Raw genomic sequence first — 53,348 nt, forward strand, 5'->3', positions numbered from 1 at the left:
CCACTTAACCCAAGTCACCTTACTCATGCAACTTGGATTTCTCTTTTATCGGATAATCATTGGAATAAAAATTAATTGGGAAAACGGTTATTATTATATATAAAATTGAAAATGAGAAATTGTTTAAAGCAATATTAATATTAAACTTGAAATTGAAATACATTTATGTAGAATTTTCTTATGACATATCATCACATTTTTTGGTTTTTTTTTTGTTTTTACAAAATCACACTTATTTAATGTCAATCAACAAAAATATAAATACAAAATTTATATATACATAACTATATCATGTAAAATTTAAATATGAGATGATTCATCCCCCGAGTCACCCTTTTTTCAGTGATGCATATGGTATATTCAGCAATATATATATATATAATGCAATCTGTGAATTATCAGCAAATGTGTTTGCAACCTACCACGGTCAAATATTAGATAATTCTTGATATATTATATTAAAAATTTATGTTTTACTTATTTTAAAATATTAATTTATAAAAGAAGGATTGTCTAGATTTTATAAAAACGATTAACTATATTTAGTTGATATAAAATATCTTGAACATTTAAATTTCTAAAAATTGATAATATATAAAATAGTATATATAGATATTTTTTATCTTTTACTTATTTTTTATATATACATATTAAAAAATATAAAAAATAAGATAAAATACTAGAAAATATCCCCTCTAGTTTGTGTATAGGTGTGGTGGGTAGGCTTCCAAGTTCCAATTCATTTGATTAAGTAGGATATTTTTTTTCTTACTTTATTTTCTAAATGTGTCTACGTGTGTGTATGAGAGAGATCAGAATAAAGAGATAAGACCGAATACACGCTTTGGCTTTTCACTTACTATTTTTGATCAAACATATGAAATGGGATAATAAAGTCACTTCAAACTCTGCTTTGGATTATTATCACTTTCATTGGACATATCCTTTGAATATTTCAGCTAACACTCCTTCAATGAAACATCGTCTCCTCAGATTCCTCCATTCATTCATATATCATTGATTCATTTGTAAGTATCGCTAACTTTCCACTAAAAATAAGGTAGCTACCACAAACTTGTAAGGATAGTACTCATAATTGAGATTTACGTTATATTTTAAAATTTATAATTATAACTATAAATAAAGTTTCTTTTTTTTCTAATATTTTCCCTTTTTTATCTTTAAAGTTTATGGTGAAAAAGTTTTACCCCATTTCAAGATCAAGGATTTGGTATAAATCTTAAAACAAAACCTTACAACTAATGTTTACTAATATAAAAATATTTTTTTTATATCTTGACCTGAGGTATTGATCGACTCCCATATAAGCCATTTTGAAATGTTATGATTTTTTCTGTTTCAATTTTAGTTTAGTCATAATTTAAGTTTCAGTTCCTTTTTTTAAGAGAAAATAAACTTAACTAGAACTTAGCGTTGCGTGAAGTTAAGTTTCAGTTCTTTAATGACTTAAAATCATAGTGTTTTAATATATTTAATTGTGAATATTAAAATTCAATTAACAGTTTTTCAAGTCACGTGTGAGGTATATCTATTAAGAGAGAAAGGGTTGCAATCAATGACCAGGTACGAGATATTTTGGATGTCTATTCAGTCCCGTAATTACACTGTCACGTTATATTATTTTGTATTTTTCTTAAGGCAATAAATTTTTATTTAAATAAGAATATAAAATTTTGTCTAAATATACAGTAAAGTTTCTGCGTCAACTGCACTGAATAATTCAGATATTTTGGCTTCACGTACAGACAAATATCAATGGAGTGTATGCTTTTATAAGCTTACGCTGCATATTTTTGAAAAAGAAATACTTTTATTAATGAGTGTATATGAGAAGGGATTTGTATTTCTTTTAATGTACGCAAAGGGCACCCATTAAAAAGTTTAAAACAAAATTTTTATTAAAAATATAAACTTTTTTTTAAAATTGAGAGTCGTTATTTTTTTTATATTTTAAAATACTTAATAAAGTATATAAGTGTGTGTAAAAAGATGAACAAATTTAGACAAAGTAATTTATATACATATCTAGATATTATTTTATCTTAGCAGCATCATTTTCGTATAATATATATATATATTTTTATTTTCAATAAAAATTTATGCGTATAAATTATTATTTAAATATTAAATATTTTAATATATAAATATTATAATATAAATTACATATATTATAATTTTTTTATATATTTAAAAAGGTTAAAAAGTTCAAACAAATAAAAACATATCAAGGTTTAAATTTAGGAAATCAAATATTCAAAGAATCTATACTAAAGAAGAGAAGGAAGGTAGAGCGAGGATGACCATACATAAAGAAAATAGAGAACTCTCAAGACATAATTTAGTTAAGTGATCAACACATTGATTTGCTTCCTTCAATACATGCTCAAATTTAATAAATTGAATCTGTTTGAGAACATTTCCAATCCTTGTAATTAGATTAAAAAATTAGACATTAAGAACAAGGAATAAAACTACTTTAGAATCATTATCTATTCAAATGGTGTTCAGTCCCATTTGAACCATGAGCCATAATCTAAAGAAAATGCTCCAAACCTCAGCCTCTAAAAGTGAATAGGAAAGTAATCCCTTTGCAAAATCCAGCCAAAAAGTGTCCTTGATCATTTTGAATTAAACTTCCACAAGCAGCAACACCATCTTCTCGTAAAACAACACTATCCACATTGAGTTTCCATTGATTTGCAAGAGGAAGAACCTTCTTAATCAAGAAATTTTTAGTTACTTGCTTGAGAAAAGAGTCAGCCGTATTCTAGTAGCAATTAAATTGAAACTAAAAATTATATAACACTTTTTGAATAGGAATTAAAGGCCGGGTAAAAGCATAATTAAAAATAAAATTATTTCTTTTTTTTTAAATATACTAAGCAATAATTTTAAATAAGCTATCACACTTAGGAAAAATATTAGGATTCTAATTGGATAAATTGAAAATTAACCAATTTGTAATTCCTTTATTAAAAAAAGGGACCCAATTCTGAAAACAAATAAAGTGATCCTTTGCATATGTTGATTCAAGTCTTCATGAATAACCGCAACTTCTATTTTGACTTTCTTTTTACTTATAGTCATTATATTCGCCTCTTTTGTGGATCTTCTCTCTACTTTCGATCTCACCATGAAAGCTTCCTTTGGAGTCAAAAGGATAGAAGGCAAAAGCCCTGAAGATTTCCAGTGAGCGTCTCTAAGAATATCCCAATGTCGTAGCAGTGCTTTAGGGAGAAGGAAAATTAAGGTTAAGAAAATCCTAACATTAGAAGAAAATGACCCTTTTATCTCTTCAAGTGAAAAAAAAAAAAAAGAGATCTTAGAGTGAAAACCGATCTTAATTTTTGTGTATATGTTATAATTTTAAACTCACATAATTTATTCCTCTTATTTATTAGAATTTTTAAATTCTTAATTTTTTTTTTCTTTAGTAAGTTATCATTGTAATATATGATTTTTTTAAATTTACATAAAATCTTAAAATATAAATATATAAGAGATAAACATATCACTATTATTAAAACTATTATTAAAAAATAATGAAGTTACATGTTGAAAGAAAGAAGTATAATAAGAAATGTGTTCATTATTAATAATAGAATTTATATTTTCTTATATAATTTTTTAAATTAAAAAATTAATTATAATATGGTAGCACAACTTTTTTATAAGTTATATATATATATATATATATATATATATATATATATATTATGTATTTCCCTGTAGCTACAAGTTGTTGTTTTGAGGAAAGGAAATTAATTTGAGTTTGCGGATTAATTTTGAATGATAAAGTGATAATTTTGGTATGTGTGGTGAGAAAATTAATTATTTCAGAAAGAAAATTAAATTATGGATGCTCAGTTAGAATTATCATAAATTTTCTAAAAAAAAGATGTGAGGAAGCTGAAGTCAATCGGAAAAAAATGTAGATTTTTTTTTAAATGATATGTTGGATATATACACATCAATTTGGTTTGGGAGAATATTAATTTTAGAAAAAAAAATTACATGTAAGTTAAGTGAATGTCTCACTTTATAAAATTGACTTTAATTTATATAATAAAAATTGATAATTACAATTAATTCCATATGCATGTAAGATGCAATTTACATTATTCCTTTTAAATTTTGAAACTTTAGAGTAAGAGATCACATAATTTTCAAAAAGCATTGCTCCATATTGAAAAGCTGCTTATTATACATAACAATAAAAACATTAAATAATTAATCATTGAAATTTGTTATTCAATATTAAAAAGCTACTATATAATATTTTGACATCTTAACCATTATTTTCTACCAAACAAATTATGAAAAATAACACAAATGAAGCGGTGAACAAGTTAAAAACATTTTGGTCAAATAGTTTAAGTAACAAAATAATGACTGAACAAATTAATAGTATTTTAATATTATAATATTTAAGATTAGCTTAATCAAAAACTCTAATTAAAACTTAAAGTTAAAATTTAACAAGAAAATTTAATCTTTATTTTAAATTTAAAGTTTATGATTTACTAAACATATTTATCATTTTATTATATCTTAAAACATATAAGTACAAATTATTCTAAATTTAGTAATTTTATAAGCCATTAATAATATTTTAAATACTAAAATTTTTAAAGAAACAGAAATAATTTAAATAAATTTTTTATTTTATCATGAATAAATGTATAATTATTTTTTGTATGAAAAATTACACAAAAAATTAATTTGAATATCATTTTTAAATACTTATATTTTTTAATATATTTAGGAGTCTATATTAATGAGTATTTTTCTTATGTATTATACATTTATTGTTAAATTAAAATATTGTTCAAAATAAAAAATATTACATGAATTTTCTAAATTTATTATGTTTTATAATTTATAAAAAATAAATAAATAAAATTTAATATTAAAAGTATAATATCTTTTGTGACTAAAAATTAAAAAGCTAATATATAAGTTTATATACTTTCCCTTATAAATATTAAGTTACACTAAAGAGAGAGAATACATTTCATCCAAAAGATATAACGTGATGTTAAATATTTGTAAAAATGTATTCTAAAATTTAATATTATTTTATATTTTTAAAATTATATATATATATATATATATAGATTTTTTTATATCGGTATAAGTTTAAAATTTTTTACAGTTAATCTAAGCTTTTTATTTAATTTATATCTGACGAATTATAATTATAAAAAACTCAGATTAAATGTAAAAATTTTTAAACTTATATTAGTGTAAAAAAAAATAAAAAAAATTTGTAAGACAGATTACCCTTTTGACTTACTGGACAATAGATTTTGTGATCTTGTCTGAGAAATATACTATTATACTTAGCCGAAAGTGAGCAATATTTGGTCTCATTTAACGCACGAGGTGCATGAATCCATCATTTTTAACTCACACTTTCTATTATTAGGTAACCTAACTTTCTTCGATTCACCCTTTACATTTCAGATTCACCCCTAAGCGCTTTTTTTATTATAATTTATTATTAACTCAAATCCATTATTTATTATAACTTTTTGTCTTTTAATTACATTAATCCAATCCTAAAATTAAGATTTACAAATTAAAATCGTTTTATTTATTGTTAATAAGTTTGAAGTTGGAAAATGAGTGACCCTTGATCCGACTCGCACGAATATTTTATGCAAACCACATAATACAACGTGTGAAGTCCCCAACCGTGTAGCCACATGTCGGAACAGGGGAAGCACTTTCGCACTGAATCAAAAGTGGACGAGGTTTACTAGTGAAGCCAATCAAAAATTTCCACGTGGCAAATTAGGTTTTACTCCATTGTCGGCATTATCTAAACTAAGTTATTAACTTAGTAATATTAGCCATATATTTTTTAATATAGTTATATTATTAATTAAAATTAATTATAAATTATAAAAATTAAGTAAAATTTACTATATTGATTTTTAAATTAAAATTTTTAAATTTTAATAAATTTTAATGAATAATAAAAAATGTATTGTTAATTTTTCATTTTAGAAGTAGGTGTCGACTTTGATAATAAGTGATTCAATCTCCATCGTTGGATCAACGAGGTTGCTTAGTCCTTCTGAAATTTCTAATAATAGTCGTTGCTGGCGTGGGTGTTTTTGCTGCGCCAATAATCACTTTCCCGAAATGGAAAGGGTTTTGTTAGTATTCAAATGATATTATTGGGCTTATAAGATATTTCAAGTTATTGTTTTCATCTAACCTTTTGCATCATTGTCTGCTAATTAATTAATTATTCTGGTTGACAATTACTTACCTGTGGTTCGATTTGACTTTTTTAAAAAATTTATTTTTATAATAAAATTACAATCTTAGTCATTAGTGTACAATTAATAAATAGTTTTCATTAAAAATAATATTAAAGATCACAAAAGAACGTATTGTCATGTTCTTAATATTTTTTTAATCTTAATTCTTTAACCAATTTTTAACATCACTTATTAGCAATTATTATAAAGTTGACCATTATATTCATCATAAATAAGATTAATTTTGAATTCAAATTTTTTTTTATAAAAAAGTTTACTAAAAAAAATAATTATTATTTTTATCTTAAACAAATTTTTTTAAAAATTTAATTTTTATTTTAACTAGCTAATGACATACCCTAAAATACAAAATGGTTTGTCGAATTAATTTGTCTATCTAATTAATTTCTCCGCTTGTAGAAAGTAGAATATTATTGTTCATGTAATAAATTAATTTCTATAATTTATTTTATTAAAATTTTTAATATAACTTATTAAAGTAAGATTTTTTAATTTATTTTTAAAAATATTTTAATTAAATTTATATAATAATTTTCATGTAATAAAAATTTATTAAATAAACTCTTAATTAAATTACTTACCTAAATACACTTTTAATCCGTACCATATTATAGAGTTATGTGATATGTAATTCTTGCATACGCTCTTTTTAAGTAACGGTTAGTTACTATCCCCTGCTCATCAAAACTTTCAAATGATAGTAAATCACAATTAAAGTTCTTGGAAAAGGACTTTGAAATTTAAAAACTTAGTGCTTGTTTATTTTTTGTTTTTAAAAAATAAAATTTATTTATTAAGATTAATTTTTTAGAACTATTTAAAAAAATATTTCATTTTTAAATCTAAAAAATAAGAATAACTATAAGGTGTTTCAATTTTTTTTTATTTCTCATCTTAAAAACAGTTTAAAAAACTAAAATAAAAAATAAATATTATTTTCATTTTCTTCTTAAAATTTTTTAAAAATTATTTTAAAATGTAATTTTTGAAAATTAAAAATCAAAACAAAAACAAAGAAGCTTTTATTTTGAATACATTCACTTAACTGTGACATTGCGTGTGAAGAAAAAAAAAAGACATTAGATAATAGTTAAAAATCATAACACATGCTTTCTTAATAGCATGAGTGTATCTTAGGGATGGTAAAGTGAGCTTAACTTAACTAACTGACTCACTTAATACACCCTAAATAGTGGGTTGTTCTAAAGATTTTACATCAAATGTGAGTTAATGATGGGACAAAACAAGCCAACGCGTTGAACTTTTTATTATTATTAAAAGATAGTTATTTATTTATATTATTAATATAAAAATATCATTTAAATAATTTTTAAATTTTATAAGATTCCATTAATCTTTTAAATTGACTTGGTATAGCTTATTGTTATTTGCTAACTCACTTTGGATTTTTTATCCTTTGGTAGATGAATCTGGTAGCCTGTGGACTCACTCTTGAATATGTAGAACTAAATATGTTATTTCACTTTCAAAGATAGAGTAAAGTGAGCTTATACACTTTTTAACTCTACTTATGTATCCATAGAAGTTTGATTATACGTTTTAAAAGCATATTATATAATATCTCTTACTTTTTATTTAATAAACTTTTGACAATATACAACGAATTAAAAACAATTTTATTAATATTTCTCTTCTTGCATGTTATGTGAGCAAGACATATACAGAATATCTGAAGCTGAAGTGGAATGAGTATAGAAGAGCTTACATTAACATGACAATCAATCAAATATTATTTGGTGGGTGTCACGTAGAAGTAGAAGGCTGGTTTGTCGTACATATCCTCTTATCCGGCATAGTTCAGTTACAAATACCAATCCCTCTTTTCTTTGGACAATCACGTTCATAGCTTGTGGCAGGGAAAATGCTGCTAATTAGCCACTTCATATCTAAGAAATTCTTTGTTCTATGTCTCCATTTTGTATCATTTAATGATTCTAGTCCATTGTTGTCACCAGAAACAATGTACACATTCCCACTCAAGACTTAAAAATGTTAGTAATATTTTTTTAAATATATTTATATTCTAATTAGTGGACTTTTATAATGTTAATCTTTTAAAACACATATTATAACTTCATCTGCCCTAAGAATTTCATCTCCAAAATCAAGGTAGACGTAGGATACTTGGTTTCACGTTTTTCTTAGTACCTCTTACGTGGTTTGATACCATAATTTTTTTTTATAAATTATAAAATTTGAATCCATAAGGCAGTGTAAGTAGTAAAAACTGCATGATCGTGATTATCCAATAATTTATCTTAGTTAACCCGAATAATGGTGAATAGATGCAGTGAATCTCATTTCAAGAGAGACAATTTTGTGTCGTCTGAGTTCTGATAATGCCAAACCACTATTTAATTAATGGGTGTTAGTTAGGAATTCGATACTATAGGAATCACAAATAAATAAATTATAGAAAATCAAAGAAATAAAACTAATAATGGGGACAATACATGTACCTACGTCACATATGTATATGTATATGATAATTAAAATTAATGGGTTTAAGCTCTCTTGGTCCTAGTCATTTATTTTAGTTTGATTTTCTTCATTGTAAGAAAATGCTTTCAATATATTCTTTTAGGGTTTCATTAACCTCATTTCTTAAAGTTGAATTTAAATCTTCATAAATAATTTTTTTTATAGAAAAAGTATATATTTATTATATTAAAGTTATAGAACTACAATAAATATTTTCTTTTATTATCAATTGCTTAGTTTCAATAGTCTTTAGAGCTGATTGCTTTTTTGGAATCAACATTGCATATAGTGTGGTTTAAGGATTGGAATGTGTATGCGCGGGTTCCTGTGTATTTAAGATCAATCCATTAACGTTGAATCAATAGCAACGAAGAACATGAACACACGATATGCCTGCAAGCTCCAGCTATGATAAGACTATTGCCAATTTTGAACACTTTACAGTTGTATTTTCTTAATCTATACATGTATCAGCTATATGCATCTAAATTCATCTCAAACACTTTTGAATTGAACTACATTCCATTGATTTTTCCTCAGCATTGCCAGCAACATCTTTTACATGGTGGATATGGAAAAACGTCATTTTTCTTTCATGCCACAATATGTAATGCCATTTATTTAATTCGTAAGTTAATAACTAATTGCAATTGTTCAAGTATTACATATAAATTAATAACTTTTTTTGTATTGCACATATATCAATTTTTAAATAATAATTTAAAATACATTATATATCTATTTTTAAACTCATATTTTTTTATATTTTAAAAATAAAATTATTAAATTATTAGCACTAAATATATAAAAATTTAAAACCTAAGTTAATATTAAAATTAAAAAAGTACATAATATAGAAAAAAAGCGTCCAATTGACATAGTAAAAAAAATAAGTAGTCTCTAAAAACACTTTCATTTAAAAATTAGTGTTTGGTCGATTTAATAAGGGAGAGTAAGTACATTGGTTCTACTTAAATATATAAAGCAACCTAATTATCAACAAGGTCCAGCACAGTTGTTAGATAATTATAGTCCTTAAGCATGTTAATAGAGATTGCATTCTTAATTGTGTGCATGGAAAATATCTTGTTCAAAGAAGCAAAACTCACTTTGGGGACTTCAACACCTTTAATAAAAAAAAAATGCAACGTGATTAGTAGGTCTAATTAATTGTTTTTATAAATCGAAATGTTTTATAAGTGGCAGAACGTTGGCACCCAAAAGAAAAAAAAAACCATCATTCTTTTATTATACCCACAATTAGTTTGCCTAATTACTTAAACCTTCATTCTTAAAAAAACTTTATAAATGTGTCTTTATTAAGAAAAAAAAGAGAGAAAAGAAATAAAGACACCGGGTGTGATTGTGAAATGAAGAATTCGATTTTATTTAAGCTATGATATCCTTTTTCCTTTTTTAATTATAAACCAACTTTATGAATGCATAATTGTATAAGAAATTCAATAATTTGTAAGCTTTTTAAAAAACATAAAAATAAAAGTTGATAGTAATGGACATATATCTCCTTTGAATGATATTTATGGTTTGAGATAAACATGAGAAGGAAACAATGTCTTAATTCCTAAGCTATGCAAATGCCGCTGCCACATATGGTCTTAGCTGTAATTTCTTAGTAGGTAAATGTTAAAAACTTTTAGTGTGTTTGGATTAGTATTTAAATGTTTATAAATTAACGTTTATTTTAACGTTATTAGTTGTAATTTTTGTATTAAATTTATATTTACAAGTTTTTTAATATATTTTAAAATACATACTTTCTGATTTTTTCAGATTTGTCTCTTGGCAGCTTCTTCTCAAAAGTAACTACATCCTTGCACATATTGTTCTAAACTAATAGCTCTTTTGTTTTTTGTTTCACGTAATTTATGCACTTTTGAGTGGATCACATTTTTGGGGATAAGGTGAGTGGGTCATAATATATTACTCAGTGTTTATTCTTGTTATTTCTTCACATAAAGAATGTGTGCTTTTGTGATAAATATCAACATTACACAATTAAATTAAATCAGACTTAAAGTGTTGTTTGGGTTGGATATAGTTCTCTTTTCATTTCGGCTTTGAAAACCAAAGAATTTTCACCTGATGTATACTATAAATCATTACGGCTTAAATAAAGAAGCTGAACTTTTCAAGGAATTATTGTTATTGCATTTTGTGATTAGTAAGTAATTATGAGACCATTAATTACTTAATTTTTAATCTTGGTATGGATTATTTTTGGAAAAATAATATCAACAAAAATTGAAATATACAGTCAATAGATAACTGAATCCCTTCAGCATGTTAAATAGAAAAAGATTTGTGATGATGAGTTTATAATTTTTCCTAAAATTAAAATGAAGAGCTACATATAATATTGTTTGACTATAGTTAGAGCATATAATTGATGGAGGTTACCACATCCACAGCTATGGCATAATAAGAGAGGAAGGTGACATCAAACTGTTGCGTGGAGAGTCACTTGGTGAGGTGTTTCTGGTCAAATTGAAGAGAAAAAATAACCTCAAAAAAGTGAAAAACGACACTGCTAAAAGCACGAAACCACCCCACAAGTTTCTTCATGTCACGGTTCTTTGAATCCAAAACAGAAACCAGTATTTAAGGAGTTATGCTTCACACAACACAGTATCTTCTTAACAACATCTTCACATTTCTCAGAACCTTTCTCCCTTCATTCCAATTCCTCTCTCCCTTATCTTCTCTTCGGTTACACACATTCTAAGTACAATTTTGTATTTCTAATCCAAAGCCTTTCTTTTCTTCCACTTCCACATCCTTATCCAATCTTGTGACAGGTTGGTTCCTTTGTTTTTATTACAATAATTAAGAACAAAAAATTATGAAGATAATTTCTAATCTTTCATGTGTGTCTAAGATCCTGAGTGTGTTGATTGATTCCTTTGTCAAATGTTTGAAAAGTGATTGTCTTGTCGTCAGAATCACAAATTGAAACTGATGGGTCTTCTCATGTGTTGTTAACTTGTTTCTTTGATGATAACACAGATGAACAATCTCAGAGGTATAATGGAAGATCAAAAGTTTGAATTGCCACCAGGATTCCGGTTTCATCCAACAGATGAAGAACTCATAACTCACTACCTATCACAGAAGGTTCTTGATAGCTGTTTCTGTGCTAGAGCAATTGGTGAGGCTGATTTGAACAAGTGTGAACCATGGGATTTGCCTTGTGAGTCTTATAACCCATGATTATATTTTGTTATTCAGCATTTTTATTTATGGTACATTAAATAAAGGTTTAATTTTTTTATTGTTTTTCAATGAAGGCATGGCCAAGATGGGTGAAAGAGAGTGGTATTTTTTCTGTGTGAGGGACAAAAAATACCCAACTGGTCTTAGGACAAATAGGGCCACTGGTGCTGGCTATTGGAAGGCCACAGGCAAAGACAAAGAGATATACAAGGCAAAGGCACTTATTGGAATGAAGAAAACTCTGGTTTTCTACAAAGGAAGAGCTCCAAATGGTGAAAAAACAAATTGGGTCATGCATGAATACAGATTAGAGGATAAACATCCTATGCATAATCTACCCCAAAAGGCTATGGTAAAGTTTTTTTTCTCTTTTCTATTTCAGTTCTATTATCTGAACACTGTATGTTTGCGATACTGTATACAATTATTTTTATCTCTAACTAAACTTTTATCTTTTTTATATACACTCATAAAAAATATTTCACAAAAATTAATGGGACAACATTTTTTGTCCCAAAGTTGTTGTCTACTGTTTCTGCTTTTGCTTATGTTTTCTATTATTTCACTAGTTGAGTTTGAATGTTTGTTAATATGGTTGTTTTTTTGTTTTGGTTTCCTTTCAGAGTGATTGGGCGATATGCAGGATTTTTCAGAAGATTAACTTTGGAAAGAAAATGCAAATTTCTGGGTTGGTGAGGTTCAGCTCCTTTGGAAAGGACATGCCTTCGTTGATGGATTCTTCTCCATACAACAACTACGAAACAAAAACTGTGATGGAAGAGTCATCGCATGTTTCCAGTTTCTCTGATCCAAATCAAAGTGAGGATCAAAGGACACATAATGACATAGATAATAGCTTTGAAACTCCTAAGTTGGCATCTTCATATTCTTCAAACCACTCTGATATTTCCCCTGCCTCAGGGACTTATACCAAAACTGCCCCTACTTTGTCCCACCAATCCACACAAACTGCACACCAAGATTGGAATTCAGATTATTTCATGGTTCAGGAACAGTCCATGTTGAGGATGTTGATTGAAAACCATGGATCAAGTACAAGCCAGAAAACTCAGAAAGATCAGGATAAAGACTTTGATGTTGACATGTCCTATGTGATGTACAACAACGAAATGTTTCAAAGATCATTTGGGAATCAGGAATATTCACCAGTTTCTGTAGGACATGTAGATACTGGAGGCCTGTGGAATTTTTAGGGAGGATATTATGAAGCTTAAAATAAAAGAAAATTTAGGGATTAATAGTAATAATAGTATACATGTAAATATATAACATTTAAGTTCAGTCATCCTATAAAGTACAGGAAATGTTTTTTTATAGTTTTCCAAAGTTGTATCATGGCTTGATAGTTTTATAAACATAGTTCCTTATAGTAGTAAATTTTTTTATGTTCCCTCATTCTCCAATTTTTTCAAGAATGCTTATTTTCTTTAAAATTAGAAGTTAGGACCGAAACTATATTTCATTTCAAATGAAATTATTTTAGCTTTGAATTTAAAGAGTAATATTTCCCCTAATGAATTGGAATGTTAACTTATTCGGTAGATTAGTGAGTGAATATTGACAAAAACAAATGAAAGCCGTAGGCAGAAGCAAAACTCAAGGCAAAGCCACCAAATTAGCAGTTGAAAAACAAAAGTTATCTAAATATGTTTCTGTATATTGAACCGAGTACCTTAATTTAGTTGTTTCATCCAATTATAATTTTGTTTAGTTAGTACTGCTAATGATTATAAAAGACAGTCCCTAGTGGTGACTTAGGAATTAATTTTATTGTTTTTAATAGGGGAATTGAATATAGGCACTCATATGAATATTTAATAATTAAAAAATATGACTGTAGAGAGGTTAGATCATGCTAATGCTACTGTTTATTGTAGGTAATTGTTTCCTAGGCCCGGTTTTCCCTTCCTATGATACATTCTGCTTTGTAGAAACTTGTAGTTAAAAGAGTGGATGAATGTGATGTATGAAGATGGAGCAAATAATGACTTGAGTTATAAAGACTTCAGATGTCTATGTACGGTCCCAATGTTGTTAAAATTGGACAAGTTAATGAACCAACTAGGCTTTCATAATATGGTAACTGGTGATTATTCCGTATTTTGCATAAGTTTAAACATCAATACAATCTAGAAATAGATAGATTAAGAGATAGATTTTTGTACATGAAAAAGATAAGGATACTCTCGATTAAAAGAATTTGAAATTTAATAATCAAAGAGTTTTAGAAAATACTAAAATCTCATATTAGTGCTTAGAAATCATAAATATTAGTTATATTATTTTTTGAAAGGGATTAATATGGTTAATATTGATGATTTTTAGGAATTAAAGTATATGTATGTATATATATATATATATATATATATATATATATATATATATATATATAAAAGTAAGAGAAGAAGATGTTTGATTTCTGATTTAAAAATAATTTTTTATTTTGTATTATATTTTTAAAAATAAAAAATTATTATTAAAACAGAAATCAAACATGCTTAAGTATTTAATTTTTTTTAATAGCTTAATAGTAAGTTATGATGGCATGCTTGTGAGAAACAAGAATTATCACATCTGTATTCCCTTCCTACGGACAAAAAAAATTGAGATTTTTTAGGATGAATTTGAGTGTTTACCGTATATATATATCTTGTGACTCATTTTTAAATTATATTGTCGGTGAGTGTAAGAGATACTAAGTGTATACATGAATTCAGATACATGCATATGCACTAAGAAGTTAGGACAATTATTCATAAGATAAAGTAAGTTCCTTCAAACTTATCTTTCTTTATTAAGCCACTTCTTAAAAAGAAAAGAAACCAAGTTTCCTTATACAGTATGTATGAAATTGGCCTTATTTTACTTTTTTATTTCTTGTTTCTTGCAGATACACCCAATTGGACACTGTTATTTCTCTTCATTATCTTTGTCGACCAATGTCTTACATTAATGTGTAGTGACACTTTGCTATGCATGTTTCCTATATTAGCAATGCTCTTAATTTCTTGCTTCTTAACCACACATTACAAGGTGGTCATCATTTTAATTTGTTTTGGACCTTTGTAGCAAGTCTTTGAAATGTTCTCAACGACACAAATTTTAGATGCCTAAATATTGTTCGTTTTACTTTCACATGGATAATAAAAAATTGCGGCTTTTTTATATAAATAATATAATTTTTAAAACTATTTCTTAAAATAAGTTTAATTAAGAACTATTTTTCTATCTGAAATTTGTTTTGCCATATCAGCAAATGTATTGGAGGTTCATGGGATACTATTTTTTTTTTTTTTAAATAGTATCGCATATATCAAAATGATACTCACCCATGTGATGACATGTGTCAAGTGCAGAATTAGTATTTTCTCTTTTTGGACGATAATATTATTCCCGACTTTGAAAAGATAATGCTGTCTACGTATCAAATGCGATACTAAGCAAGATATTGATATCTGACATATATTTAAAAATAATTTAAAAAATATTTAAATTTAAAATTTAAGATTATAAATTTTAAAAAATAAAATTAGAAATTGTAAGAATTTAATTTTAATTATAGTATTAATGATTAGTAAGAAAGGTTGTGATAAGTTTAATTGACATATTTTTCATAAAAATATATATTAAATTTATAATTGATTAAATATAAATATTTAAGATTTAAATTTAAAAAAATTAAAATCATGATTTTAAAAAAATTAAAATTATGAATATAAAAAATAATTAAGATTATTTTTAGATAATTAATACTAAAATTAAAATAAATATCTTACAATTTCTAATAGTATTTTAAAGATTTATAATTTTAACGAGGTAGAAAATTATAAATTTAATTTTTATTTTTATGTATGTTATGTTAACTAAACTTATTTTAACTAATTATTTTACTAAAAATTAATACTATAATTTATTATTCCTTATTTTATTTTGAAATAATTAAGATATTTATTTTAATTTTAGTATTAATTATTTTAAAGATAATCTTAATTATTTTTTATATTCATAATTTTAATTTTTTTTAAATTAGGATTTTAAATTTAAATCTTAAGTATTTATATTAAATCAATTATAAATTTAATTTATATTTTTATAAAAAAAATATATCAATTAAATTTATCACAACTTTTTTTATTAATTTTACAATTAAAATTAAATTCTTACAATTTCTAATTTTATTTTTTAAAATTTATAATCTTAAAATTTAAATTTAAATTTTTTTAAATATATACCATGTGTTAACATCTTACTTAATATTGTACTTAATACGTAAATAGCATTATTGTCTTAAACTTGGCGATAGCACTATAGTTTAAAAAGAAAATATACTCATTCTGTGCTTGACACATATCATCATACGAGTGAGTATTGATATGTACAATACTGTTTTAAAAAATAATAAAAAAGTAGTATCTATGTAAATTTTCAATACACTTGTTGATATGACAAGAAAAAGTCTAAGACAGAAAAATAATTTTTAATTAAACTTATTTTAAGAAATAGTTTTAAAAATTATATTATTTATATAAAAAAGCCAAAACTTGCATTACTGACAAAGATCAATTTATATCAATATTTTTTTATCTAGATTCATGTTATCAAAATAAAACTCTACTTTTGATTGAAAAATAACGCTTAAAAACAAATACATACTTCATTCTACGTATGCTAATACAATCTCACATGAATTGTGCTCAACTGATATTCTTTACAAGTGAGTTCCATTAAAATGCTGAAGTAACATTCTTTTCAATTTGTTTTTTCCAAAGCTGTTTCAAGCAAAGTGCACACAACAGAAATCCTCAAAAAATGGTTGAGCACATCTATGTTCCGTGTGATCAAAAAGGGCAAATACGAGATGGTATCTTCGGCCATTAATGGGGTTTTTAGTTTGGTCCTCTTTGATTCCAACGTTTTACTTTATACATAAATTGTAAACCTAAATTTGTAAGTAATAGAGAAACTTCTACATTCCGTGCGTAACATGGAGGAGGAGCTCGATTTGTCGTGGAGGAATTTGTATTTTATTATGGGTGTTCAATATGATTTATATGTAGTTTATTATAATTAGCAAGTCTTTATGAATTCTACGGGTATTTTAAAATAAAAATATTTTAAAAATAAAAAATGTTGCTATTATCAATAATAAATATTTTGTTATTTCAAATAATATTATATTAAAAATATGAAATTATGAGCATATATTATTAAACTCGAAATACATCATTCTTATTGATATGAAGTGTTAAAATTTAAACTTCAATTTACATTAAGAAATAAAAAGTTAACAAAAGATAAAATTAAATATTCGATGTAGACAAAATTACTTGACGTAATAAGGATAGAAAAACAAATTTAAAGGGGCTTTTTGTTAAAATTAAACGCTGAAATTTATGATATAGTGATAGATAAACTATATATTACATTAACCAGGCACCAAACATTTAAGAGAAATGAGGGTACACGATTCAATTCCTTTTTTAGCGATGACAATAAACATAGTTAGATTAGGATATATTATTACCTATATTTATATTTATATTTTTTAAAAATATGTACTTAAACTCACTTATACAAAAATAATAATTTTTTATATTTGTATCTTTAACTATTCGATACCTATATAGAAATATTCAAACCGATTATCCACATTTAGTTTTTTAATTAATTTGAATATATTCTATAATAATATCTTTATCTAACAATTTTTTTAAAAAACTATGAATGGTTTTTAATATTAACATAATGATGAAAATTTAATTTGAACATATTGATCAGAAGTATAATACATAACTTAATTAAAAAATGTAAATAGACTTTAATTTTTGTGTTTAGTGCATACCTTATGCAAAATTTAGAAAGTTAAGGTACCAATAAAAGTAGTGATATTCATGTAATGTCTATTATTTAATAGAGTTTTAGTGTAGAGAAATTTGACCAAATGCAAATTGATAATTCTATAGAAAGTTTGTAATTTGTGGGATATCAAAGATGATGATGTATTACATCTTTTTTTATATTATGATATTTTTATAAGAATGTAGTACATAATATTCCAATGATCTGATGTTGTAAATTTGTATAAGGTATTAGTGAGCATGTATAGAATTTGATGTGAAAAAAATAAAATAAAAGAGAGTTATAATTATGTAGTTTACAATAGTATAAATAATTTGTCTTCAACGAAATAATATTCTTTTCAATGCTTGATTATATTAAGTAATGCTCTTGGAAGTAACTTGTGACAGAGCCTTTAAAAAATTCAATTGTGTATGTGAATTAGATTAATAATTCTTTAATATATATATATATATATATAATTAAATTCTAATTGTAAAATATAATAAGTATTATGCAGAGACCAGTAAAAATATATATTATAAAATTTATACGCACTTAAACTAGCAAAATTTTATGAATAATTACATAAACTTGTATCTAAACTAATTTGATGCCTAAAAACCTTACCCATTATAGACACATTTTTGTGGATACTAATTGAGTGTATGTGTTATAGTTTAATGATAAGGCATATCTAATGAGATTTTTAAAAGTAAAATAAGTTCATTTTGACTATTCAACTATTTATAAGTAATTAAATTGTTTTATTTAAATATAATCTCAAATTTTGATTTTTTATTGTGCTAAATAAATAAGTAGAGTGACAGACAGACACGTATATACTTCAAAATATACAAAATAAATTAAATTGAAGCAAAGGTTCATAATAAAAGGAGTTTATATGCTTTTCATGTTCAACCGTACCACTAATTTATGCTGGTTACAAAATATCACAAACCTAAAATTATTACTGTCTGAAAGTGTAAACTTTGTAAAGTAACATAACAAAACAAATTATATCACTTTACAAGCAACCAATAGTGATCTTCTATCAGAAATGCAAACACTTTGGCCATTTTGCGCGGTTTTCAATTTTAAAATATTTATGTTAATTATTTATTTTTTCTATAAAATAAATTTAAAACAATTGTTTCAGTTTTTTTTTATGTTAAAAAATCACAGTCTTTGAAAAATAAAATAGAAAAGATATTTATCGGCTATGAATTTTTTTTGTCGCCGCTTGTATGGGCTAAACCATAAATATTTACATTGAGGTTTTGGGTCTCCGTTGGGCTAAAAATATGAAGTTTTGATAGAATGGGCTTAGAAAACAATGTTTGGACCTCATAGCTATTTCTTTGAACTTTAAAAGAGAACCAAAAACAGAAACAAAAAGAGGACCGTTTCTGACAAAACAAAACGTACCAAAACGAAAGATCAAAGAAGATTGGGCAATTTTAAAAACCCATTTTCAAGAAAATTCAATATCTATAAACTATGAAGCTCATAGCAAAACCATATATACATCTGCTATAATTTATCATGAACCAAGTCAACGAGGGTGGGTAAAGCAACTGAAGGGAACACATGCACCTCCGAACAAAAATAAATATAAACATATATTAAATAAATTTGATTATTTTTCTAAGCTACGCATAATGTGCTTCATGCAATTGACTGTGTGATTCTAACCTTATTATGAAAGCATGGAATACAGGTACAAAATCAAGTTAAAGCTATATTATTGTACCTCTTTACGTGATGTGTCTGCATTTGGGTTATTTTATTTTATTTTATCATTTTTCAGGTGAGGGTGATGTTGAAGTTTATTGCTTTATTGGTGAAATCTAGCAACAAAATATTTGTAATGCATGTGCAATGAGAGTGGTCTTTGGCGTGGAAAGATAGGATATATATATATATATATGAGGAATTGGTGGTTGAATTTGGACTAAGATGTGAGATGAAATTGGATTGATTACACGAACACAGAAGTATACAAATAATGCAACCTTAATATTTTATATAGGTAGTATGATTACATATCATTGGAATCAAAATCTTGAGATTATGATTTTGTTGATTCAACCATAAATGAGTAATCATTTGGTGAAAGAAGACCATGCTTATTCTGATACTTTTCTCTTTTTTAGTGACCTTGTTTTCATTTATAACTTATATTATATATTGGCCTGTATTTTTTAGAACCTATGACATTAAGGAAAACTACCTAACACCCTCTTTCAGTTGGATGTGGTTTCTTTAAGTTAAAAAGATGTTTAAAGTAGAAACAAACAAACAAATAAATAAATAAAATACTAATTACTGTTAATTAATTTAAAATCAATTATGTATTAAAATATTTTAATTTAATTTAATTAATGATAATGGATCTTTACTTTCTCAGTTTACATATTTTTTTCACTTTAAAAAAATTAAATGCCTTTTACTTATCCATATCAAGAACAAGTGGAATGGGTTATACTAGGTATAGCTAGTCTATTTTGCTATTGGATGAAATTGGTATATATATATATCTTTTATTTTTCCAAGATAACTTCTAATACTGGATTTGACCTAAGCAAGGAGCTTCTCCGGGGTGCTTGGAAATTTACCTAAACTTACGTGCATAGGATCTTGCCTCACTTTGGTAGGGAAAGAGATGTTTAATCTAAAAGGTTTTGACTCATGGCTATGAACACCTATTAACATAAAGAATTAACAAAATGGATTAGTACTCAGATGAGTTTCGTCGATTCCTTTTGCTATATAAGCTAAAACAATTTAATTAAAGAACGTTATGTAGGAATCACACTATCACCATAACACAAATTTGTAGGTGACATTGAAAAAGTTAGTCCCTCATTAGGATGGACATATTTCAGGGACACCTATAAGCTTTATAATTGAACCCTAGCTAGCATGCAATTTTTTCATGAATATGATATCATTTTCCATATGTTGAGTACATGCAATTAGGTGTGTTCAACGCATGTGTTCTGAATTTAGAAACACAATAAGTAGATAATCATACTCATGATCGTGAAATTAGCAACGGCTCAAACCTACTCATGGTTTAGTTTAAAAACCCTCAAAAGTCGGTGTCACCAGATGATGATTATGACATTGTTGGAAGAAATTTCTCTTATGAAAAGGACCTCTCTGCTAATGACTTGGTGCTATTATACGAGTTATGAACAATAATAATACGTACACATACACTAATAAACCTTTCAAAAGAAATAAGAGCTACCTTATTAACTTTTGATCAGTCATTGAATGACTTCATGACCCACCTAAGCTATTTTTTCCTGCCTAATTGACCCCTACAGTGTAATGAAGCTTAATTTTTCCTTTTGCATTCCCATCATATTCATAAATGATTGAAATCGATAGCTTGGTTTTTCCACATGTATAATCATGAACACTGTTCGTTGATCACTAGTTTCTTTATCTATCTTGCTTAAGTACCGACTTTAAGATTTAAAGCTACACTTCCATTTAGGTTTTATATTCATGAAACAGGTCCTTTTAGTCTTAGGCAACTTTTGGTTACAAATTTTTTTAAAAAAATTAGAAAACCTTAACCGATGTTGTACCCCCACAAGAATTTATTGAATATATATATTTTTTAAATTCATGATTACCGATTTTTCTTGCGGTTCTTCCCAATTCTTTTCAAATATTTATTTTGTGATCGATAAAGAATATTGATTTTAACACAATCTCCAGTGAAGCACTCTGGGATCAATGCCAATGGTAGATACAAAAAAAATAAAAATAAAAATTATATATATATATATATATATATATATATATATATATATATTATTTTTAAATTGACACCTTTCTCTCAATTGAGAGCAAGTTTCGTTGTAACTTGTTAACTTGTGATCTTAAAGTTAGGTTTAAATATTAGAGTTCTTATTCTACCAAGTGTTGTGGTTTGTTTATTTTATAGTTGAAAAACTAGTATTTCTTTTACTTTTTTAATAAATAATATGCAATGTCAATTAATTTATATATATATTAGAATTATATTCAATAGGTAAAAATTAATTTTATCAAAACTATAATTCTATTCATCTATAAATTAAACGAACACAAGTACTGTCATGGACTGGTATATTTATTTTATCTTTAGTACACAATCTTGTTCTCTCTCTGTCTATTTATATATGCTGCCATTATGGTTGTTTTTCTCTGAGCTTATGAAACTTATTTGGAAAGTAAAAATACCATATTAATGTGGGTAAAAGTAAAGAAGATGACAAGTTTGATATTTGATGAATTGATTTTCATTTCTTTTTGTCAGATAAGAACCATGTGGGACTTGTATCACTTTGACAAGTGTAATAGTCACACATTTAATGGGTTCATTAAGGCTATGCTGGACCATTACAATGCTTAGAGCTGGCAACGATCAAAGAAAATTTAAGGAGGGTGTCCCCATTGTCCTTCTTGCAGCCAATATGAGTCTTGGATCAATGAGACTTTTGCATCTCACACCACGTACAAGCACGCACATTTAAGTTTTCTATTTTAGCCCTTTTTCATCACGGGACCCTTCTTTTGTCTTTTCATGCACCAAATCATTCAAGATACCCTTCCGCAACCCTATAGCCCCACCCTCATAAATTGCTTTTTTTCCCTCCTTAATTACCAAAATGCCCCTCACCCTTCTTTTGTTACTAAAGTTCTTCATGAAATCACCTTGCCCACAGCCACCACTATAATGTGCCACCCTTTTTTGGCAGCTCAAGTTTCTGATCTGAGTAATTGGTGATTTATGAGTTAAAAGCCATTACCAGCTCTCTATTGGAAGCCGACTTGGTTTAGCTAGGCCATCTGCTTTTTCCCTTAATAGTATGCCTAAGTGCTTCAATGAATTGTTGAATGTGAATTTAATAATTCTCAATCTTTTAATAATATCTTCTGATTTTATAAAATAATGTTGAATACTTTTTATATAGAATGTTAATTATATTGGTTAAGATTAAAAGCAATTTGTTTTATAAAAAAGTAACATCAATACTGTATTAATGTAAGCTCATTTACAAGTGTATTATTAGAGAATTGTTTATTCAATATTTCTCTTAGAAAACAAGATAGGCTTCTGCCTCTTGTGATCCTAATGCTAGACCAAATGTAGCTCATTTAATCAGAGATACTTTCGGATTGGGACTGTGTATATGTACCATTAGATAATGAACATAAATTAATGCAACAACACATAAGAGATTACATGAGTGATGAGTGATTCAGTAAGTAGCAGCTAGACACAAATCAGAATCGGAAGGGACTACTTCTGCTCTCTTTGTAGGTTTGTAGCCGACCTCAATTGGATATCTCCAATTTCTAGCAGCAATTCTTCATTGCTATGATATCAATAATCTATTCTTCAAGCATCACATAGGACTGACAAGATTATGTTTTACTCAACTTTTTGGTCAAACTTACTTAAAAGCACAAAAATTATTTGAATAACATTTATGCATTTAATTTAATAAATGTTTATAAATCTATGTATTTGATTTGTTTTACATGTTATTATGACTTTTTGAAATTAAAATATATAAATAAAGAAAAATATTAATAAATATAAGATTTGAGCCTATAATCCGTTGAACTCCTTGTCACGGACCTCAGTCAGAAAAGACTTGAACTAAGAAAACAAGTTCATTTTTTTTAACAAGTTGAGCTTAGTCTTATCAAATGAAAAGTAGTTTGACTCAATATAGCTCATGAATTCTTTTGTAAATTTAATAAAAACAATTTTTTTAGGTGACTACGAAAGAATTGTTTATAGTTTACATCATACTGAGCTCAATTTATGTGAATTTCAACTCATTACTGAAAAATCAATCATTATCAATAGCCAAAATTTTCGATAATGGTTAAATTTTGTCGATAATATGAGATCATCGATGAATAGATTACGGTTAACACACTATTTAAAAAATGTTAAATGTTGGAATAATTTTTATTAGTATGATCTTTGTTTAACAAAATAATTTGTTAACATAAATTTTGATGATTTATATTAACAAATAATAAATTACATTAATATTTGATACATTAATAATAAATTAATATTTTTACCAAAAAAATTATTGGTTAGTATAATGATATTGTTAACATAAATCATAATATTTATACTAGTAGTTTCTTTTTATACCAAAAATATATATACTAACAGATACTAGTCTAATATTAAACTGTTAATAAAAGATAATTTTCTTTGTATTTACAATTCATAAACATATATTGGTTGGAAAATTAAAGAGATTCTATTGAAGGATCGACCATTGTTAAATTAAAACGTTATTACCAAGTAGGCTGTCGAGCAATTAAGAAGCTATTATCATATGATACATAGTCAATAATGAATTTTAGTTTACTATAAATATATCAAATAATAATAAAATAAAACAACATAAAATTAAAATAAAATGAACAAGGTTAAAAAAAAGATATAATATAATTTCATAGTAAATATCTTATAACCATCAATTTAGTCATTCTCAAGCTACGACTTAACTTTACAATAAAAAATTTTCTTTTCATATTGAAAAATTTTTGGTCTCAAATCTCGACCTTATACTCTGAAATTGATTTTTTTTTTTTTATATATATCAACATTTAGTTAATCTACTCATATTTTTCTACTAATTTATTTCAATTAAGCACATATTTTTATAATTTTAATTAAATTTTATTTTGATTTACATATTTAATTTTTACTTAAAAAATAAATGGAAAATTATTAGTTTTAATAAATTTTTAAACAATTTTATAGTAGAAGTAGTTTAAAATTATTCAATTAACTAATTAACAGGAATGGAGTTGTTTGAATTAATATATAGTAACAAAATTTACAACACAATAAAATTAACTAACCCCTAATTAGCAAAAAAATAAAAAATAAACTAACCCAACAGGTAAGGGAACTATTATCTAAATAAACATAAGATATAAATCATCTACGATTTCACCCACTATAAAATAATGTTAGTACAGTATCGGACAAAATGTCAAGCACTGAGATCATCTCTGTTAGTATAAATAGTTTTTATCTTATATAAAATTTATTATTAGCAAAAATTATTATAGATATTATTATTATTGATGTACTAGTATCATATATCAAAGTTTTACTATAATCAAATTGTATATTAAAATAATATATTTATTGTTAATGTAAACTCATAATATATATAAAATTTGAATTTCTTTTAGATAAGAAAAAGTTATTTCAATGCAAGCCAATTTAATACTAAACTATTAGTATATGACACTTTATTTAGTGAACTGTTGATCATACATAACATAATATATATTACATTAAGATACCATATAGACAAAATCAACACAATTATATTGATAATTTAACAGAATGTGATTTTTAGGATTTACTTGAGAGATAGGAATGGGAGAACCTGAATGAAAACAAGGAATCAAATATTAATGTTCAATTGCAAACAAAATAAATTATTTGGGGGCATTTAAAACTACTTACTAACCATAAAAATTATATGATTTTTGACAAATATCAAGAAAACAACCCAAATAACTGAAATGGAGATTGATTACAAGAAACTTGTGCAATTGAGAGAATTTTAAGGAAAAAGAAAACAGGAACAGGAAAGAAAATGAAGAAAGTAAGGATGCTGAGAGGTTTTAAATGTGAATTATCGATTATCATTACCAATGGCCCAAGACTGTAAACAATACATATTTTATTATTATTGTTGGTAAGTATCCATCAGTAATTACAAAATTTGTCTTTATACTTAAGGACCTAGTATATTATTTCATCAATAACTTTAGCGTCTTTATCTTTCGGGAAATTAATGATGTTAGATTTATCAATAATTCATTTTAACTTGTTACTGATAACTTTGGCCATTCGTAATCCCAGTTTTACCAATGCATTTCTAGCCGTTGGTGATAATTAGAGCTGTGAAATAATGTGTTAAAAAAGAGAGCTGTGACATAAAGTTTCCTGATAAAACAAAAAACATTTTATTTGGTAGATAAAATTAGAAATTTAAATTTGCTCAAATTTATATTTTATATTTAAACAAATTAAATTAACTTAAATTTATTCCAAAAATCCACACAAATTAGATTTAAAAAATTTAAAATTTATTCAAACATCAAATTTATTAAATCTTACACTTTGAGTGAGCTTAATTGAGTAACTCGAATGGTTTAGACATTTTATCAACTTTAATAAAATTTCTTAGATAATTATAAAATGTATTATACAAATTTAGTGAATCTAACCAAAATTTAAAAGTTTTCGTCAAATCAATTATCTCGTCATTATGCTCCGAAAATTAAAGGGAGGTGCGTTATTTGCATGTTATTATTATTATTATTATTATTAATATTATAATTAAAATAACATTTGCTTGATGATGTAAAGAGAATAACTTGTAAATAGCATCATGGGAAAAAAATAAATATATTCCAACTGATATTGATGGATATATAGATAAAAGAAAAAAATTGGGATGGACCCATATGATGAATAATTAAAAACCGGCCCTAGCCATGCCATAAATACAAGGTGACGTATCACTTAAAAATTATGGCTAGCTATAACTTGGTGTAGCTCATTGTTGTCGATGGGTTCAAAATTCTACCCCAAGTAAGATATGCTAATAAAAAGACAATTTAATCCCTTCATTTTCATATCTCTCGTTTATCCTTCCATCAACATGTGTTGCATGAATATAATATTCGCAGCCAATTAGACATGGTGGAATATACCATAGAAAATTGAGTTGAGAGTGAAGGGTACTCTTGTAATCATGCATAGTCCACACACATATACACAGTAATGTTTAATTAGTTTAGTTTATTATCCCATTTATGCCGCTGACCTTTCTTCTCTGCCCATCTCTTCATTTATAATTAAGTTCATGTCCCTCTCTATCTCTCTCTCTCTCTCTCCATAGTTTTCTTCTCTTGCTTTGTGCTATATAAATAAGAGGAAAAGGTTCTACAGTCTTTAGTGTTTGCACTTACAAATGGGACGATCACCATGCTGCGACAAGGTGGGTTTAAAGAAAGGACCATGGACTCCTGAGGAAGATCAAAAGCTCTTAGCTTATATTGAAGAACATGGTCATGGAAGCTGGCGTGCCTTGCCAGCAAAAGCTGGTACTTTTCTTTGTGTGTGTTAGTTTGATATGTTATATATGTTGTGAATAATAATGATAATAATAATAATTTAGTACACATGTGTATAGAATATTGCAATGTAGTTCTTACTTTTGTAAGTGTTTGTGCTATTTGTGTAAATAGGACTTCAGAGATGTGGCAAGAGCTGCAGACTAAGATGGACCAATTATCTTAGGCCTGATATTAAGAGGGGAAAGTTCAGTTTGCAAGAAGAGCAAACCATCATTCAACTCCACGCTCTCTTAGGGAACAGGTTTGGTATCTATCTATTTTGAGTTCTTAGTATGATATATATGCTTGACATTAAGTCTTTTGCCTAACCTTAATTTTAAGTCATTTATGTCATAGTTTTCCCTTTCATTTTCTTCTGAGTACACACTCAGGTGCAGATGTATTCAAAATTCAAGACCCATCATGCACTAATTTTATTTTTTTAAAATTTGAAAGTGATATATTTTTGCCTTCTACAGATATTTTAATTTACAATTTTTTGGAAATTTATTACCAAAAAAATCAAAATAGTTATAATTATGCCACTATTTTTAACACCTCAACTTGATATTTCATTTCCATTTCTCACCCTGCGTACTTACTATGCATCATTCATTTTGCGTGTGTGATGTGAGCTATAATTTCTTTTCTTTTCCAATTCCCTTGCTCTGTGCAGTATGTCTTAAATGCAATGGCCTCTCAATTTCTTCACCCAACTATTCCAACCCATTTCCCCAACAAATAATTTTGAGTCACTGTGCTTTCTGCCATTTCCTTAAATTTTCTCTCTGACATCCAATTTTATTCAATCTGTGAATCTTTAATAGCCAAAAGAATATAATATCTTCTGCTACTCAAAAGTAATATGCCGCATATGCATGTGATTATCTAATGCTCTCAGACATGATATGAATACGATTTACGTACCCTGTTATGAATATTTCTTTTCCTCTCATAAATCAAGTCACATTTTTTTGCACTATATAAATATTGAATTATTAACTAAGAGCAACAAAAATTACTCTCTTTTAGTATAGTAGATGGATTACACTAGGGTTTAACATTGGCTTTTGTGGTGTGTTTGTATTATGTATGTGTTGTCCTTGTACTCAGGTGGTCGGCAATAGCCACACACTTACCAAAGAGAACGGATAATGAGATCAAGAACTATTGGAACACACATCTTAAGAAAAGGTTAACAAAAATGGGGATTGACCCAGTGACACACAAGCCAAAAAATGATGCTCTTCTCTCTAGTGATGGTCAATCCAAAACCGCTGCAAACCTTAGCCACATGGCTCAGTGGGAAAGTGCACGCCTTGAAGCTGAAGCAAGACTAGTAAGAGAATCAAAACTACGTTCACATTCACTTCAACAACAACTTGGAAGTTCTTCTACTACATTTGCATCTTCATCATCAACATTTGCATCCACATCATCTGCATCAACTTCAGCTTCAGTTCTTAATAATAACAACAAACAAGAACCACCACCACCATCATCACATGTTCCTTCACGTTCTTCCCTTGATGTGCTCAAGGCTTGGAATAACGGAGGGTGGTTAAAGTCAAGTGAAGGAAATGGTGGCATTGGAAGCACTGTTGGGATAAGTGGGGACCTTGAATCTCCTACATCTACTCTCTCTTTCTCTGAGAATGCACCACCAACTATGACAAGTGGTGGAATTGGAGGAGAAAATAATAACAATAGTAGTAATAATAATAATAATGCAGTGCCTATGATTGAGTTTGTGGGGAGTTCAGGTAATTCTTCTTCTCTTGTGAAGGAAGAAGGTGAGCAAGAGTGGAAAGGTTATGAAAGTTCAATGAGTACTTTTAGCTCTGGTTTGCACGAGTTAACTATGTCCATGGAAGGCGCATGGGCCTCTGAGTCTCTTAGGGCTAGTGGCTCACATGAAGATGTCATTGTTGAAGAAGGGTTCACCAATCTTTTGCTTAAAACACACTCCGATGACCGGAGTTTGTCGTCGGAGGGTGGTGGAGAGTCTAATAACGGTGATGGTGGTGGCAGTGGCAGCGATTTCTATGAAGATAACAATAACTATTGGAACAGCATTCTTAATTTAGTGAATTCCTCCCCTTCAGATTCCCCAATGTTTTGATGTTGGAGAGGTAATGGATCTTCTCATGTTGAATGTTTACATGATTTTGTCGCGTTAAAAATTTATGTTTATCTCTTTTTTATATAAATTTTCATAATTTTTTTATAAGGCTAAAGTATTTTAAGATCCAAAAAAAGAGATAAACATAATTTTTTCGTGACAAAGTCATGTGAATATCAAACATGAGAGGGTTTATTGGCGTGTTTGGAAGGTGAAGGTGTGTGAGACACATATAGGCAGCATATTCCTCAAACTCAAACCAAGGTTCAAGATTTTCTTCCCATCATCACCATAAAAAGCGAACATGCTCACAGAAACATGTGGAGTTTCCATATAGTAGTTTTTGTTGATGCTTTAACAGAGACTTTTTTTGGTTTTTTGTTTTCCTTGGAAGTGTGTGTTATTGTAATTCTCTGATAGCAATATCGGGTACTACTCTTCTTCTGTGGAAAAACAGTTCTCTGGTTGGTCGCTTCCACCATCAAATGTTCATATCAATTTGTTTGGATTTGACTTGATATAATATATTTCTGTTAATTTCTAAAGTCTATGGATTTTTCTAAGTAAAGGATATGTTTGGATATCGCTGATAATAGACAAGAATGTGTGCGAATTGAATGTCTTTTACCCCTCAAAGTAATTTTTTTCTTGTGTTCACACTGTACATAGAAAACTCAATAAAGGAAACATTTAGTATGGTCTTTATTGCTGTTGGTTTCATGTCGCATTCTGAATTAGTTTTCAATGTTTATAAGGTTGCAAATTAAATTCCAACACCCCTTGTTCTCAAACTAAGTTCATACAATTTCACAAATACTATACTTTCCTATTATCACAAAAATTTAGTTTTTTTTTTCTTTTTTTTACTAAAGAACATGTATTCGGATTCTCTTTCTCCTCTCTGTTCATTTGCTTGGATGTCACGTACTTTATCAAAATGGAACCAAATACATAATTTCTTTGACTTTGGATTTGACTTATCAAGAAGAAAACAAAATCTGTACGGGAATGTGCGTATTTAAACACAAGAAAAAGAAAAACTTCCTTCAGCCGGCATTATTGTGTGTATTAAAAGGGTTTTGTAGCTGTGCTATCTCCATCTAGAAATATATGCACCTTAAATTTGCGTAAAATGAAGCCTAAGAAATGGAAGTCATTAAGTAATCTTTTAGTTAAAATTAATTTTGAAGTATTAAATATATTTGAAATATATTTGTAAAAACTAATCTAAATTATTTATTGTTATTGAATGTGTATTTTTTGTTATAAAGTGTAAGAAGCATTTTTTTGAAAGTAAAACAAATAATTCCAAAGTAATTAGTCCATGAGCTTATTAAAGCTTTGCATTATTAGAAGTTAAGAAGTCATAACTACTTCATTCTCGTATTTATTTATTTAATTTTTTTAAAGACTAATTTTAAGTATAACAAATAATATTTTTTAAAAAAGCATCCATTTATTATGTTTTTATTTTCAATGTAGTAAATATATTTTGAAAAAATTATATTAATTTTGAATTTTTAAAACCAGATTGAAGAATTAATGTTAATATTTTTTATTTATTTAATTTTAGGTTTATATGGTTACTCGTTAGTTAAAATACAGTTGCTTTTTTTAATTATTTAACTAGGACTAAACGAGCAAGTCTTAGTATCTATATAATTGATTAATAATTAGGAAGATATATTCTACTATTAAAATTTAAATTTAATTCACGAATCCAAAAGCACATTGAAAATTTTCATTTTATGCTGTGTTATTAGCTTAAATTAACGCAACAGATTTATTATTTAAAATACTAAAAATTGGCATTGAATGTGTATTTATATTTATATAACAATACAACAAAAATATAAAGGTGACACTTAAAAGTGTCCTTTCTAGTGAAACAAAAAGAAGTAAATTGCCATTAACTTAATCAGCGGTAACTGAGTACTCCATAAGATTATAAATTGCAAGATTCAGGCTTTGAATTAGGTTGTGTTCAACTTTATATATAATATATATTTTTGCATGTCTGGCCTGTTTATGAACTTATATCAATAAATATAAAAAACAATGGACGAAGCATCGATCGTGTTCGTACACCTCCCATGTGCCTTGTTTCCCTCAATTTAATGACCCTCTTATTATCAAATCTGAACTCACTAGATCGAAATATTGACAAAAGGATGTGTCACTGTGGATGAGCAATTAATGAAAGAGGCTATTGTGGCAGAATTTCAGAAGATGGTGCATTTTAGCGTAATGGAGAAATTTTATAATTTGACTGGTATATGGACACAGCTGAAAATTTATTTTCAAAAAAAGAATTGTCCAAAAAATTTATTATTAATGATATATTTCGGATCTCATATCTTTTTTAATTTTTATTAATTCTTTAATCAATGTCTTAAGAATACTTATTAGCAACACCTTACGTTAAATAAATAACAAGAGCATGTTAACTTGTGTAAGAAATTAGAATATCTGCTGATTTCCACAACATTCTGGGACATTCTCCTCTTAATTTGTTTTCCCACCTATTATATAACTTGTACACAAATCTATGCTTAAATGTTGCAGAGAAATGACCAATATGCATTGGAAAAATACTAGTCAATAAAGAGGAAGGGAAATACCATCGATTTTTTTGAAATAAGAGAGAGATTGGTGAAGGGGATTGTGTCAATGAAGTTCATAGTTCAATTGGACACTGAATTTGTGCTTAGTCATGGATACAATTCATGTCAAGTAATGGCACTTTGAGAAAGAGAAATATATATAGTACCACATAGTCAAGCACTTAGAAAAACTCTTTAATATTATGTTGGTACGATGCTAGCTATATCTTGATGCACTACAAAATCTAGATTGCTTTCTCATTCTACAAAGAAATAGAAGACACACTTCTCACCATCAAAGATGTTCTAATTTGTGTTCTTACAAAGAGAGCAGTTTGAGGTTGCTTCTGACTAAAAGATGTATTGTACATAGTGGACTTCTTGTGTTCAAGCTTGGCATTCTCTTAATTCCTCTTTTGCCTTGAGTCTGTAACATATTAATATGTGTTCGTTGGTAGCACAAATTAAATTCAAATTATATGTACAAACTTTGGCAATCCTTATAAATGATCAAGTAAAGGACATGCCAGTTAATTTCCTAAAAAACAAAAAAGAATAGAGAGATGGGCATGTCACTCATAAGTCATGAGCAGAATCGCAATGACATAACTATATATCATGCATGGGATGTGATTTGTACAAGAGCAATGTTATTGACATGACTTCATCAATTTGTCACCTTTATTAGTTCGTTTAGTTAAATAATATCATATTTGTAATTGTTGTTATAGCAGTGTATGAAAATATTGCACATTGTTTGCACAGAAAACATGTTACTGGAAGAATGTTTTGAAATAATAAAAATGTTAAATGGAATTTTAAGACTAATTTTAAGTATTTAAATATAATAAGTCTTTGTTAAAAAGGTAATATGTTAGTATATTTTTATATTTTTAAAGTGATAAAGATATATTTTTAAAAAAGTATATTGACTTTATATATTTAAAATTATTCTTAAAATTTAATATTAAAAGACAGTTTTTTAAACGTATGCACAAAAATATATAATAAAAATTTATACATAGTAAATTTTTATAAAAAAACACAAAACATCATAAAATTTAATATATTAATATCATTAAATATTAGTTTTTAATAAAAATTACTATTTATTAAATTATATGGCCATATATTAGAAAAATGTGTTAACAAAATCCTTAAAATGACATGCATAGGGGGGGGGGGGGGGGGGGTTGTGTCAGGTATTAATTTTGCTTGAAACAAAAACAAGGTGTATTGGTTGTGTAACAAAGTAATTGCTAATATGGTCCCCCATCTTGTGTTTGATCTCTTTGTCTGCTGAGTACTGCCCTTCACTTTAGAAAATTATATATATATATGCTAATGCAACACATGGACAGTAATTTTGATGGATGGAAGGGAAATAAATTCAGTTCAAGCAGTATGTGATTGCACTATATATTTTTTTAGGGTAAGGTTGCTAAAGTACGCACGTGTTTTAGCTTTGCACTTAATGAGTATAGAGATACATTGCATGGCATGTTAACTCTTTTAAATTGTCATGATCTAAAATTTTGAGAACCTATAATATAATTAAGATTCAAATCTTCAATTATATCTAGTAAAAAGAATGCCTGTCGTGTGGCAGTTAGCATTTTTTTTCCTCTGCAAATATGTATGGGTTACATTATATCAAGGGATCAAATTTTATATTATCTAATTTAATTTATTTAATCATGCTGTAGAACTATATATCCTCTTGAGTTTTCCTTCGAAAAATAATACATTAGATATGTCAACACCTCATATTAATTGGTTATTTTCATAATTAACAATGAGAAAGTTGAGAAAAAAACGATAATAAAATTTGAAAAAATGAATTGCAAAAAAAAAAATCTAAAACTTTATTTATTTATTGATGTTGGTAGTTGTAACATATGATCACAAACATTATTAATTAGTTTGAACAAATTAATCATACTAAATGCCATGTCTTGCACCTCTCTAAAAGTATTTTCTTTCACATTTCATGGCCCATAAGGACTTTACTATAAGTGTCTGAACAACAACATGCTTGAGTTTGTAGAAAAATATATTTTAGTATTACAAAAATTGCAGCAGATTTGGAAGAAGCAATAAAAATAGAGGGACATCACTGACAAATCCATACTTTTCAAACACCTTACGTTATACGTTCCCTCTAAAACAAACACTAATATGATTTTCCAATCAACCCAGGATTTCATTGCTTCACTCAATCAATGCCACGAAGTAGCTGCCTTTTCAACCAAAAATGATATTTTGTTAAAAATAAAAAGATAACATGATTCATTTATTAAGATCTTTTATAGTTGTGGTCCAAGTCTGAGAATAATTGCCTTTCTACGTTATTTTTAATTTTATATTTTTTTTTATCTATTTTCAATATTTATTATTTATACAAATAAATATATAACTTCTAAATTTTAACCATTATCTATTGATAATATCGAGTCAAAGAAATAAATCTTAATTATACTACATGACATGAATAGTTAAAGATATATAATCATTTTAAAATGTTATACATTCTTTTATGCTTTAATCTTTATCATTTATGTTAAATTTAATTGATAATATTTGTTTATTTTACTTTCACATAAAATAAAGTTATTTGTTATATCTCTCTTAGACACACATGTATTAAGTTATGGTTGACAGAAAATTTTTAAAACAAAGAGAATTTTTTTTTTAATTTTAAATTAAATAATTATATATTATTTATAATAATAAATATATTAATTTTATATTTTATTTTAAAAAATATTAATTTTAAATATACTCATTTAAAATATAAAATTTGATTTACTTACTGTTCCTTCTAAAAATCCTTTTCTAAACCATCCCTTAAGCTTAGCATCAATTTTAGCATATGTACTAACTATGGTGTTGCATACAACACTAGTTTACTTAAAGTGAATATTTAGCACCATCATGTTATGGCCAATGCTGTTTAATATTTGCTTAATTTTACTCAAAGCAAATATTTAGCAAGGGTCATCCTATGGCCAATGCTATTTAAACATCTGCTTAATTAAGCCATGCAATATTTCATCGTTAGGCACAGTAATGTAATTAGACAATTTTAATTGAGAGCCAAATGATGGAGAGGAAGAAAAAGGAATTCATTATTCCATTGAGTGCTTTCATAAAAAAGAAAGAAATAAAAAAAATGAAAAAAACACATAACTTTAACATGATTTGATACTTTTTGTCTATATTTATGAATTGGCACTTACATGTATTATTTTTTTTTAAAAATAATTGTAAATTTTTGTTATATCATATTACTTACTCTTTTAGACTCAAATATAAGAAAAAATAACTAATTCATGCTAATTAAAATTAATAATTAATCTCATTTAAAAAATAATTTCATTTCTAAACTGCTTTTATGATATTTTAAAGATTTAAGTAAACTTTATTTAAGTAAAGGATATTTTACAGATAATTTCATTAAATAAAGTAGAATTAATTAATATTTATTTATATTTTAAACCAGTGTATATGAATTCAAATTTACTTCTATTCTAATATAAAGAGAGTATATGTTATTCAACTTTTCATTTTTATCCAATGTGTTAAACTCATACATAACTTCAACCAACTCTCCATTAAATTATCTTTTATTCGATACATTTCCTTTCTAGCATAAGTTTTTTTTTTTTAAACTATAAATATTATAGCTACACAAGAATACTAGAACTATTATCAATTAATACTCTTTTTTATTTGTACTATTATTAATTCTCATTAATAAGATAAGTTACTTAACTTGAACGTTGTAAAAAAAAAATAATAATTCAATTATCTATTCACATGAAATCATCACCAATGCAATGTTACTTAAACAGATCATTAACTTCTATGGTTTGCTTGTAATCTCATGAGATTATAATCCCTTCCATATGTCCTAACACTAAATACATAAAAATTGTTACAATATATATATATATATATATATATATATATATATATTCCATCATTTTTAGTTATAAAATTTTATGTTATAGACAATAATTATTTTATGTTTATGATTTCAATATCTTTTATATGTGAGGTAATATTCAAGATAAATTCATATTTTGGAAGTTAAATAAAAAAAGTAAGTTTCAAAATTTTACAAGCTCCTAGAAATCATAAGCTTCACATACTAAATAGTTTGTTTAATTTTGAAGAAAAATTTTACTTAGACAAATATAAGGTTTAAAATATAACTATAGATACAAGTTTTAAAACTCTAAAATATCATAAATTGAATATGAATGTATAAATACAATACATATTGGAATCAATATAAATTTGTAAATAAATGTTGTTTAAGTAAATATTTAGAAAAAAATTTATAAAAAAACTCCTCTCACAAATTTAAAATAATATATTTTTTTAAAATTTTAAAAAGTTAAACGAAAAAACTTCATAAAAAATAAAAAATTATAAGTTATTTCTAATTTATAAGAAAATTTTTATTATTTTTTATATTAAATTTTTTAATAAATATTTGTCCAAATCGAGTTAAAATCAAATCATAAATAAAATCAATTCATATATAAAATAAAATAAAAAAACAATAAAATCATTGTTGTTCATGGTAACATAGAGAAAGCTGACCTGGCAATTAGCTATTTTGAAGTTCATCATAATAATTTAGGTGTTGCCAATGGGCTGATTCTAATACTAGCTGGTAAGGGTACGTTTTGATAGGCACTCATTCTATAGAGTGCCAATGTGCCCCCTCATATCGTCCCTAGTTCTACTGTAGCCTCTAGAGATTTGGCCAACTTTTGTGCCTAAAATTCCTCCACTCCAACTATTATTTTAAATTTTAATAATTTTGCATTGTATAAGCTACTGTGTATATATATATATATAAAAGTGATATTCATATAATTTTTAATAAATTTTAAATGATAATAAAAAATACATTAAAAATATATATTAAGAAGTGTGTTACTTGCTGTGTTGACTTAATTGACATTTAGTTATCATATATAATAAAGTATAACGTTAATTTAACCATTAAAAGTGGCCAAAGTTTACACTATTGTCATTTTTATTGAAGTGTGAGGATAATAATTAAAGTTAAAATGAAAATAAATTATTACAAAGCATAATATTATATCTTTATTGTAATTAATGATAAAAAAAATTACTTATTTATACAAACTTAATATTACTCTCTTATTTAATCATAAAAATTATAGTATTGTAAGCCTTAAGTCTTGTGATGGAAAAAAGTATATATGCTTTTGAAAGAAAACTATGATTTATAAAATCAATTTTAGGATTATGAATTTTTATACCGGTAATAATTATTGACTTTTATGATAATTACTCTAGAAGTTATATGTATAGTATTTTTTTAATTAGTTGATAGTATAAAAAATTACACATCAACTAATGAAATTAAGGTTAAAAATGTTTGTAGTATAAATTAATCGGATGGATAAAGAAAACAGATGAATAAGTAAGTAATTTCACTTAAATGAATAATATAATTTTGTTTAGTGAATGGTGAAAGAAATTAAGGGGGCAAGAATTAGTAATTTGACTTGGATAAATAATTTTTTAAAAAGTTAAAAATGTTTATATTTTATATTATAAATAAATAAATAAACAAACAGATAGATATTTGTAGATATACAAGCCAGAAATATAAATTTCTTGCATAACTTCAACGGGTAAGGGAAGAATTAATTTTTTTTTATCAATGTATTATCATTTATAAATACCTATAAATTGGAAATAGAATAGCTATTTGTATATTAAATTTATTTAAAAAATATTCGTGTTTGTGTCGTTATAACCAATTAATCAAACCAATTTTATCCGTAAAATTTAATTTGAGCAATTTCCAGAGACTTTAAATTCATTGAAATAAATATTATTTCAACAGTGAAGAGCACTTGAAAACCCACATGGGATTAGTATAAATTAATTAATCAACGCAAATATGTATTAACTAAAATAAGATATAATTTGCCACCAATAACTGGTTGTTATATCATTTTGTACCCAAAGTTAAGTTGTTTAAGCTATATAAGCAAATGAGGTGAATGTTAAGTTTAAGGTAAAAGTTAATGCATTTTAACGAGGTAAAATCACAAGGTACTTTTTTTTTTATCAAATTGAATATAAATGCAATCTTATTTATTTATTTGTTTTAGAGATTCACTTTAAGATAACATTGTTGAATCTCAGCTTCTTGTTGGAGCATAAAAGAGGGATCTCTGGAAATTGCTCAAACTATGATCAAATACAGTACACTTTTATTTATCTTTCTTTATTCCAACTTTATAATTCTTTATTTTGATCATAGTTTTGAAATGTATTAGTAAACCGATTGTTAAATAGTGAGGAAAATGTTCATACAAAACAATGTAACTATTCATTAAGCAAATAAGCAAAAGCTATTAACTATGATACAAAAAAAATTGTAAAAGCATTCAAACTTCAATCCCCTATTTTTACATTCAATTTGAGATTAGAAGGACATATTAGGCGATTAAATCAAATGAACAGTTCAATTCCATGCTAGGGTCAAAAGTGAAAATTAAATGTGGTTAAATTTTGGCCACAACACATGAAAAACAGCTCATCCACTTTGATATTTTAAATTTCTTTCTATCTTTGACGGTTGTCAATGTTCATTTATTTTAGGGCATTATGAATGCACATGGAGTGGAATCACCATGACTACGACAAACCATGCATGCTTATTTATTGAAAGGCACCACTTGATGAGATATATTAATTGTAGCTTACACAACAAAAGGCAAGGTATACAACTACTCTATTTGACTTTTAAGTTTTATATGTTGAATTCCTTGTTTATTACTAATCTGAAATCTGAATCTTAATTATCAAGCTCTTAGGCTTTGTATATATTCGATGGCAAGCTTAATTGGTTTGTATATTCACCTATTGTAAGGTTTTATTTTTTATTTTTAATTTCATGTCTTGATAGGAATAGCATGTACCTGCACTGATTTGGATAGAGTATACTATAGTATTTGTTCTTATGCTTGCATTTAAAAAAATAAAAAAAATAAAAAAACTTATCTTGGACCCATTCTTAGACAGATAAACTTTACTTAGTGTTCATTCTCATCTTTGTATATGATTGCCTAGATATCTATATTAGAATCGATTACTTGTCCCATACTTTAATAAGTGTTATCGTATATTTTAATTGTTAACACAATAAATAAGATAAATTAAATTTAATATATTTATGAGATGGATGAAGATACATATACTCATTCTATGAGTGGTGAAAAAAGACAAAGATTTTAAATTTCAGAAAACTTAGTGCTCTTTAATTTTGAGACGAGAATATTAATATAAATTTATGAGTATGATCCTGAGGTTGAAGTCTATAAGTTTAATATTAGTTTTTTGTTTAAATAAATATATTAACATGCATATAAAATCAATAATCAGAGAATTGTTCCAACTTATCTTGTAATTTTAAATTTGAGTCTCATTAATTTTTAAAAAATCTCAAATTTAAAAATATTTAATTGGCAATTTTCTCTTTATTATAAATACTTTTTGCAGATAAACAAAAAATTGCTCGATATAAAATGAGATTAATACTTATGATTTAAGAATCTAGAAATGTTAATTTTAGTTAATAATAATTCCGTAAAATTGTGATTTCAAATCATAATTCTAATTTTAAAAAGACGTTTGAATATCACAATTATAATTTTAAGATTTAGCTTCAGTTCCAAGCCTTAAATTTGTCCAGTGTTGTGTGTCCAAGACACTTATATATAAATTTTACTTACTGTTATTTTAAAAACAAATCGTCATTTATGATTTACCAATGTTGTAATTAATATTTTAGCAAAATATAGTGATTACGGTTTCTTTCTGTAATTAAATTGTATGCCTTTTTTGTAGTTCACTTAAAGCAGCTAATTAGTTCCATGGCCCAGAACAAACAAAAATTCAGGGAATTTAGGCTATTTAGCTAATAAAATGTATTTCCAATTTTTTTTTATTTACAGATTCCTTAATAATATATATTAATTGTGCATCATCAAAATTAATTTTAAATATATAGAATCATATTAATATTTTTAACACATCCTTACATATATATAATTATATACTCCTATACATGCAACATTCTCTTTTTAATATACCATTTATTATTGAGAAAAATTCATATACATAGAATGCACTGAATAAAAAAAATAATTAAATAAAACCCATGTGAATTTTTCATCCAATATCAAATATCCAAAATTTAAGCAAAATATTTATCTCAATTAGCAAGCATGCTGAAGAGTTTTCATTCATAAGGTATCACATTATGAAAGACCACATGTGTTCAATTTCATCATCCACTTACCCTTGTAAGTTGCAATGCTTTTCTCTATATTTCTTGAAAGCATGTGAAAGAAGGGAATTGTTGGTTCATATAGGAACTAAATAGCCAGATATTAATTTGTTGCCAATATTAGAAAAAAGAAATGCATAGAAAAGGAGAAACATAATTGAATGGGAAATGATAAATAACAAGTTAAACAATAAGTAAAGAAATCTAAGTTTCCTATTTGATGAACACAGAGTTCATTTGTGAGATTGAATAGTTCAAAAAACTGTGTGCAACTGTGGAATCAATCCAAGTCATAATCAAGATAGGTGGTGAATGGCATGTGCTTGTTTAGGCAAAAGAGATAGAGACAGTTAATAAGGGTTATTTCATACAGGTAGAGAAAGAGTTGTCAAATTAAGGTTAATGCTAAGGACTATACCAACTATGACTTCGCTAATACATTTAAGCTTGTTAAGTGCTCCATCACAAAGTTTTGTGGTGTAGAACAATTTGTCCACAATGGAGAGTCACAACACAGTAAATGATTGTCAGTGAAATTTATGAGTACTTGAAGGTGATAATTCGGTTTTAAAAGAGGAAGCATTGATTGTATTGTTTGATTAATTAAATTATTTGAATGAATGAACTAACAGGAATAGCATTGTAGCAGGTGGAAGTAAATGGTCAAGGACAGGGTGACCCATGCAGTTCATTTTTTTCCCAATTCATTCAACATTGAACTCACTTACACATACTGAACTCCGTAGTATCATTATTATGATTTACTACACACATGAATATCTTACAAAGGAAAAAAAAAATCCCTTTAATACAGTATCATAAATATTATTGTTCTTATTTTTAAATAAAATTAACATTTCATTTTGATAATTAATGTTACTATCTTAACAATGGTCATCAAAATGAAATTATTTTTAATTAAAATAGTAATAAAAAAGAAAATACTATATTTTAGTTATATATATAATTGAGTTTTTTTAAAATTTATTATTAGTCTAAGGGTTGCTCATTCTTATGATTTATATTACATGTATTTTTTACTAAAGATATTATTGAGCTAGACAAAATCATGATAATTGATCTTCGTACTTAATGGTGTAGAAAAATTGTATATTGATTAGATTATTATAAATATGATTTTTAAATTAAGTAATTATAATTTTTTTAATGTGTACTCATTTAAGATTTTTTTTAATTAGAGAAAGAGAATAGAACATTTAATAACGAAACTTTTCTTTTTAAGAAAAAAGAGAATTTATTAGGTCAAAATAATAAAAACATTCAATACATATTTTCGATAGTAATTTAAAATATCTAATACTTTTTAATTAAGCACCTATTAAAAAATAGTTTCAATTAATTAAACGTATGGTTGGAAGAAAAAGGCAGTACTTGCAGTCTGACAGATGTCATACGCTAAGTGACACAGAAAATGAGTTAATGAGCTTTGAAGGACATTATGTGATCATCATCCAATCTGTGACCTTCAAATTTATGATACCCACTTCCTTAAAATCCCAAAAATATAACTGTTGGAAAAGGAAATCATAACCCAATATAAAAACACTGAAAATTATTTTAATCCTTTCACCAAAATTAAAAAGGGAATTCATTAAAAAACTGAACAAGTTGGAAAAGAAAAACCGAGCAAGGTGTGTTCATTATTTTCATATTCATCATCAAAATTTCATATCTATCAAGTTTTAATATGAGTAGGCTATGTATATTTTCCTTGACCAAATCCAAATTGTCTTTAGAGTGTGTCATTCTCTTTTTTGGGTCCACGAGTGTTAAAATGGTCTAAACCCACTTGTTGGCCCAACAGAAAGTTTGCTTGTGTTTTAAAAATCCTGGCCCAAATCTATTTTAATTTAGCCCGGTCCAAATTTTCAAAATAAAATATATTTCACTAGACTCATTTTTAACTCAATTTAAAATAGTTTAACATTAATTTTTTTAAAAATTAATTTTGATTTTTAGTTTAAAAATAAATTTTCATCTCTTGTAAAAGAGATATAATTATTATTACCACTATTACTAATTAATTACCATTATTATTATTATTATTACTTTCACAATAACTACTTTCACCATTAGTTATTGTTGTTGTAACTATTATTGTTATTATTATCATTTTTGTTATTATTTATATAATTATGATCATTTATGCAATTACTATCATAATTATTATTTTTATTGTTATCATTATTATCAGGTCATTTCTATTATTATTAACATGGTTGTTGTTATTATCATGCTTGTCACTACCATATTTGCAACTACTCTTTTGCCAATTCATCCCAAAACAAACTCGAATTAGGGAGTAATTTAAATTTAAAATTGTGTTAATTAAAAAATTGAAAACTAATTTTAATTTATAAAAAATTCAAAACTTAAAATTGACAACTACACCTAATAAGGGCTAATTCAACTTTGTTTTAATTGAAAACATATTTTTAAAATTTAAAAAAAAAATGAGAACTTTCATTCATTTGAATTTACAAATATTATAAATAAAATGGTTTTTAGGTAAAATATTTTTCAAATAAATCAGAAGCAATAAACTCTGACAAATAAATCACTGAAATAATTGAATATAGAGAAAGAGACATTGTGCTGACAAGTGGAATCAAAGACATCTTGTTGCCCATAGCATTGCATGCATCCAATTAGATGGAGCCAAACACATCCAATGAAAATTAATGTTTTTCCATATTTGAAAGACCTTTGGGAATAATAATAATAATAATAATAATAATAATAATAATAAAACAGAATAATATATATATATATATATGTAATTTAACTTTTTTTAAAAAAATAATATATTTTTATGAATTTTTAAAAATAAATAACTATTTCCTTAATTTAAACATGTCTAAACGTGTGGATATGGGCAACCTTGTCCATAGTATGTAGGATTCCATCCTTATTAAGCCAACATGAACATAACATATGGGTGGTCTAGGAAAAGTATTATCATCATGGGTCTCTGTATGTCTAGATAAAGACAAGTATTGTCATACATCACATGATTCATCAACATCATAAACACGTAATAAGGACAGAGATAAAATTTAGCTTTAATTTTTAAATATTATTAATAATGTTAATTAATTAAATTTAAGTTTATTTCAATCATTTGTAATAATATTAAATATAAATATTTTATTAAATAAAAATTTTAATGAATAAATAATACTAACCATTTCTAAAAGTAACATGTATCATTCGTGAAACAAAACAATAATTTCTTCTGCCGTCTAACCTATTTCCATTTTTATACGACTTCAGTTTCTAAACATTTACTAATTTTATAGCCCCAAAGATATATATTTTATCTGATAATCAACTCAAAATTTTTAATTTATAATTGAAAGGTTATAATTTTAAAATAAATTGATTAATTTGAGTTATTTATAAAATTAATTAAAATATATTAAATGATTAACATTATATATATATATATATATATAATATTAGATTAAATGAAGAAAAAAGTTTAAATTTATAACTATGTGTAATTTTTTAAAAAGATAAAAAGAAAAATGATATAAATATTATTACTTATAAATTAAATACTATTTTATCAAACTTTTAAAAATTAGTTGCTAAATAATTATCAAACAATTTTATTAACTTACTTTTATAAAAATAAATTACATACTTATAGATAAGCACACTATTTTACATTTATAATATAATAACATCAATAACAATTAAGTTTTATATCACTACGAAAGGTTGACTACATAACACCATTTAATTTGATTAAAAATTAAATTTTTAAAACTCTAATTATTCAAAATGTTTCTTTTAATAATTTTGTCTAAAATTCAATACGAAACAAAGGATTTAGGGCAGAAATTAAACAAATTTAAGCATTGAACCAAAATTTTTGTCTAGCAATTTAGCTCAAGCGACCATATAAAGTCTGAAAATTGAGCCTCTGGAGCATTTTAGCTCAAGCAAAATTAGCACAAAATTCAATATGAAACAAAAAAGTTAGACTAGAAATTAAACGAATTCAAGACGAAAAAAAGGATTTAGGGTAGAAATTTAACAAATTCAAGCATTGGACAAAAACAAAAAAAGTGTGGAAAAAGTTAAGTACATTGTAACTTCAAACGAGTGAGAATGGAAAAGGAAAGTGATATGTGAGTGAAATTGAGAGAAGATTGGGGCAAAAATACTTAGGGATAGCACACACAGGAAGAAGGGTTGGGGTTTTTAAATTTTTAAAAGAAATGACTTCTCTCTATTTTTAAAAATTGATTTCATGAAATATCGTTCAAGCGATATTTTTAATCACCTTTTTTCACAACTTCATAACATGACTCATGAATTTAACCGTTCTATAGTTTGCACAATTTTAATTACCACCTTTGTTTTTGTATATAAAAACTAATATATCTATTTTGTAAAATATAAATTTTAATCAATTCATTCATTTGTACTTCCTAACAAGAGTCAAATATAATTAGTGTTCTAATAAGCTCGTGAAGCCCCGTAACGTTAGAGTTGCCAAAGCAAAAATTATAAAATAAAATATGAACAAGAAGGAAAAAAAAAAACTACAAAAATTTTAAATGTTTTCTCTCTGTCTCCAACTTTTTCTTTATTCATGCTTCTTGTAGAGCTAAATGCACCTGAACATTTGAGATGAACAAATTTTTGAAGACCCAAGGGAACCACAAATTAGCAAAAAATTGTAAAATGATTTAAGTAGCCAACACTAACCAAATGCAACTTTGATATTTCCTTGAATACGCTTATCTACACCAACACTCTTTTTTCAAAGAAATGACTTCCCTCTATTTTTAAAACTAATTTTGTGAACTATCTGATAAATTTCTCTCCAAAGCAATAAAAGTTTAGTAAGCATCGTTCCTTTGAATTCTCACCTACACAATACATGTTTTGTCCAGCAAAAATATCACATGAAAAATATCAAAGTTTGTTAATAATTTTTCTCGCGCGACCCAAAACACATTCTCCACGAATTGGAGATACATGGTTGGAACTGTAGTCTCAGTACTATCTGCCACCAAAGATGAACCAAGGACGTACATAACATATGCCCTGACATATCTATAGTCATCTTCTTCAGTTGGATTTTCAAGAAGTATCATAAATTTATTTTTAAAGACACTTAATTTTGTGGATCCTAAGGTCATTTTTTTATACATAAATTTTCTCCAAAACAACGAACACATCTTTAAGCCTGTGATATATGATACATCTCTTAATCCAAAAGAAATGTTAAGATTTGGCAAGACAAAGTATATAACTGTTATAGCCTGCTAGAAGTCCGATCAATGCAAAATTATGCTTACAATATGCTATATTGGAGAAATGTTCAAAACCTGTCTCTTCTAAAAGACGATTTACTCTATCATCCAATTTTCAAGAGGCAATATTATATAAATGCTCGGACAAAACAAATTATTTCTCTGACTGAAAGTAAATAATCATATACCAAATACAAAATAAGTTAAACAAAAAAACTGACTATGGTTAAAATGAATACAAAAAAATGAAAATGTGAGCTGCAAAAACAGGTAAAGCAGTGTGAGCAAAGGCATGAGTTGCAACAATCATATAAATGCTTACTTATTTTTATAATAATCTATTCAAAATAATAAAAAAAAAGAGTAATAATCACAATTAAATTTCCATGGCATTTAAGTACAAAATTCAATACGAAACAAAGAATTTAGGGCAAAAGTCAAACAAATTCAAACATTGGAACAAAAAAAAAATGAAAAGAGCATGGAAAAAGTTGAGTACCTCGTAACTTCAAACTAGTGAGAATGAAAAAAGGAAGTGATTTGTGAGTGAAATTGAGTGGATATTAGGGAAAAAAAATACTCAGGAATGCTTGCACATAGAGGAAAAAAGGTTGAGGTTTTTAAATTTTTTAAAAGAAATGGCTTTCCTCTATTTTAAAAAACTAGTTTCATGAACTATCGCTTAAGCCATAAATTTCTCGCCTGAGCGATAAAGGTTCAAAAAGCATCATTCCTTTGAATTCTCGCCTGTGCAAGACACGTTTCATCCGAGCAAAGATATTAGATGAAAAATGTCAAATTTTGTTGATAATCTCGCTTGTGTGATTCCATGTCTCGCTTGAACAGAAAGAATGATATTATTTTATTATTATAGCTTAAGCGAGAATATCTAGCTTGAGCAATCATTAACAATTGTCATGCACATTGTGAGCAATAATTAAGAACTGCACATATGCAAATGTTAATTGATGTAAATTCTGTCCAAAAAGGCCAATATCTCGCCTTATCGATACTTGTTTAGAGTATCATTCTTTAGATTTGAATTCCCCCTTGAGCGATCTAATTCTGCCCAGGCAAAAATATCAGAAAAAAAAAAAAGGACTTTTTGACCCAGTCCATTTAGCCCCACGCCTCTTCTCAGGTGGTGGGTAATTGATTGAAAATCATAATAATCAATTAAAAACATATGTAATTGATTACTCAATTGTGTAATTTATTGAAAAAATATAGTTAATCTATTACTTAACTGTGTAATAAATTGTCCTAAAAGTCATAGTAATCGATTAAAAACATACGTAACCGATTACTCAATTGTATAATTTATTAAAAAAAATATTTAATCAATTACTTAATTATGTAATGGATTATCCTATGATATTCAGAAATTCATCATCTTTATGGGTCCTAATTCTTGAATTTTTTTATTAGAAATTTAAGAAAAATAAAATATAGAGATTATGAAAGTAAATATTCTTGCATTTATTACTATTGCATTGCTCATTCTAGTTTCTGCTGTCTTTTTACTTATAATTTATAATACAAAAATTTAAATTGAAGAAGCCATCACAACTTACAATACAAATTAATCACAAATTTACAATACAAGAATTTATAATATAGATCAATTTTTTAATTTTACGACTGAGACCATATGGATCAATTTTTTTTCTTACAAAAGAAAAGTGCAAAGTTACTTCTGAGTAGAGGTGTTCGCAGTAAAATTTTATTCGTCACATCAAAAGTGTAACAAATACGGGGAGGCCACAAGCAGCCATGTGATCATTGGGTAAAAAATATTAAATTAAATAATATATTAAAATATGATTTGATAAATGTATAAACAGGCCTATGCTATTGTATAAATGATTTACAATATTTTACATAATTAAAATAAAACTAAATTACCCTTATTTTTTATATAGGAAACAAAGTTCTCTTCCTTCATTTATCTAACAAATTCATATATTTTAAAATTTTATTATAGAGCTTAGTGACCCACTCTAATCTTTTTCTTTTTTTTTTCAAATTTTGCTAAACTTTTATAAGAATATTATCCGAGCCAATCACTTTATCATTCTCCATTCTCTTAAGAATTTTTTTTTCTTTACTTCTCTAACTTATATCCTATATGCCAAATTTAGATTATTTGCTTGCACCTTTAATCTTGCTAAATTTTCATTTGTTTCTTGTCCCTCATTAAAAAGTTTATAAAAATATTTCTCTCATCAATTTTTTATATCTTAATCTAAAACCAAACTTTTCTTTCTTCATGCTTAATACATCTAATTTGATCCAAATCTCTAGATTTTTTTCTCTACTTTTAGCAAATTTGTAAATTCTCCTTTCGTTATACTTTGTCCTAAGATCTTGATAAAATCTTTCAAAAGCCTTGAAAAGTGTTTTATTCACTACTTTACTTGTCTCATTTCTTGTCTTCCAATACTATGACCAATTTTCAACATTATTACATGTATGCAACTTCTTTTTAATCTTCTTTTGTTCCACCACTATGATTATTTGTCTCTCTGTTTAAAACCTATAGATTTATCTAAAATTTTCTTAACCCTTGTAGTCATATTATTCCAAATGATGTTAGCACTACCTTGTGTTGATTAGCTACCCTCTTCTACTAAATGCATCTAAAAGTCTAATAGTTTCTCACCTTTAAGTAGCTACCCACTTAATTCTTGAAACACTAACTTGTTGAAATCTCTATTTACCAGTCTTAAACAGCATATAAACCTATGTTGTTTAATAAAGCTATCTCTTGGAATAATTTTAAAATCCTTGCAAATTCCTTTGTCGAGATTCCTCACCAAGAAAAAATTGATTTACAACCTTAAAACCCTGCTCTTAAAAGTGATAAAATGTTCCTCCCTCTTTTAAAACAAGTGTTCATAATTTTAAAGTCGTAGAAGATTAAAAAATCAAGGATAGATTGTCCTTCCTTATTTAACTCTCCAAAACTAAAACCACCATGAGTCATTGCAAATTGTCTTGTTTCACAACCAACATATCCATTAAAGTTTTCATCTATAAAAATATTTTCAGTTTGTAGGATGTCCTGGATCAACTTCTTTAAATCTTCCCAAAACTTTGCTTTTAAATGGACTTCTAAGCCAACTTGTAAAGTATAAACACTTGATGATATTAATAGTGTCTTATGCAACCAATAATTTCAAGGATATGATCTTATCTCTAAACCTTTTGATCTCTACTATGTTTTTTTCTAAGTATTATCCATAATTATGTTTACTCTGTTCTTTCTCTTAACTTTTTCTATGTACCAAAGTTTGAAACATGTAGTATTGAACTCCTTAACCTTATTTCTAACCTATTTTGTTTCTTGAAAGAACACGACGTTAATTTTTCTACAAATTATAATGTCTACTACTTTTAATGACTTTCCTATTAAGGCACCAATATTCTATGAACCAAATCTAAACATGTGTTATTAGATTAACTTCTTTACCCATATTGGCTAACCAAATATAAGGACTCATTCATTTAACATTACATTTAAAAGTTAATAGAGTGATTATAACTCATTTGACATTGTACTAGAACTATATAACGTATTGCTTCCAAATAACGAACTAACTTTGATATGTAATTTATATGTTAACTTTTAAATGTCTAATACAACATTCCTCTTTTACCTAAACTTAGGACCAATAGTGGAGTCATTTTGTGGTCATAACCAGCTACAGTACCACCCATTCACATACCCAGACAAGAAGCTATATTAATGTACACGTGAAAATTATGTAAGTTGATAACTACAATTTCTTGAATGTGATTCAGTCTCTCCTTTCAATTTGATCCTACTAAATAAAATACTAGAATCCCACGATACTATTTGGCAAAGTAGCCATTCATATCGTACAATAAATCACACATTGAATTATATATGTGATATATGTGTACGCACAATTCAAAGATTTGATTGATTTTTTTTTCAACATTTTCTTTTCTTTTAAATAATTTTCAATGTAAAGAAATTAGAGAACAAGGGTGAGCAAGTGAGAGAAGATGAGATAGAGATAAGGAAAGAAGATAAAGATATATTGTAATTGAATATTAAGGTTAAAAGGGTATAATGTATAAGAGGTCTATATATAGAGAATAATATAACTAACAGTAAAAAGATAATTTTAAGTTCCCTTTACACCCCCCTCAAACTCCTGGGTTGATTACAGCGTATCATGAGTTTGTTCATACATTTGAAAAAAGAAGAATAAGTCAAAGGCTTAGTTAATACATCATCAGTCTATTCTATAGCAGGGATGTGATGAACTTTGATTTCACATTTGGACACTTTGTCTCGAATAAAGAATAAGTCTAACTCAAAGTGCTTGATTTTAGAGTGAAGGATAGGATTGGCAGTAAGAAGAATAGCACTCAAATTATCACAATATATCGTTGGTATAGATGGAATAGAGATATGAAGTTCAACAAGAAAGAACTGCAGCTAAGTAATTTCTGTAGTAACAGTAGCTATGTTGCGGTATTCAGCTTCGGTAGTTGAACGTTGTATAGCGTGTTGCTTTCGAGATGTCCATGAGATTGGATTACAACATAAGTACATACAAAACCTAGTAGTGGACTTTCTATCGTCAAGATCTTAAACCAATCAGTACAGCAGAATCAGTGATTCAAAAATCCTCTGATTTGTTGAGCTTAATTCCATAAGCTAATATGCCACAAAGATATCATAATATACGTTTAACAGTCTGCCAATGTGCATCTTTAGGGGCATGCATAAACTAACAAACTTGTTCACTGTAAAAGAAATCTCTGGTCTCTTATTAGTAAGATATTGTAAGCTTCCTCTAATAAACCTGTACAAGGTTGTATTTCAAAATTTGTACAATCATTTGAGCTGAGTTTCAAATTGGCTACCATTGGTGTTTTAATAGGTTTAGCAGTGAGCATATTGACTTTCTTTAAGATATTGGTAATGTATTTGGTTTGTGTCAATATGATAGAGCTATTTGGAGTTTTATTGACTTGAATGCCTAGGAAAAAATCAAGAAATCCAAGGTCACTAACAGAAAATTTGGAGTCAAGGTGAGACACAACAGTTGTCACAACTGAGCGGTCACAACGGTACGACAAAAAAACGTGTTTAAGAAAAACATCTTTCAAGAATAAAAATATTTTTCTAAAAATATCAAAGGAGTCGCCACCAAAGTTTATTTTAAGAAAACTTTGAAATTTTTTTTCAAATAATATGATATTTGAAACCAAAAATGAGTTCTGAGAGTCATTTACGTGTAGGAAAGGTATTAGCATCCTACAACATCCGTTTACAACGGTTACCTTAGATTAATTGTGCAAATTCATCTTAATTTTGAAAAATATTTATTTAACCCCTAAACAATTATTATTATTATTATTATTTATTTTAAATGAAGACAAATTATTTATTAAAATGTTAATGAATATCTTAAAAAATTATTTTGACTTGACGGGTCTGGTTTTCGCTTCTACATATCCCTAGGTGCAATAGAGAACTCAAAGCCACGTAGTTCTATCTAAAAATTATGAAATTAGTTTATTATAATTAAGTTTAGTAAAAGAAAATTTATTTTGAAATTAAAATTATTTTCGTAAAATTATAATGTTTAGGATACAAGATAACGTAGTTATACAGAAAGTGAAAGAAAATCATATAACTATACTACAAATCGTTAAAAAATATTTTATTCGTAAATGAAGTATTTGAATTTGAATTTTGATTATTATTAATGTTAAAAGAGAATTTAAGATAGCGTAAGCTATACATTAATCTCTTATCATTTGTTGGATAATTAAAGGTAATGTAAATTACACGTCGATATTATAGAAATTTGTATAAATAAGTAAGAAAATGTTTAGTTATTAATTTTTTTTAGAATTAGAAATATGATTTAAAAAAATTTAAAATATAAAATTAATTTTTATCTAATGAATGGAGTAAATATATTTAAATTATTAAAAAAATTATTTAATAAGAAGATTTAAACTTAGTTTGATAAATTTATGTTGTATAAAACCTAAAGTAACATTGGTACACATAGGTTTTAACGATTTATAATGTATAAAAGTAAAGTTGCTACACATTAGCATTATAAATTATTGTGTTTATAAAATAAAATTTCTATAGATTGATCAGTAAAATGGTAATTCTAGGGAAGATGATTATTAAGATAATTTTTCTAATTAATTAAAGATCACATATGATAAATTAATATTGCATAAAGCCTATATACATGTAAACTTTATCAATTTATAACACACAATGGTAGAGAAGCTACACATTAACGTTATATATCGGTGCAATTATATCATTTATTATTTATTGATTATATAAAAATAATTTACTATTCATAATATAAGAGGAATAATTACAAATACAAAATTAAATCACATCATTCACACAAAATATAACAATCCTAAAAAAATAACTAAGATAAAAATTGACACAAATAATGTGATATCATAAAAAAATAAGAACTTATTATTAATATTAAAATAAGATAATTTTAGAAATAAAAAAATTTCAAATAAAAATAATAAAATATATTTAATTAATTTTAATTTTCTTTGTTGTTTTTATTTGGTATAATCAGCATCATTTATGGATTTAATATTTTCATATTTTGACTTTAATTTATTAGACTTAGGATAATTTATTGTATTTTTGTTTGTTTTTTATTAAAAAATTTCAGATTTCATTTGGTGTCAAAAATGAATAAGACATCATATAAAAAATTCATTGAAATTTACGGTGTTAAATGAAATAAGCCCCAATGCTTGCCCATCCTTTTTGTCCATTAAGAATTGGCAAATTGAAACTTTGTCATCAAGATCCCGTGCAACAAGATGTAGCCAACGTGACAAGAATTTATAGTAGATTAGATTGATGGGATAAAAGATAAAAAAAATCAAATTGCATCCTTTTGTATGTTTTTTACTTTTCCAACATTAAAATGCTAAAGCTAATATTCATGTATCATCCAATATTGACTATGCTTTTCAAATACGGAGAAGAGAGAAAGAAAGAAGCACGACGGGAAACATTTCAAGCCTTTTTGATATTGAGTTTCAAAGCAAAAATGAAAATGTCGTGAGAAGAGAACACACGACGAAAAATTAGAATACCCTTTATTCACCCAGTTTAATAGTAAGTATACTTCTATATCTTTTTTCTTCTTTTTTTTAATTTAAACATTATGAGTTAAGCATTTCATACATACGAAGAACGTAAATATAAACAAAATATATCAAGATCAAAATATTGTAAAAGTTTTTGAATGACTGAGCAAGAAAGAAATATTTACTTGATTTTCTTTGCTATTTTGTTCGCTTTCTGCTCGTTGTTTCTTGCTTTCTTTGTATTTTTTCATTTGTTCTAGATCTTTTGTTGCTGCCTTCTGAAAACTTTTGTTGTTTGTTCTTTGAAAACTAGTTGTCCCTTTCAAAAAAAATTTTGCTTTCTCTCAGAGGAAAGAGAAATTGCCCCTCTTCAACCAGATCTCGTGTTTTTATACTGGTCATTTTTAAGATTTTTACAAAACACCAAAAATCTTCAGTTTCCTTTCTCATGTTTAGAGTTCAAATGTGTTGGGTACACATTGCAAAATTTCCGTTTCTAGGGCCAAAATTATTTTCCAAATTTTTTTAATATATTTTTTGTGAAAACAAAAGTATAAAAATTTGAGATTAACCGTGGAAAAGAAAAAAATGGTATTCACAACAGTTTGAATGGTTGTATTGCAGTTGCCACAAATCACAAGGTCATCGACATATACAAGTATGAAGGTAGTATTTTTAGGGTGAAACCTCACAAAGAGGGAAAAATCACTTCCTGTAGCAGTAAATCCAATACTATGTAGACTTTGGTGT

The 53,348-nt window shown here is 26.3% G+C and overlaps 2 protein-coding genes across 2 annotated transcripts; both read left to right on the forward strand.

The window, feature by feature from the left end:
- The first annotated feature begins 11,864 nt into the window (after positions 1-11,864).
- On the forward strand, positions 11,865-13,261 carry LOC113867791 (NAC domain-containing protein 100-like). Its single transcript, XM_027503266.1, has 3 exons — positions 11,865-12,024; positions 12,122-12,399; positions 12,671-13,261. Exons 2-3 carry the CDS (start codon positions 12,124-12,126, stop codon positions 13,259-13,261), a joined length of 867 nt encoding a protein of 288 aa, XP_027359067.1. The 5' UTR covers positions 11,865-12,024; positions 12,122-12,123.
- Positions 13,262-26,877: 13,616 nt separating this feature from the next.
- On the forward strand, positions 26,878-29,908 carry LOC113866944 (transcription factor MYB106-like). Its single transcript, XM_027501760.1, has 3 exons — positions 26,878-27,080; positions 27,225-27,354; positions 28,206-29,908. Exons 1-3 carry the CDS (start codon positions 26,948-26,950, stop codon positions 29,212-29,214), a joined length of 1,272 nt encoding a protein of 423 aa, XP_027357561.1. The 5' UTR covers positions 26,878-26,947; the 3' UTR covers positions 29,215-29,908.
- Positions 29,909-53,348: the final 23,440 nt, after the last annotated feature.

This window comes from Abrus precatorius, unplaced genomic scaffold (assembly GCF_003935025.1).
Source record: "Abrus precatorius isolate BTA unplaced genomic scaffold, Abrus_2018 Scaffold5, whole genome shotgun sequence".
Lineage (NCBI taxonomy): Eukaryota > Viridiplantae > Streptophyta > Magnoliopsida > Fabales > Fabaceae > Abrus > Abrus precatorius.

What these genes read in the sequence shown, in the direction of transcription:
- LOC113867791 (XM_027503266.1), top strand. Translation starts at nt 12,124, where the DNA reads ATGGCCAAGATGGGTGAAAGAGAGTGGTATTTTTTCTGTGTGAGGGAC. An exon ending in ATCTACCCCAAAAGGCTATG is followed by an intron (nt 12,400 to 12,670) that starts GTAAAGTTTTTT and finishes GTTTCCTTTCAG; the next exon opens with AGTGATTGGGCGATATGCAG.
- LOC113866944 (XM_027501760.1), top strand. Translation starts at nt 26,948, where the DNA reads ATGGGACGATCACCATGCTGCGACAAGGTGGGTTTAAAGAAAGGACCA. An exon ending in TGCCTTGCCAGCAAAAGCTG is followed by an intron (nt 27,081 to 27,224) that starts GTACTTTTCTTT and finishes TTGTGTAAATAG; the next exon opens with GACTTCAGAGATGTGGCAAG. An exon ending in CACGCTCTCTTAGGGAACAG is followed by an intron (nt 27,355 to 28,205) that starts GTTTGGTATCTA and finishes CCTTGTACTCAG; the next exon opens with GTGGTCGGCAATAGCCACAC.